The sequence below is a fragment of the Crotalus tigris genome, unplaced genomic scaffold (genome assembly GCF_016545835.1).
Source record: "Crotalus tigris isolate CLP2741 ecotype Arizona unplaced genomic scaffold, ASM1654583v1 scf7180000017942.156807, whole genome shotgun sequence".
NCBI classification, from domain to species: domain Eukaryota; kingdom Metazoa; phylum Chordata; class Lepidosauria; order Squamata; family Viperidae; genus Crotalus; species Crotalus tigris.
The window spans coordinates 84443-156531 of NW_024096734.1; the positions used below are offsets into that span (position 1 = coordinate 84443).

At 38.3% G+C, this 72089-nt stretch overlaps 1 protein-coding gene across 1 annotated transcript; it reads left to right on the plus strand.

The window, feature by feature from the left end:
* Positions 1–11238: 11238 nt before the first annotated feature.
* On the plus strand, positions 11239–52354 carry SYT10 (synaptotagmin 10). The gene is made up of 7 exons (XM_039345183.1): positions 11239–11550; positions 25777–26140; positions 40064–40628; positions 47428–47548; positions 47788–47959; positions 49604–49733; positions 51073–52354. Exons 1-7 carry the CDS (start codon positions 11415–11417, stop codon positions 51142–51144), a joined length of 1560 nt encoding a protein of 519 aa, XP_039201117.1. The 5' UTR covers positions 11239–11414; the 3' UTR covers positions 51145–52354.
* Positions 52355–72089: the final 19735 nt, after the last annotated feature.

Consider the following 72089-nt stretch of genomic DNA (forward strand, 5'->3'; position numbering starts at 1 on the left):
GAATATGAAGGAAGAAAAATGTAAATAAGAAATAACAGGGCTATAAGGACAAATATTCTAAAGAAGAATAAGGGGGAAATGTAAATAATAGATTACCGTTATGCAATTGCTGAAAAAAAAGGAGGAGTATATATTGTGTGTATATGTGTGTTATGTTTTGCTTTGTTTTGTTTTATCTTGTTGGTTAAAAATATTTTTTTTAAAAAAATGGTCATAAGTCACTTTTTTCAGTGCTGTTATAACTTCTAACAGTCACTAAATGAACTATTGTAAGTCAAGGAATACCTGTACTGAATTTAAAATGCTCTTGTATTCACAGTTAACAGGAAACTGTTAACCTTGATAAAGTAGAAGAAAACAATATGGCGGCAATAAATAATTCTGAAAGCAAACTTTGCTGCCTTGCCCCTGATTTGTTGGGGCAGATTGCTTGTAAGAGAACTTTACAACATCTAGTGATAGTTCTTCTTTCCATTTTCCCAGATGATTGCTTGTTCATGCATTATGCTTGAAAAGGATAATAAATTGCAAGATAATCAAGATAATCAACAAGATACAGCGGGTCATATTGGAAAGATAGAAATGTTGTTTATGATTGTATTAACTTACTCTGTGGCAAAAGTTCATGGCAATATTGCTGGTTCTCGGTTAAATCCTGACTATTCAGTTTGAGATGGGGACCCTAACTGTGGTTAAATAAATTGTCCTTTAAAAGAGATAAATCCAAATATATCTGGATTTATTTCTTCTATCTTCAAGATAATCTCAGAAATGTAGATATTTTTTATCAAAATATAGCTTATGTATTTGTTTCTAGCTCTTTATGTAGGCTGTAGGAAACTTATCTAAACTTTTCTACTTTTTAAGATTTAATACCAAACAACTTTTGATAGTTGTTGATTGTCTCAGAAAGTTCTTTTCTGTACTTGTTCTGAAGTTATGAAATCAATAATTGGACGAAATGTATTAGAATGTGAACTCTCTGAGCCTGAATTTGCCTTTTGTAACTATCAACAAAGAACTTTTTTGTTCCTTTCTCTATTTAGTGTTAATGATTCTTGGCATTTTGTAGTCATCTTTTGATTTTAAAACTAGTCTCTGAATGCATTGTGGAGGGGAGACATGCCACAGGCCTTGATCTTCAGATGCTCAGCATAAAATATTAACTCTGTGCTGGTAACTCTGAACACCTGATAGGATCTCTTGATTGTAGAGTCCCTGAGTGGAAATACCTAAATAAATGAAGTTATACAGATGCAAAACAGTTTTTCCCAACCAGTTGTCTATGAATCTAGAGGGCTTTAGATTGGAGAAAGATAATATAGGCTGGCGTTCACTTTTGTTACCCAGTGCACAGTGAAAATACAAATCTTAATTCTGTTAATATGCACCTACCCTGTCTATCAAAAGAGCCCTCAAGCCTGTAAATCCTCAATGGATCAATTTTTCACACATGAAAAGTAGTTTGAAAGTAACTATCTTTCATTGTTATCATTTATTAATGGCATTGTCTGTATTTTAGTTCTATAGTTATCTTTTTCCTCAGAATTTTCCCTCTGAAAATGGGGGTAGGTGAGACATAAATATATTTTAACAATAAATAAAGTGAACTAGTGTTAATGCGGACTTGTTTGACACTATAGGAAAATCACTGTTGAATCAAAAGAAATCCCTAGCTAAACTCTTTTTCTTTGTAAAAACTCTGGCTCTTTTCTAAAAAGTTCCTTTTTGTGCCTTTTGTACCTATTCTAGCATAAACTCTAAATTTACCCATGAATAACTAGGTTGTCCCATTGTTAATAAAGCAGCCTAGAACACAAGAAATATAGGATTGCTGTCACATGTTCCGACTAATGAAGCACTTCAAAGAACTTTCAGGCATGTTGCCTAAAATCTTTATTGCAGAGCTACAGTTTTGCCGGTCGCCATGATGGACTGGTTGATGCCAGAATCTGAACTTCCTTTCGCTGGCATCAAGCTTTCCTTGCTAAACCCCTCCCTTCTCATGCAGTCACAGGTCACATTATCCAATTAGTGAGAAGGTCAAAAGTTTGCTTCCTCTTTCTTTCCCGGGCTTTTTCCCCCGCCCAGTCTAAGCTAAGTATTAACCCAATAAATGCCAGACAGTTTTGCATATTGTCAAAGCAAGAATATACAGTATTTGCAGCATTGACATCCGCCCCCCCTTACAAGAAGGACAGATCCTGTAAAGTAAGTAAAAGCATATGTTAAGTGTTATCTTTCGGTTTGCTGGGGTGTTTCACATGAAACCTTTCGATCAATCTGTTGGCATTCACTTCACTAGATTTCACCCAGGTGGCTTCAGACAATGGGTATTCCTTCCATTGTACTAAGTACTGTAATTTCCCTCTAAAGATTCTGGAGTCAAGAATACGTTTCACTTCATAGTGGGTCTGCCCTGCCACTACGAGGGGTCCAGGTGCCTTCTTTGGAGGAGGTCTCAAAGTGGAGCCCCGATAAGGCTTCAACAAACTACAATGGAAAACTGGGTGAATTTTCCCTAACAGTTTAGGGAGTTTTAGTTGTACTGTGACTGGGTTGATGACCTTTACTATGGGGAAAGGCCCCAAGAATTTTGGTCCCAATTTCTTGCTGGGCAATTTGAGGCGTAGATATTTAGTTGACAGATAGACCTTTTCCCCAACTTGGAATGTTCTTTGGGGAGCCCTCTTTTTATCAGCCTGCTTTTTATAGGTTTCAAAAGTCTTTTTTAATGCAGTTTTTGTGTTTTTCCAAACTTCTTCCCACCCTCTCACCCATTGATCAAGTGTCTGTGAAGCGGAGGGCAACTGAGGATATTCAGGAATTGGGTTGAATTCTTTCCCTGTGGCTACTTTGAAAGGCATGTAGCCGGTGCTGCTGTGCATGGAATTATTATACGCCACCTCCGCAAAAGGGAGGAGATCAGTCCAGTTCGTCTGTTGGTAAGAAACGTAGCACCTAAGATATTGCTCCACCATTTTGTTAGCAGCTTCAGCGGCCCCATTGGTGGCTGGATGAAAAGCAGATGATAACCCTTGAGATGATCCAATCAGTGAAAGGAAATTTCTCCAAAACTTCGCTGTGAATTGCACCCCCCTGTCTGAGATTATTTGCTTAGGGGCACCATGCAGCCGGTAGATGTGTTTCAGGAACAATTTGGCCAGGCGTTGGGCAGATGGGAGTCCTTTGCAGGCGATGAAATAAGCCTGTTTCGAGAACAGATCTATCACAGTCCAGATGACAGTATTTCCCCTACTTTCAGGTAGGTCCACTATAAAGTCCATAGCTATTTCTTCCCAGGGTTGAGAAGGGTCTGCCACGGGTTGCAGTAACCCAGGAGTTTTCCCTGGGATTCTTTTCATTGTGGCACATACAGTACAACTTTTTACATAGTTTTCCACATCTTTTTTCAGCCCCGGCCACCAGAATTGCCGGCGGGTGAGGTGTAGGGTTTTCAAATATCCAAAGTGTCCGGCCTGCTTTACATCGTGGCTGTGGTTGAGAGCATTAAGACGGAGCACTTCTGGCAAATATAACTTCCCCCCTTTGTAAGCCAAGCCATCCCTGCATGTTAGGGACGCTTGATTATCTTTGAACCATTGGTCAGTGAGGAGCTCTTGTTTTATTTTCTTCACTCCAGGGTCATCCGGATTGGGGACCCTGCGAGGTGTAAGTTGAGTGACAGTTTGTGGATTGGGAATAATTGCCTCGTTAACCTGCTCTCGTTCACTTTTGTACTGGGGTAACCGGGATAGCGCATCAGCTAGAAAGTTCTTTCCTCCTGGTATGTACTTTAGAGTGAAGTTGAAGCGGTTAAAGTACTGTGCCCACCATACTTGCTTTGGTGACAATTTGCGAGGAGTTTTCAGTGCCTCTAGGTTCTTGTGATCCGTCCATACCTCAAATGGCACCTTACTCCCTTCTAGATAGTGTCGCCAGTTCAATAGCGCCCACCTAATTGCGAAGGCCTCTTTCTCCCAGATCGCCCATCTTCGCTCGCTCTCAGTGAATTTCATAGAGGTGTAGGCACAGGGTTGCAGGATCCCATTTTTGTTCTTTTGAAGTAACACTGCTCCAACCGCCACATCGCTGGCGTCGGCTTGAATCACAAAGGGTTCCCCTGGGCAGGGGTGCTTTAGAACCGGTTCAGCGGCAAATAGTCTCTTTAAATTCTCAAAAGCTGTTTGACAGCTCATTGTCCATGCTAGTGGTTGGCCCGGTCGTGGCTTCCCTCCTCCTTTGGGGAAACTGTTGCAGCTACGGGGCGGGTTTCAGGCAATCCTTCTTTCTCCATAATGAGATCTCCCCCGAAACTTTGCCAGCTCCTCTCAGGCATAGAGGCAGCTGTTGGAGATCGGGACGCAGATCGTTTGAAAAGAGTGTTGGATTTTGGCATGATGTCACATGTTCCGACTAATGAAGCACTTCAAAGAACTTTCAGGCATGTTGCCTAAAATCTTTATTGCAGAGCTACAGTTTTGCCGGTCGCCATGATGGACTGGTTGATGCCAGAATCTGAACTTCCTTTCGCTGGCATCAAGCTTTCCTTGCTAAACCCCTCCCTTCTCATGCAGTCACAGGTCACATTATCCAATTAGTGAGAAGGTCAAAAGTTTGCTTCCTCTTTCTTTCCCGGGCTTTTTCCCCCGCCCAGTCTAAGCTAAGTATTAACCCAATAAATGCCAGACAGTTTTGCATATTGTCAAAGCAAGAATATACAGTATTTGCAGCATTGACAATTGCACTTCCAAGTAAGTCTTAATATGTTTTGAGTTTGTTGTGCAAGCCTAGTCACTATGCTATAGTTTATGGTCATTCCATGTGAACCAACCATTTCATTTATTCAAGAATCCCACTAATAATATACTACAATATATTTACTAGTATATACTTTGTGTGATAATAATTCACAGAGACTGCCATGACCTGTTTTATTAGGACCTAGCAGTTGAAAAAATGTAAATAGCCCACAGAAGTAGAAGAATCTTTTAAAAAAACTCATGCATTTTCTTTAAAAAGGAATCTACAATGGAAGAGTATGCATAACAGAGAATATACTGTTCACAAAATTGGAAGGAAGCCAATGGATTAAAAACTTAGTGCCAGACAAGGTGGTTTACACAAAAAGTGTCTCACGGCAGACTTAGGTGAGAATCCAAAAGCATGCTGAAAATAAGCTCATATAATCCCCTTGCTAAATTTTAGATAATTATTTTAGCTCCTTGTTGAAAAATTAGGGGCAAGACAACATGGTGAAGAATATGGTGGATTAAGATATGGTGGAATATTCAGAGAATTTTCAGAAGGAGGGTAAAATTTACTCCACAATTATTTTTGCTAGGTATAGTTACTGATTGTGATACAAAGGAGGTTATATTGATGTTAAATTTGATCACAGCCGCAAGGCTGTTAGTAGGACAATATTGGAAGAAGGAATCTTTGCCTACTTTGCAGGAATGGTTCCTTAAAGTGTCTTATTTGGCGGAAATGGCAAAGATTTCGGCTTTCTTAAAAGAACAATCGCAAGAGAAATTTCTTGCTGTTTGGGATAAATAGATAAAGTTTATACAATTTAAATTGGATATAAAAAAATATCATTTAGCTTTTTTATAACTTTTATTTTTATATATATACATATATCTTAGTGTTATATTCTCTTTTTTTATATAACTTTTTTAAAAAATTTTTTTAACTAAGCCTATATTCTGCTCTGGGAAGCTCCGGGGGGGGAGGGAGTGGGTGTTTTGGGGGGGGGGTTGGGGAAGGGTTGTTTTGTTTTGTTATGGTTGGTTTTTTTGTTTATGTTATTCTTGTATTGTTATTTTTTTGTTTTTCTGTAAAAATTTATAAAAATTTTCAATAAAAAAAAAAAGAATATGGAGAAAAAAATCAATTTATCCCAGCCTGATCATGTCTAAAGGGATGAAAGAATTAATGCAGACCCCATGAAAGGCTGCAGCTTGATCCTGAGGAAGGGATGTTAGGTAGGAGAGCACTCAAGGAAGACTCTAGAGCAGTGATTTTCAACCTTGGCAGTTTGAAGATGTGTGGACTTCAACTCCCAGAATTCCCCAGCTGGGAGTTGAAGTCCAAACATCTTCAAATGCCAAGGTTGAGAAACACTGCCCTAGAGAATATAGGCTCACACACTGCTACCTAGTAGCATTAATCACCAGTTAACTTGGGCTCAGAAGAACCTCAGAAAAAGGACAGAAAAAGTGTGTCTTCTTTTTTGAGGAACCAGTAAATACAGATTTTGGTAGCCTACTGCCTCCTTCTGTCATATGCAGCTGGAAAATCAACAAGCTCATCATGGAACTTTGGGCAGGGTGTAGAGCTCACTTTTTAACAAATTGATAATACACCCCTGAAGAATCTTAGCTGAAATCCTGAACAGATGGAGCTAGTCAAAGATTCCTTTAAGGTGAGGAACTACAGCTCTCTAATTTTGGAAAACTACAGCTCCTGGCAACCCATGTTAGCATTGCCAGTGGTGAAATATGTTAAGTGATATAATTAAGGAACATCTGAAGAGCTAATGTATCATAGGTAACAGTGACCTAGATAAACCAATTATGAAACTGACCAAGTATAATGTAGCATTATATATTCTTTCCTAAACTAATCTAATCTAGTCCATCCCATCACATTTAAATATTACAAAGCAAGTTCTGCATCCTGCCAAAAGCTCCATGATACTTGATTTTCCAGCCACAGAAAACAGGAGGAGGCAAAATCTTTATTTGCGGGTTCCAGTAGTTTGCAAATATAAATTCTAAGTCTCAATCATCTTCCAACTAAAACTCGTTGTACAACCCAACACTGAAAGTCATGTTGACAATCTCCAAAGCACCTTCAAACATTGCAACCTAACGATAATTTTTAATATCACTGCAGAGGAATACAATTGTATTTTATCTGGCTTTTTCAAAAGCCAACTGGACTGTTTTTTCTTTAGGACAATGTTTTGCTTCTCATCCAAGAAGCTTCATCGGTTCTGGCATGATGGGCGGGGGGGGGGGCAGAACCGATGAAGCTTCTTGGATAAGAAGCGAAACATCGTCCTCAAGGGAAAAAACAGTTTAGTTGCCTTTTGAAAAAGCATATTTGAGACAACTATGACCTGGATGACTGAGAATCTCCACAGACACAATTGTATTTACTTTCATTTAAAGTACATTTCATATTGTGCATATCATTTGGTCGGGGGGGGGGGATGAGGACCTCCAATCACTTTTTGGGGTGCAGTCCATCACTCAAAAATAATAGTAGGATTCAGACAACCTCATGCACTGATCTGCAGAGATGCTGCCAATAGTGGTCAGCTAGGCTCTTTTCCTTACCAGGCCCTGCCTTCGCCACATAGTATTTTTAGTGTCTCTGAATGCAGAACCTCACAATGTCTTCTCTGTTCTCTGGTATTTTGGGAATATTTCCATTCCAGCAGCTCCAAATCCTCTCTTCAGCAGGGATGCAAATTACTAGTAAGTAAAAGAAATTGACAGATGATCTCTGTGGTATACCATTATGCGTAAGAGTCCCCTAGAGATATTTGTCATGATTCACTTGATAAATTGCTGTTTTATGTCGTGTTAAACACAGGGGTGGTCCATGAAATTAAAAAGTGAGGACACAGTTCAGGTTTGTTCAAAACCATCCAAGTTCACACATCATACGAAGCTGTAAGTGTTCTTTTCTCCAACCTGAAGATCCCACATTTCTCCTGCTTGTCCTCATGGGGTATGTCTTCCAGGATCTCTTTGGGCAAAAAGGCAAGATATCAATAAAAAATATTAGTAATCTATAACTCAGCCACTTGCAATGCACTGTATACATGATAGTTAAACAGTTATGCAATATACTGTATGCTTATCAGGACTTAGTATTTCACTCTGTGTTGCAGGGGGTGTGTGACAGTAATAAACCCCTCTTCTAATGATCACACTGTAATGAATTAGATATTTAATTAATTAGATATTCCCTAAGCAAAACCACCAGCTTTATCAAAATAAAATGACAAAGCAATAACTAACAAGCACATTCTAAGCAGAAGTCTTAGAATGTGAACCTGAGCCGAGGTGGCGCAGCACTTAGAGTGCAGTACTGCAGGCCACTTTAGCTGACCGTGTTCAGCAGGTCAGTGGTTCTATTCTTACTGGCTCAAGGTTGACTCAGCCTTCCATCCTTCCGGGGTAGGTAAAATGAGGACCCAGATTGTTGGGGGCAATGTAAATATATATATACATTGCTTACTGGTGTACACTGCTTAGAGAGTGCTTGCACTTAAAAGCGGTATATAAGTCTCATAAATAAATAAATAAGTCTGAATCCAATTGCAGCCATATTTTAAAAAATCTTATGAAACCTTAGTGCTAAGGAAAGTTAATTTAGAACAGGCATGTCAAACTCGCGACGTCATGTGATGTCGCACGACATATCGGAGCTTTTTCGCCATTGCTGGCAATGGGGTGGGTGTGGCTCCAGTATGATGAAACCGGCCCGCAGGCTGGCAGTTTGACACCCCTGATTTAGAACATTTACAAAATGTATGAGCTAGTTTGGTGCAATGGTTAAGCTACCAGCGTAGGAACTGGGAAAATGTGAGTTCTTTCCAGCCTTTGACATAAAGCCAGTCCCTGTTCCTTAGCCCTAGAAAGGAGGCAAAATCTTTCCAAGAAAACTGCAAGGAATTTTCCAAGCAGTTGCTAAATTTCAAAAATGATTGAAAGGCATATGTGTGTTCATAGTCCATCATTGCCTGAACTCATACATTATATCTGGCCATAACATATAACTTGTTAGGTTTAGCATGGCTTTCCATCTCCTAGATTCTCCTCAGATGAGTGAACTTCAATGTCAAGCATTCTCAACAATTGTGACTATGGAACTCTGAACACTGAAGCCCACCTATCTGAATGACACCCGGGTTGGAGAAGACAAGTATCCATGGTGCCTTTCAAATCATGATTTAATTGTAATGTTAGCCCAGGCAACTGAGACTTGTTCAAAAAATAATGAAACCATGGGTTAAATGGCATTAATTCATAGGACAATGTGGGCCCAGCCATGGTTTGAAACATGATTTAAGGTGACTAAATCACTGAATGAAGTTGGAGGTCTTTCAGTGAAAGAAAATACATGTTTATACAACTGATAAATCACAGTGCAACTTGGAAAGTCTACTTTCATAGCAAGTATGAAATTTAATATAAGAAGTAGGAGCGAACAATAAGGCAGAGGAGTATTACATGCATGTCCTGCTCATAGGTATATGATTAGGAGAAAAAGTTGCTGAATTTTACTGCCTCCTAGACATTCAGCTGTGGTTTTCTTAATAAGCCACAGTGGCAGAATTCATACTTAAACCACCCAAAGATCATACTTGTGATTATGAAAATGCGTATTCTTTCCCTTAGAGCAGTGGTTCTCAACCTGTGGGTCAGAACCCCATTTGGGGTCGAATGACCATTTCACGGGGGTCACCAAACCATGTTGTCCGCCATTTTTTTCCCTTTTCCCTAGCTGTCCTACTCCCTCTTATTGGTGGCCACACCCACTTGGGGGTCACCACAACATGGGGAACTGTATTCTGGGGTCACGGCATTAGAATGGTTGAGAATCACTGCCTTAGAGATATTTAAAACTTCACACATTTAGCCCAAGCAATCACAAACACAACTTGCTCTGATAGTGCTCTTATAATTTCAAACAGTTGTTATCTGTTCAATCAGTTCACAAGAAGAATAAGCTTGTGAACTACGGTATCCGTATTCATCTAGTCTTCTCTAACAATGTCTCTGAGATATGTGAATTTCAGTTCCCATCATCCCATCCAGGACAGCTTTTTTAAAAAGGACTGTTTTTTGAGAATAACAGCTATATATATATATGAAGTGCTTTTATCCATCCTGAAATCCTTATAAAGTCCTATCAAATCAAGGTTAGCTTGCATGATGCCCTTCAGAGACTTTGAATTAAAGTACAGTTAATCACAAGTGACTCTGGAGATTGTGTATTTAATGACATTTCAGATTGTTTAGTTTTTTAGTTTATATCTTTATTCAACAGTTCCAGTATTATGGCAGGGGGGGGGAACCAGTCAGGTATCATAATATATGTTAAAGAAAGCTGACTAGCATTGATAATGTTACAGAATCTGGGTAATAAAACATCTGCAAGAAAACAAGCAGGGACCCCTTGTGTCAACCCTGAGCTACAAATAGTCTCCTTTATTTAAAAAAAAAAGCCTCTTCAATCAGCTCTGATTCAATCTCAGTCAAACAAGTCAGTATCTGACTCCAAATGAGTAGCTGAATAAATAAATAAACCCATAGATTTAGCTGCATCATCTAACCAGGCAAACTCTCCCAAACCGTTGACTCTTTTTCAAAATGGAAATGTGCAATAAAAATACAGCAAGGGAAAGAATAAACAGTGTCTTCAAACCATTGACTTTCGCTTTACTGGGGATTAGAGGCAGCAAGGAAGAAAAACATCTGTTGAATTTGTCCCTTTGCCTGCAACTCCTCCTTCTCTCTCTCTCTCTCTCTCTCTCTCTCTCTCTCTCTCTCTCTCTCTCTCTCTCTCTCTCTCTCTCTCTCTCTCCCACGCAGTTACATATAAGTTGCTGCCTTTCTGCCAGCCCCTCCGCAATTCCCCACTGCCCGTGTCCACCAGGGCGCCATGAGTTGCATCTCAAGCTTTCCAGAGCCGGGTCGTCGGCTAAGCTGGACCACCCGCTCGCCTTCACCGCGATGGGGTTTATCCCCCCCCCCCAGCATTATTCCATGGCTCCTCCCTCCCCGGTTCTCCATCTCCCCAAGCGGGAGCGGATCCCGTTCGACGGGCTTCCCAGGACCCGGCGCCGCGCTCATCACCTGCACTCCTCCCAAGCACCCGCGCTCTGCTGCCATTGGACCAACTGCCTACCGATGCCCTCAAGGCACGAAAGGCGTTGCTAAGTGCTGTGCGATTTTTCCCCCCCGTGGCTTTTTTTTCTTTTGTTTTTAAGCCTTCCACTTCAATTAGGCGTCCTTGTTCTTCGGAGGTGAATCTCGACTCACTTTGCAACGTGCGGATCGGACTGTTCTTTCCTCCGCTGCTAAGCACATCTCTCTGCTCCTCGTCTCTCCTCCTCCTCCTCCTCCTCCTCCCGCTCCTTTCGCACTGATGACTTGAAAGCTGGGAACTCTCCGGGTTTCGGGAGCTGGGGTGGGGTAGAGGGGGGGGTTAGATGCCTCTTTGCAGTCATGCCGCGGGTGACCACCATCCAAGAGCAAGAAGGTGGAGGGTAAGCCGTCCTTTGCCCGGCAGGAGAACCATGGCTCAGACCGAGAGGAGAAAAGAGAAGGCTTAAAGAGAGAGAGAGAGAGAGAGAGAGAGAGAGAGAGAGTGGAAGAGGACTCAAGAAGATGAGTTTCCCCAAGGAAGATGGGGTGAGCGGCTTGTGCCACAAAGCTCTGCAGATCATCTCCGAGCTGTGCCTGGGAGGCCAAGTGGAACTGGAGAAATGTTCGGGCATTTTTCCTCTGGAGACCTCCAGCCAAGGTATAAGCCGCCCAGGTAGAGTAAGTAGGCAGCTCCCTCGCTCGTCCCGGTCGCCGTCCCGGCTTCTTCTTCTTCCTTCCCCGCCGCTCGCGTCTCCTCTCGTCCGCCTTCTGGGCGAGCGCTGCGCGGTTGGCTGACAAAAGGCAGGAGGACTCGCGGAGAGGCGTGGGGGGGAGAGAGCCAGGTTTCCCTCGACTAATGGCATCGGGCTTGTGTGGGCGTCGGGAAAGTTGAAGTTTCCCCTTCTTCCTGCCTTCTTCTCCTCCTTGGAGAGGAAAGGCGAAAGGCGAGCGCTTCGCCCGGACTTGGATAGCGGGGCAGGGACCGGGAAATCCCGGATTCAACCCGAAGCGTGTGGGCAGGCGAGAGGGCTTCACTTCCCAAGTCACCCGAGAGTCAGGGAAAAGACGCGATCGACTCGGGATCTCTAATGGTTGCGGGGAGAAACAAAGGGGAAACACTTGGTGAAGTTTGGGGGCTGCGGACGTTAGGCTCCTTTTTCTTATATCCTCGACTTAGTCGATTTCTGGTGTCTTCGGCCGTCTTAGGAAGCACCCTTTAGGTGTCCAGAAACACATAAGTTAAACTTGCGTCTTCTGCCTTACATTTTCTCTCCCCTCCCCTCCCCTCCCCTCCCCGCTTTGCCTCTTGCTAACCAGCTCTAAAAGGAATTAACTGTTACGGGTTTGTGTGTTTACACAAACGACGCCTTTTTGTGGTAATCTTTCCCCCGGGTTTCAAATAATTAAGAATCAAAGGGGGGAACAGCCTGCTTTTATTGCAAAAGAGGAGAGACTGCTTTTAAATAAAACTTCTGATGTCACATTTATTGTTGTTATTATTATTGAAAGCTGTATAGAAACATCCCAACCAGGTTAGAGAGACTTAAATATATAGGAATGGGATTTTTAAAAAAAGAGGAAAAAAAAAAACCCTGTTCTTATGCTCCTGAGATCCTCTATGCAGAGCTGCCCAAAGCTAGATGCAAGGCAACAGGTGGCAGGAATCAGGAGAAATGCTTCAGATGTATTGTTGGGAGATAAATGTCCTGTGGGATGGGGGGGGGGAGAGAGATATTCAGACAGACAGACAGAGACTGAGAGAAAGAGACCATTGGTCTATGCAGATAGGATTTGTGTGTCCTTGCTCTCTTCTCAAAAGAGGGAGGGGTGTTTCCTTTTGTTTTCCATTGCATCTCATAAGGTCAGAATAATAGCATTGATTAATCAAGCGGCAATGATCTTGTCCAGTATTTTGCTTCCAGCAGTGGCCAGCCAGATGCCTCCCCAATCTAGAGCAGGGAGGGTATAGATCAGAGGCAGGACACATGCTTTGCACGTAGAATATTCCAATTCCAGTAGCTTCCTTTTTAAAAAAGCTAGGAAAGGTCTGTCTCTGCTTGTTGCTAATTGGAATACATAAAAATGAGCTATAGGTAATTCTGGGGTAAGAGAGGAACATATGAGCTAAATCTGGACCCAGATAAGACAGAGATGTTATAGTTAAAGAGTCAGCTGCTCTGGGTGGATTTGCAGTTGTAGATAAGTTTGTACTTTCTCTGAAAGTTACCATATGCTTTATGGAGTTCTCAGGAACTCTATTTGGATGTTGTTGTTAATTGCGAAGTCGTGTCCGACCCATCGCAACCCCATGGACAACGTTCCTCCAGGTCTTCATGTCCTCTACCATATTCTGGAGTCCATTTAAGTTCACACCTACTGCTTCAGTGACTCCATCCATTTGGACATTATCAGGGATCAAAATTGTGTCCAAGAGTACTTACATGTATTTGAAAGTAAATGGAACTCTCTTCAGATTTGCTATTGGACATGCATACAGAAGATGTAACATCCCCAGATTTAGAGCTTTAACTTTATAACTCTTCCCAGTTTCAGATAGTCACACATTCCAGTGAACACTCATAAAAGACTCCAGTAGTCTCCTTTCTGAGTAAACTGGGAAAGCTCAGAGCACTTTGGCCAGGTTAAACTCTTTCAGTGATGCAGACCTGCCTTAAACTTCTTTTGCAAGTTGTCTATTTTCTAGAGCAGTGCTTCTCAACCTTGGAAATTCTAAGATGTGTCCACTTCAGTTCCCAGAGGTGCTGCCTGAGGAATTTTGGAAATTGAAGCCCACACTTCTTAGAGTTACTGAGGTTGAGGCACACTGTTTTAGAGAAATCAAGACTTTTTTTCACAGCAAGCTTTTTGAAATGGTTTGCTATTGCCTTCTTCCTTGGGTTGGCACAGAACTGCCCAGCATGTTCATTTTCTAGCATGATGCCTTAAATCTCTACAGCAAACATGCTCTCAATAAATGAAGACTAGAATACTGAAAAATCTTTATGTTGAGCTGCCATGAATGAAGTGCAAAGGGCAACTGGCTAAGGTCTAGGACAGTGTTTCTCAACCTTGGCAACCCTTAAGATGTGAGAACTTCAATTCTCAGAATTCCCTAGCCAGCACTGATGTCCACACATTGAAATCCACACTTCTTAGAGTTGCTAAGGTTGTGAAATACTGGCCTAGGATAACGTGAGCTATTGTTGCTGCTATATTGGTTGTCAGTTGGTTTCCATGCCCAATTTAAAATTTGGATCTGTTCTTTAAAGACTGTTAAAGTTCCATTCTAACATTTATTTATTTAGTATCAATAAAACAGGTCTTTGTTATGTATCTGTTGATTGAAAAGGCTGTTTTTGATGGTTTGACTTTATGACTCTACCATTCAGATGACACTATTCAGTCCATGGTTTTATGCAGAAATAATATATTTGAACATGAATGGTAATTCACTGATGGATTCTTCAAGGAAAAAAGTCTGTTAAAACTATCCCATCCTTAATGATATAATAACCTCTTCCAAAATTCATATTATAACCCAAGTTCTGTTAGATATCACTAACCTGGATTCATTAGACAAGGATCTCAGAGAGAACTGTGAAACACTAGGAAGTGGTATATAAGTCTAAGTGCTATTGCTAACTGATGAATCCAGTTCTTCAAAAAAAAAAAAAAAAATAGGCCACAGTCCTCCAAATGTTCATTTTATCTTTGGTAATATCCTCAAGAATGTTCAAACTGAAAAATGTCAATAGGCCAGTATGAATGAATCAATCTTAACTGGAATTTCAAGATTCAAAGAATTTGTAATTCCAACGTCTTCAAGATTTTATCTTAAAGTTTTATTCTTAGTCTATAATAGAGAAGCATAAAAGCATATGTATGTGCTCAATTTTGCATGAAGATGAAAAACAGCAGGCATCATAGTTCCCTTAGAGTTATTAACCTAGGTTTGGTTTAGAGGAATAGTTTCAAGAGCTTCACCGCAATGATTTTTAAAACAACCATTCCTGCTCAATCTTTTAATGCAGAGATAGCAGAAATGCAAAAAAAAGAAGAAGAAGAAGAAGTGGAGAGCCATCTGCAAATTGCCCAGAGATAAGTTATTCAAAGTTGCACTAAGCCAATTAAAAAAGAGAACCAGTTTGGTCTAATGTTTTTTCTTTTTTTTTAATTGAAAATTTTTAAATTTTACAAAACAATACAGTCTAATGTTTTTAAAGCACAGGCTAGAAATCAGGAGGCTGTGAGTTCAAGTCCCGCCTTAGCTACGAAAGCCAGCTGGGTGATTTTGGGTCAGCCCCTCTCAATCCATTCTACTTCACAGAGTTGTTGTTGTGGGAAAACTAGGAGGAGGAAAGAGTGTTGTGTGTTATTTGTAAAAATAATAAAGGTGGGATAGAAATGAATAAAGTAAATAAATAAATAAAAAGTGCTCAGACTCAATTTAAAAAGAAACACTTAAAAATCCTTTTCTAAGTTATTGTTGTTGGTATGGCACTGAAATATGATCATCAATTGTCCTTAAAAGGCTATTTTCTTTGCTGTTTCTAACCACTAGGTTTTCTGATCCAAAAGACTGGCATATTGGTCAACTAGCTTGCCTCCCTCCCTCCCTCTGAAAAAATATGTGCATTTGTAACATTTGATCTCTTGTGGGCAAAAGTAAGAATGACCATTCACTTTCCCTATGGGATGGTATAACAAGTGTCTATGGAGATTCTCAGTCATCCAGGTCATGGTTGTCCCAAAGGTGCTTTTTTAAGAGGCAACTGAACTTTCTTGTTTTTCTTTGAAAACATTTTGCTTCTCATCCAAGAAACTTCTTCAGTTCTGAGGCTGAAATGCTCAGAGCTGAACAAGCTTCTTGGATGAGAAGCGAAACGTCTTCAAAGAAAAACAAGAAAGTCCAGTTGCCTCTTGAAAAAGCACTTTGTGACAATAATATAACAACTTTGTTGCATGTGATCACTGGAAAATGACCGGAGTATAATATAATAATAATAAAGTTGGAAGGGACCTTGGAGGTCATCGAGTCCACCCCCTGCTCAGGCAGGAAACCCTACACCATTTCGGACAAATGGCTGTCCAGTCTCTTCTTAAAAATTTCTAGTGTTGGAGCATTCACCGCTTCTGGAGGCAGGTTGTTCCACTAATTGCTCTAACTGTCAGGAAGTTTCTTCTTAGTTCTAGGTTGCTTCTCTCCTTGATTAGTTTCCATCCGTTGCTTCTTGTCCTGCCTTCAGGCGCCTTGGAAAATAGCTTGACTCCCTCTTCTTTGTGGCAGCCGCTGAGATATTGGAACACTGCTATCATGTCCCCTCTCGTCCTTCTCTTCGTTAAACTAGACATACCCAATTCCAGCAACCGTTCCTTATATGTTATAATTAATCAGAACATTTCTTTCTAAAAGGATATCCTCCCCAGGGATGGGACTTGACAATAACTTACGTTAATTAATTAGCAGAGGTATCAGTGGGGCTTGTGGTTGACTAGGCTGAAGCTGACAGCTGAGAAACTGAATAAAGCCTTAAGCAGTGCTGGAGACTCCCCAAAGCTCTGTCCACGGAGATTCTCAATCATCCAGATCATGGTTGTCCCAAAGGTGTTCAAAAGGCAAATGGACTTTCTTGGTTGTTTTTTTCCTTGAAAACATTTCACTTCTCATTCCAGAAGCTTCTTTAGAATACTCTTTTTGGTATCAGAGAGCCTATCACACTCTCAGCTTTCCCCTCAGGGTTCTCCATATAGGAAAGTAAAGCTGTGAAGCAACTTTCCCAGAAGGCCTCCAGAAGCCTCAAATGCTTCAAAAATTACAGAGAAGTTTGAAACCGCATGATTCAATTTGCAGATTTCTGCCTTGATTTACAAATCTGCTACTCTGCTTCAGTCAGGTAGCTGGACTGAACTTAAGTTGCTTGTACAAAAGTCTAATATGATCAAGGTAGAAGCAATTTTTACTTGAAGTATCCAGTTGCTGAACCACTGATCTTGATCACAACATCCTGTCAAGCTTCTGACAGCATAACTTTGGTGACTGTCATTTTAAAAATGTTATTTTCCATCCTTCCCCTGCCCCCGTTCATTATTCCCACCTCATCTCTGTAAAAGCTTATGTCCCAATCCTTGTTACCACAGGATAACCTACAAGTTGATCTTCTTTCAGCATTTAGGACAAAGTCCAGGCAATTCTCTGTCACATATAACATTTGAGACACACTCATGATTGTGGACTTAAACGTATGAAATTGGTCCACACAATTTAGAAGCTATTTCGACATGAATGAGAATGCTTTCCAGGACTTTAGGTATCACCACCAGCCCTGAAATTTTGATAAGTAATTTGGAAAACAGACATTAACTAAAATCACCTAGCTGTAGTCCAAGCTATTCAACAGAAATAATGTACAATCCTTCATGACTGTGCCTTGGAAAAGTCTAACAAAAGCTTATTCAAAACTTATTATTGTAGCAGTTACAATGGTAGATTGGGAGTAAGTAAACAAGAGGTTTAAGTTGGCTTTCCACTATGGTGTACACTGGGTGACATCGGGACATCAACCCATCTACCTCTCTAAGTTTTATTCATCAGGATAAAATGAGAAAAGTGGAAGATTCCCATCTAACTTCCTTGAGCTCCCAAAGAAAGATGAAATGTAAGTGCAGTTATACAAGAAGCAACTAAAAGCAACTCAGATTGCAGGCTTCATTTGCATTTTCTGCTTCAAAGTATCCCTTGACACACATAACCCCAGCATCCTATTTCTCAAAGCATCAGCACTATCAAGGACCTCCCCATGCAGGTGACCCTGTACACCTGCCCATTCAGATGGCACTTCCACCAGGATTACATCCTAAATGAAAGTTTTCTCCCAATATCAGTGTACAGCTGTTCATACATTTATGCCAACATAGAAGACATCTCCAAGAATTGTTTAAATGAGAGTTGTCAACTCTAACTGACAAGGTAGGAAAACTGGGCAGCATATGGGATTAATGGATGTATTTTAGATAATTTTCTGTCTAGCTTCTTTATTTGGGGGAGGAATTGTCTTAACGTAATCTCTCTTGTTCTCATACAGAGAACAAGGTTCTGTGTCAGTAAACAAGCTATGGAACAGATTTGTAAAAAAAATGAATGTTTTCATGAATGGGAAGACCTTTTGATCCATAAGAGTTTAATTCTGATTTAATTTCTTTATATATTTATAATTTCTACTGCATTCATTAGGATCTGTTGATGCTTAGTCTTCATGGCCTTAGAAACTTTATAACCATCAAGATGTGAAAAGTCTAATTGTAGTTTCAGGACAAGAGAGATATAAATGTACTCTACTGTTAAGCATTGCTTCTGACTAAAGTCTGTAATTACTCCAATTCAGTACACATTAATCAGGCACAATAAGAACATACATTGCCTTTTAAGTATTTTGGATGTATAAACCCTAACCACTAGACCAAACTGGTTCTGGTTTCCTGGTAAAAAGTATAATTTGGATGGTGCTGATTATTTATTCTCTTTGCAATTCTGAATGAGAGCCTCCATAGCTTTTCTAAAACCTATATTGTGTCCTAGAAAGAATGACAATATCCCCTGTATAAAGAGTTAGTTAAGGCTCGCCATCCAAAACCACCAGATAGCATTTCAATCTTTGACGTACCTTACCTAAAATAGCTTTATTAACAAGCAGCCTAAAAGAAAGTAAGTAAATGTTAATAATAATAATAATAATAATAATAATAATAATAATAATAGTAATAATAGTAATAATAGTAATAATAATAAAGTTGGCAGGGACCTTGGAGGTCATCTAATCAAACCCCCTGCTCAGGCAGGAAACCCTATACCATTTCGGACAAATGGCTGTCCAGTCTCTTCTTAAAAACTTCCAGTGTTGGAGCATTCATGTTCTCATCATTACTGGTTCTCATCATTACTGGTTTGTTAATTGGATAATGAACTCTTCTACTGTCCTATAAAGGAAAACAGGAGAAGGCATTATTTCATAGTGTGTTAGCATAACTATTATCAGAGCTCATCAAGTTTTAGCAGCAGATGTCCATGTTGGAAGGAAGTGCTCCTTCCCAACAAAGTTGAATGCATAATATTCCCCCCTTAACTTTCCCTTTTGTGTGTGTGTATTTCCATTGCTTTTTACTAGTCTTTGGCTTGCTTTTATTGTCCTCTGCTGAGCATGAAACATGATTTACTTGTTGTTAGAAAACAGTTTGTGCCATTATTGCATCATCATTCACTTTGGTATCATGTGGAGGAATGAGCTGCGGTTTCCTGTTGTGTGCCAGATGCTCTGCACTCCTGATCATTGGGCTCAGCTAGAAGGAAATGACCTGTGAAGCGAGGATACCTTTTCCCCTATAAAGCAGCATATTATTTATGACCATCATTTCTTGGGTTAAGCTCTTCCTATAACTGTAAAAGAAACAAGAAAACATCTGAGACAAGTTTTATCATCACTCTACTATAGGAAAGCATCATCTACTATGCTATACAGTCTTAACATATTATTTAAAAACAGAGTCCATGGTTGCTTCCATATTGGAATCTTAGTATTTTATTTTAGGGATGTCCAGATGCCATTGTCTTTTCCAGATAGCCCTCAACTTACAGTTAGTCCTTGACTTACAACAGGTCACTTAGAACCCATTTGGAATTACAACAAGCCTACCTTAGGGCTAGTTAGCACCTGGATTCAAAGTTCCAATGCTCTTTTTTCTTTTTCTTTTTTCTTTTTTTTCTTTTGTTTTTCAATATGAGAACTATAAAAATGTGTGGGATGATTAACATAAAGGAAATGTTTTAGATATTTAAATGTAATTGATTTGAAGAAAATTCCAATGGATAACTAAAAATGGGAGAAATATTTTGAATAGAATTAAAATATTAGATGATTGGATTCATTAAATGGAACATTTAAAGATTAAACAGAGGTTTAATTATGATAAAAAGAACAGAAAGAATTTGAAAATAAGTGTATACTAATTCAAGAGGGATACGTATTTTAAGTAGTATTTTATTTTCTTATTTTCTTTTTGTTTCTTCTCCTTTTTCTCTTTTTTTTCTCTCTCTCTCAGGTCTTTTCTTTTTCTATGTCTTTCTTTTGTGTCTTTTTCTTACTTATTTTTTAGGATATGAAAATAGATTTAAATACTTTAAGGTAATTAATTTTGAGAAAATTTTAACCAGTAGAAATGTTTTGAACATTGTAGGGAAAATAAATTTAAATAAGAATTGTAAACAGGATTTGGGATGAGGCAACCAAGATGACTAGATAGAAAAGAAGCATGATATTGATGAAATTATTATTGGTAGAAATTTTAGAAAAACCTTTATATTTCATTGTTACCTGTCAAATTAATAAGAATTGTATTAATTTAGGTTGCATAGAGAATATTATTGGAAGAAGAGAAAATCAAGCAAAGCTATAATATGGATTTTGGAGTATAGAAATGAATCGATAGTGATTACTTTGTAAATATAAACCCAGACAACATGCTGTTTACCAAATATCAAGATGTTTATATTAAAAAATCAATAAAATATATTTTTTTTAAAAAAGGTCGTAATCAAGTCAGTCATGTATTCAACCAGTTTTATGACTATCATGACTATGATGGGTAGGCTCCATTACAATCATAATTCGAGGACTACCTGTACTTATAATTCATTATTAGTTTTTCTACTAAGAATGCAACATCTGGATGATCATTAAATGGCAACAAAGAGGAATAGAAAATTGTAGTGCTTTGCGGTTATCTAACTGGGGATTTTGCAGTGCAACTATGGTAGCTCTACATTCCATCATTTTTCTTATTGAAGAAAATCTTTTGGATCAAACTGAAGAACTGCGCGGATTGGTATGGCAGTTTTAACATCACTCTTCTTTATTTTAAGAGATTGTACGCAGGCAATGGTGCATTGGACCGATAAATATGTTATACCTCTGCAAACATCCTTTACAATTCTCTTTTTCATCATCTTGTAATTCTAGTTTTTCAAAAGCCAAAGTGCTTTTCTCACTGAAATATTGGTCTGGGCACCAGCATTTTAGCAACATTTCCACTGTTATAAAATACCTCCACTCTACTTACAAGACAAAATGGGCAATCTCAAATATCGTTGTGTTTATTTATTAGTTTCAGAACTGTATACTGCCAACTTCAAAATAATGCTCAGCCACTTACAACAGTAAAAATAGAAAATAAAATCGTAACATCATAAAACTATCATAAAGCAATAAAAATGAAATAATCATGTCATTAAGTAATACCAACCATCAATTCCATCCTAGATAGTAGTGTTGCAAGCAGGCCCCTAGTACCCAAAGGCCTAAAAATGGGTTTCTATCAATTTTCTGAATGACAGCAGGAGAGGAACCATTTGAACCAGGGAAGCTACCAAGGAATTCTGCATCCAGACCTCCCCATAATTTGGGAAACATTAGAGGAGGAAATTTAAATCCTCCTCCTTTAAGCTGAATGGTCAAAACTAGTATGTCCCATTCATGAGAGATGATCCTGAAATCTCTGATCCTCAAATCAATTTTCTCCTCTAACTTTCCACCAGTTAAAATGAAAGGTGTCTTAGAATAGGTAGAAGCTTGCTAAAGAGAGATCCAATCTAGGAGTAAGGATGTTCCAAAGGTGCCTATTTCAGGAGGAAACGGGACTTTCTTGTTTTTTCTTTCAAGACGTTTCACTTCTCATCTTTATCTCTGTCCTCGGGGTCACTTGAGCAGTGCCAATGTGTGTGGAGCCTTCTTGGCTGCTGGATGTTTTCTGCCCCATGTCCCTTCACTGTTGAAGACAGGTGCAGGCTGTTGGGGATGAATCTGTGTTGTCTGCCTCTCAAACTGAAGCTCAAATAGTTCTTGTAGTCTGCAATGTTTTCTGGAAATCCATTCATACTCCTACATCATTCGAAAGGCAAAACTCACATAACAACTATCTCGCTTAACAATAGCTCAGCTGTGGTCACAAGCTGAGGACTACCTATAGTGGTTTTAGATAATGACTATTTTGTATTTCTACTGTTTTATTGTTGTATGCGGCCCAGAGTTGCTTTCTGTGAGATGTGTGGCCATATAAATGTGATTAATAAAATAAATATATTGTACATTAGAATAAAGAATAATTGCTTTTCAGCAATTTTTAATACTGCCGGTGAGAGTGGCAAATAAAAAACATCTTATAATAAACACAGAAACTTTTATAAGTTCCTCTAATGGATATATTAAATATTAAAGAATATGTTAAAGTATTAAGCTTAGTCTTATGAGTTTTTAGATTCTGTATCTTAAGATACATATTCTGTATGCATCTGGCCTTAAAGGCTAGAAATTTGGAATTCAATCCTTTTGTAAGGTCTGAAAGATTGTGGGTAATTCACCCCCCCCCCCATTTTTTTCTTGCTCTGTTCAAAGTTAGAGTAATATTCGTTATATGGCTGAGCAGCACCATTAGCAGGATCTTGTTGCTTTTCATCACAAAGATGAAAACAGTATCATGACGTTGCAATGCAAGTGCTGATGTTTTTAGACATGTGTGTGATGTGGTGACGCATTAGAAAAAGAGGCAGTGCTTGTATTGCAACACCATGGCTTCCATCAGCTCACATCCTGTTCCATACCATAGCTGGGACGGCTTAAAGGATTGCAGTAACTGTTATGATATTGTTTTCATTGATTTGATTTACTGGGGAAATGACATCTAAGGATAGAATTTAATCAAATAAAAAGCAACAATCCAGCAGATCATGTTGCACATTAAACCATACAAGGACCCTTGCAAATAGCTTAGTTAACGTAATTGCCCAACAGCCTCAAGAGGAAGCAAAGTTCTGAAGAAGATCCGAAGAAAATTCGTTCCACAGTTTAGGGGTGGCAGAAGAGGGACTTCCTCTGTGTTTGAGAAGAAGGCTTCTAAGAGTAACAGTCTTCTCAGATGGTTTAGTTCTGTCATTCTTTATAAAAGGACAGGATCATAATAAGACTAACGGGTCCTTGGCGAAAAATGTTGCATTTAGACTAGCTTATAGTTATTCAGATCCACCAGGTCAAGGGAGATTTTTTTTAACAGAGAGTATTCTAAGCAAGAAGAGACAGCTCCATCTTTCATTTCTTTTTGAGAGACTTAAAGGGAGATTTTGGCTTTCCTGCTTGCTGTCTATTATTGTTTTTTCACTTCCACTGATAGAGATAGCCCTAGTCATAGCTGAGTTGAGCAGCTTATACATTTAACCAATGTGGAAAAATTGTGAATAATCAGTTTGTAGCTTATAGCAAAAGGGTAAAAACGATACAGCAACTGGTTGAAAGCAATGTATAAGAAGTTGAGTTTATAAATATTTGTGACCTTAATATGGATGATTGACCAAATTAGTGCTTCCTTGGGAATCCAAGGTGAGAATAGTGTCAACAGTCATCTTGGTCAAGCACTGCCATAGTTCATACTCAATGAACTCACTGGTTGAAAGCCAGCATAAACACATGATCTCCTTCTAGACGGCTCCAGGTTCAGCCCCAATAATATCAGGTGCAATTGGAAAATTTATTCTGTGAAACCTGGAGATATTCTGTTAGTCTATGCCCTGATTAAACTTTTTCTATTTCTATATGCACCTTCCAGATCTTGACTGCAGTGCCTCTAAACCAGTGGTTCTCAACCTTCCTAATGCCGCGACCCCAACCATGTGGTCGTAAGTCGAGGACTACCTGTATTTCCCTGCGGGCAGGGCAGGAGGAGGCGCGCACGCTCTACCTCTTCTCCTGCGGCTGCACGCGGGCCGTCGCCCAGCAACCGCCTCGGCCCGGGACCACCACACATGCGTGGTCCTACCCCCTGCGCTGGCCGAGGCGTAGCTGGCAAGCGGCAGCGACGGTGCAGGCCGACCACTGGCTGAGCCACCAGCTGGCCCAGCCCAAGGGAGGTAAGCCACCCACCGGGCCCCACACGTGCCAGTAACCCTCCCTGCGCCCGCCGCTGCCCTACTAGCCTTACCTTGGCCACCGCACGTTCGGTGCGGTGGCAGGCAGGCCCAGGCGCTCCTGGGTGGCCACGGCACGCGGCAGCAAGGGTGCAGGCCGACCACCGGCTGGGCCACCAGCTGGCCCAGCCCAAGGGAGGTAAGCCACCTGCCGGGCCCCACGCGTGCCAGCAACCCTCCCTGCACCCCCTGGCCTCCCACCTCCCACCCCTGGCCCTCTTTTACTTACATTTAGTAGTTGCTCAGCAGGGAGGGGTGGAAACGTCCAGAAACCTCGCCTTAGCTGCAGACAGCTTGCAGCACCGTTTGCAGACTGGGGCTTTTGGTGGGCTCAGCAGGGCAGAGACAGCCTGGACAATTCCTATTGGCTTTTGAAAGCCAATAGAATTAGACTCTATTCAAGAGAGTCTATTCTATTGGCTTTCAAAAGCCAATAGATTCTATTGGCTTTCGAATGCCAGTAGAATAGAGTCTCTTGAGTAGAGTCTATTCTATTGGCTTTCAAAAGCCAATAGAATAAGAGGGAGTAGCACAGCTATGGAAAAGGGGAAAAAAATGGCGGACTGCATTGTTTGGCAACCCCCGTGAAATGGTCGTTCGACCCCAAATAGTGTTGCGACCCACAGGTTGAGAACCGCTGCTCTAAACCTAGGGTCCCCAATTTGGCATCCAAGATGCTCACAAACATCTCTCTTGCATCCAATAGGCTTCCAGATTTTTTTATATTCCAAACTTCTGGAAGTTCGCATGCTAGCAAGCACCGACCTCCTCCTCTTCCTCCTCCTCTCTTTTAAGAATATCTCTATAGGTTTCCATGAAATTCCTTGTGAAATCACCTGATTCTAAACCATCAATAAAAGACACATCTTAGATTTTTTTTTATGATAACCCAATAGCCCCAATAGAAACTACTGTATCCTTAAATACGGTATCCTTTTATATGTCATAGAAAATACGGACAGTAAACCAGCAGCAACATTGGTGGATGATGGTCCCAATTTCTTCAAATTGAGTGGGACTAACAATAGTAGCACCAGTGATTGCTTGTTCAATTCATATTGCTGCTGACCCAACGAGACGGGTCTGCCTCCACTCTTGTAGTTTATGGAGATTCACTGATTCCCTGAGCTATCTTTGCTAGCTGGCCAAGATGGGTGGTGTGAAATTTGAAAAATAGCTAACTAGCTAACTAGCTATTTATTTATTTTTCAAATTCCAAACCATCCATCTCTCTCACAAAGAGACTTTGGGTGATATACAAATAAAATATGAAAAACATTAAAAAGTATATATTTTTTTTTTAAAAAAAGCAAGCAATGTTAAGGGCTTTCAGGGTGCTAACTAATTCCATGGCATGTTTTCACACCTTTCCAGGAAGGCCAGTGGGAAGATTATTCCACAGGGCAGGGGCAATGGCTTCCTACACCTCTCCAATTCAAATTCTTTCACGGACAGGATCTGCAACATACTTTCTCTACCTGGCCAGATGGGATGGACTGATATAATGGATTCCCTAGGTAGCCTGGTTCTGTGCCATGTAGAGCTTTAAAGGTCATAACCAAACCTTGAATTGGACCTGGAAGCAAACTGACACCCAATGCAGTTCATGCAGCAGAGGTATTACATGCACCATTGTGGGGGGCATCTAAAATTGCCCACATAGCCTCATTCTGTACCAACTGAAGCTGCTGGATACTTTGACTTACCGCAAAACCTAGCAAGAGGTTGATAGACTTCCATGTTTTCCCCCAGCTGATTAAATCAGCACTCACATTGCATTATAACATGACTAATATACTAATTGACCCAATTACATTTTGATTTAATTTACCAATTCAAAGAAATTAAAACCACTCGAATCCTTTGCTTCCTTGTTTGCAGACATCTCTGTCAGCCTGCTCGCAGTTGTCGTCAGCTTCTGTGGGCTCGCCTTGTTGCTAGTCTCACTCTTCGTCTTCTGGAAGTTGTGTTGGCCATGCTGGAGAAGCAAACCCACCACTTCAGACACAACAACAAACATCCCTCAGAGCACCACCAGCGTTCCCCCTGAGTTTTTGGAAACCAACGAGAAAAAGGAAACTGTTAAAGAAAATGGGAAGCCCTCAACAAATATCCTGGAAGCAGCAATGAAAATCAGCCACACTTCCCCTGACATTCCAGCAGAAGTCCAAAATGCTTTAAAAGAACATCTCATCAAACATGCTCGAATGCAAAGGCAGATTACAGAACCTACATCTTCATCCAGGTAAGAGAAAGCTAAACAAACTTTTACAGAGCCTCGCTCAAAATAGACCACTTGGTTAAGGATCAAAAACAAATGAATGATGCTATCTTATTCTTAAATAAAAAATGTACAGCAGTTTTCTCAACTGGTGGTCTGCAGACCCCTGAGGGCCACAATGTCATTACCAGGGGGTCCATGAAGGCTTGAAGAAATGTTATGATTTAAATCTTGAGTTAGATCTTGTTGGTTTGTGACCATGGTCTGTGGCCACAAAAGCGGGTCCATGGTGAGGAAAAGATTGAGAACCACCGCTGTACAATAATAAATTCAAAAGATAAACATTGATTTAAATTAATATTCAACTCAACTTTAAGATATGTTATGTACATATTTCTATGATAGCTTTAAGTTGTATTTAAATCCAGGGTTACATGCACTATTCTGTGGGTCTCCATGTACAGTACACTTTGATTAAGGGAGGAAAATTAGTTGTAAGAAAAGCTGCTTAAAAGGGACTGATCTAGATCAGGGCTTTTTAACCAGTGATACGGGTACCACCTATGGTACATTGGCACCTGGCAGGTGGTACGCGACCATCCTAGAAAAGTGGTAGCGGGAGAGGGGAATGAGCTGAACCGGTGGCAGCACTGCACAAGCCTGAGTGAGAGATGGCTGGAGCTGCAGGGCTGTCAGGGCTCAGCAGAAGCGCCAGGATCAGCACTTCTTCAGGACTGTCAGGGCTCAGTGGAAGCGCCAGGATCAGCACCAGGCTCCAGCTGGAGCTCGGTGCTGATCCTGGTGCTTCTGCTGAGCCCAGAAGAAATGCCAATCAGCTGGAATGTTGCAGCATCTCCAGGGTCTTGTGATTTACATTCAGATATTTGGCAACTGATTCATATTTATGACAGTCACAGTGTCCCAGGGTCATGTGAAGTGACCAAAACCTGCTGCAACCACCCAGCAGACGGGGGAATAAAAACCAAACACCCCCACCCCACCCCCACTGCCAATCCTCAACAGAAATGCTCACAGCAATGAAAACCTCGGACAGGAGGAAGAGTGCCGCCGGGCACTGTCTTGCTCGGCTGTGGCTTGGGAAGCACTTTTTTCAGTGCTATTGTAACTTTGAACAGTCACTAAGCGAACTGTTGTAAGTCAAGGACTACCTGTACTTTATCACTTTTTTCCTTTTTTTTTTTTTTTGGTCATCAAATTTTTGACACCTTGCTAGGCGACTGGTGGTACTCAGATGTTGCCATATCTTAAAAGTGGTACAATGGGTGAAAAGGTTGAAAAGCCCTGATCTAGATCTACACTCCAATCTGTATCTAGTTTTTATTCTCAGTATCAAACATGAATGAGTATTTATGTAGCATGTAGTAAATCACAACAGTCCATGATAACATCTGACCACAGGGTAAAGCAGATTTCCATAGTTTCCTGATAAATGATATAGAAAATATTATTGCCCTTTTTTAACACGTGATCTGACATCTCAAGAAACTACAAAAACAGAGAAAAGTCTGGTCACCTTAAAGCAGAATGATGCAGAGGGCTGGCATAACAGTTATACTCCATAAAATGAAACCTTTTCTGCACTGGTAGCATTCCAGTAGGAATGCAAAATACCGATTCCTGCCATTTGTTTGACTGATTAAATTTTTAAAAAATAATCTAAAGTTAAAATTAAATTAACTTTAGATTACTTTTTAAAAATTTAATCAGTCAAACAAATGGCAGGAATCGGTATTTTGCATTCCTATTGGAATGCTACTAGTGCAAAAAAGGTTTCATTTTAATTAAATTAAATTAAATTAAATAATTAATTAAAATTAAATTAAAGGCACTGGTTCTAAATAACTTTGGGCAATTTAGCATAATCAAGAACAATAAAAGTAAGAACAGATCACAGAAGTCCGGAATAGATGCAAATAGCACAAACAGAAAATAGAATAGCTCAAAACAACCTACATGGGCTCAGCAGCCACCCTACCCCTAAAGCCTGGAAGAACAACCAGGTTTTTTAAAATTTCCAGAACATCATTACAATGGGAGCTATACAAATCCCTTTGAGGATGCTATTTCTGAGGAAAAGCACATTGACAAAGAAAGACCATTTCTTAGATTCCAATAAATGGCATTCTTTAGACAACCCAACTTGCACATCAGTCTCAACTTGGGAAGTACAACCCCATCCAAAACTAAATATGGAAAGTTCCTAATGTCCTCACTCAAACTTATCAGGATTGATCCTGAGCCTAATCTTTCCCAGCCATACAATCACACCCTCTAGACCAGTAGTGGTGAACGTATGGCACAGGTGCCAGAGGTGGCACTCAGAGCCCTCTCTGTGGGCACACACGCCGTTGCTCAGTCCTAGGCCTTCAGCTGGGTTTTATAAAACCTTTTCGCGTTAGGCCTCTGCCGCTGTGTGCAAAAAAAAAAAAAGTTTCAATCAATAAGTCAATTTCAACTTCTCGCAGGAAAAAAAATCTTGCAAAATTGGAATTGATTGATTAAACTTTTTAGTCTCACCCAGTCTGCCATTACCACCGCAGCCATGCCCACTCAATGGGCCATGCCCACCCAGTTGGCCACACCCAGCCAATGGGCCATGCCCACCTGGCACCTGACAATGCATATGTGGGTTTTGGGTTGCAGTTTGCAGTTCAGCATCACTTAGCTGGCCCAGAATTAAGATTTATAGTTGGGTGTCATCAGCATACAAATGATATCGAATTGATGGTTAACCTCACCCAGAAGTTTCAGGTAGATGTTAAACAAAAGGGCACCCCACAAATGAGACATTCTGGGCTTCGTCTTTCCCTCTTGTCAACACCAACTAGAACCAGCCATGGTCCATCCCTCACTCTCACAATTGTGCCCATATTTCTCTCCTCTAATCTGCATGATTGAGTAAAGACCTGGAGATCAGGGAGTTTGCTGATATGAACTCCCTAGGGGACTTTGCTGGCTTAAGTTCTTTCTAAACTTGAGCTAGTACATGCAGTGTTTGTGGTGGGAAGAAGTTACAAAAACATTAAGGCAGGGCCAACAGATGAAACAATGTTCACTGGGAATCCTAGGAATTGCATTTGGAGACAATGGCATAGAAATTGGAAATCTCAGCTTTCTGAGCTTTGGAGAAGACAGTTCAGAAGATAGATCAAAACAGAAGAGATATGCAGACAAAATCAAAGATTGTTTAGTCACATAATTCCTGGCAATCCATGGAATAATAATAATAGTAATAATAGTAATAGTAGTAGTAGTAGTAGTAGTAGTAGTAGTAATAATAATAATAATAATAATAATAATAATAATAATAATAATAATAATAATAATAGAATTGGAAGGGACATTGGAGGTCTTCTAGTCCAACCCTCTGCTCAGGCAGGAAACCCTATACCATTTCAAACAAATGGTTGTCCAATCTTTTCTTTAAAACTTCCAGTGTTGCAGCATTCACAACTTCTGAAGGCAAGTTGTTCCACTGATTAATTGTTCTAATTGTCAGGAAATGTTTCCTTAGTTCTAGGTTGCTTCTCTCCTTGATTAGTTTCTATCCATTGCTTCTTGTCTTGCCTTCAGGTGCTCCCTTTTTGGGGGGGCAACCTCCGAGATATTGAACGCTGCTGTCAGGTCCCGCCTCGTCCTTCTCTTCATTAAACTAGACATACCCAATTCCAGCAACTGTTCCTTATATGTTTTAGCCTCCAGACCCCTAATCATCTTTGTTGCTCTTCTCTGCACTCTTTCTAGAGTCTCAACATCTTTTTTACATCATAGTGACCAAAACTGGATGCAATATTCCAAGTGTGGGCTTACCAAGGCATTATAAAGTGGTATTAATGCTTCATGTGATCTTGATTCCATCCCTCTGTTAAGTCAAACTAGCACTGTGTTGGCTTTTTTGGCAGCACACTGATGGCTCATATTTATCAAGAATAATGTTTACCAGTATAGATTTTCTGTGTATGCACTTACAAGAGAAGCAGGTTAACAATTCTTGCACAATTTCACAAGTGCTTCAACAAAAGAAAGGGTTTTAAAATGCACACGCCTCTACAGCCCTTCCATCTTAGTCCCTGCTCTTCTTATTTCATCTGCAAAAGGATATGTATTTTATGTACTGGTTTGGCAAAGGTGAGGGAAAATGATAATCAATTTATTACACAATCAAGTTTTATGAGCTGGATGAATTCACAATTCAAAGAAATAATTCATGACTTCAAGCAATGCTTACAATTTAATTTTACTCTTAACTTCCAATATACCTTGATCATTATGTGACCTAAGGTGCCCTTTGAACCTTTTTTTACAATACAGGAATATGAAAGCACAGGTGGTCCTCAACTTATGACCACAATTAAACCCCAAATTTCCAAGCAGGACAGTTGTTAAGCAAGCTTTGCCCCACTTTGTGACCTTTCTTTCCACAGTTGTTAAGTGAATCATTGCACTTGTTAAATTAGTAACATGGTTGTTAAGTGAATCTGGCTTCCCCATTGACTTTGCATGTCAGAAAATGTGATCACATGACCCGAGGATACTGCAACCATCATAAATACATGCCAGTTGCCAAGTATCCGAATTTTGATCACGTGACCATGAAGATGCTATCATGATCATAAGTGTGAAAAATGGTCATAAGTCCATAAGCACTTCTTTCAGTGCTGTTGTAACTTTGAATGGTCACTAAATGAATAGTTGTAAATTAAGGACCAAAAAACAGTTTTAGATATAGGGGCTGGGGTGAGTATGGGTGTGTGTGTCTTATAATAGATAAGGCACAAAATATGTTAAGGTAAGAAATAACACAAAGCAATGAACTAGCTATCAAATTTGTTATATATATAAAAACCATTTTTTTCTTTACCATTAATAGTTCACGTCCATCCTTATCCAACAATCAGGATTCTATCAAGACCTAACTGAGAACAATATGCTAGTACTTAGCACTTAGCTGTCACATCAGTCAAGAAATGATTTAAGAAGACGGTGATTAGATGCATCTAATTTTAATGTACTAAGAACATTAAAGGCTAAATGCTTGGAGCTTGTATTTGAAGTAATTGAAAGAATACTTTCTTAAACAGAAAGTTCTGGACAAAAAATTAGAAAAAAAATCTGTGTGCCTTGTTTTGCAAATTATGGCCAGTGTTGCATGTATGCAGTTCTGACTGATTGATGGATTATGTGCCATCAAATCATTTTTGACACCCAGCCACCACAGAGATATATTTTCTTTACAAGCATCTATCCTTAATCTGTTCTTTCAAATCTTCCAACAATGCACTCAGTATCACTGTAACTGAGTTCATCCATCTTGCTGATGGTCGTTCTCTTCTCTTTCCTTCTACCTTTCCCAGCGTTAGAGCCTTTTCCAGAGAGTTGGGTCTTCACATAACAAATTTGAAGTAGGATAATTTCAGCTAGGTCAAGTAAGATTTGTTCAATGATCCATCAATTTGTTTTCTTGGCTGTCTATGGTATTCTCAGGAGTCTCCTCTGACACTCACGTTCAAAGGTGTCAATATTCTTCCTATCCTACTTCTTTAAATACCAACTTTTGCTTCCAAGGAGTGTCACAGGGAATTTAATTTTGGTCTCCTTTTTTTCCATCATGCTCTTTGACTTTTAGTAGTGGGTTTGAAGATTGGTGTTACCAACATAGTGCATGTTATTGATGTTTTATTCTGTTTTGCCAAATTCTGGCCCTACCATAACTTCCTGACCTGTATATAAGTTTCTCATGAGGACAATAGGATTCCCATTCTTCTTATCATTTTCCCATGCTTGACATCATCGACAAAATCAGAGACTTTTCTATAATCGATGAAGCACATGCTGGTTTCTTTTTGGTATTCTTTGGCTTTCTCAACTATCCAGTGTACATCAGCAATAATATATAATTAAAAAAAACTAGTTTGAATATCTGGCATCTCTTTTTCCCTCTAGGGCTCTAATCTGCATTGGCTGATCCTAACCATTATTTTGCTACCATGCAAAATTAAGGATATGTATGATCATTTGCACACCCTGTTAAATCTCCTTGTTTTTGTGCTGGAATGTAAATTGATATCTTCCCATTGTTTGGCTTTTGTGTCATTCTCTGGGTTTGTTGGCAACTTTGATTAGAATCTTGATTGATTTTTTTTTTCCTGTTGCTTACCATATTTTCAGTAGGTAGTTCATCACTACCTTCCAACTTGGCGGTGAACGGAGTGTTGATTTAATTTCATCTTCTAGTTCCAGTTGCTCTTGTAACTAAGGAATATCTTCTAAGGTATCTTGGTTGTTGACATCTCTATTATATGTTTCAGTATACTTCTATGATATTCTTTGATCTCCTTCAAATTGGTTACTCTCTGTTCATTGGTGTCCTTTAGCATACCAATTCAAGGTTGGAACTTCCTTCTAAAATCAGAGGTCTTTTGAAAGATTTCCTTGTTTTTATATGACTGTTTCCATCTTTAGTTTCTCTACAATGGTTGTCATATTGCTTCTTGTCTCTTCTAACAGCTGCCTGAAACTCTTGGTTAAGTTCCTTCTGACATTTTTGTGCTTCTTGGCTTTGTCTTCTTTTCCCTTCTTTCTATGGTTGCTCTGAGATTCATTTGCTTTCTTCTCTTTCTTCATTTTGGCAGTCTCTTTTCACATTCATCCTTAACAGCTAAGTTCATTCCATAATTCCTCTGGTTCTCTATTAGTGAAATTCAGGACCTCAAAATAAATTCCTAATGTGCTCCCTTCAAAATGGTGAGCATGTGTTCAAGATCATGAGATCATATCAGATGTGTAAAAAATCCCCTTTTTCAGTGTAAACCAAAATGGTATGAGTACATGTGTCCCTGGGAAATAGTTACCACAAGCTTTGATATCCATTTCATGGATGTATAGATGATCTGTGGTCTTCCTTCAAACTTGTTGAAATAGTACTCCTGCCATCCCCAGTTGGAACCATTTGGGGTATAATCTGTATGCCCAAAACAAAGCAGATACTCCATGCTGCTCCTAATATAGTTCCAAAAATTTATTGAGAAGGACAGAGAAAAGGGAATAGATATGGCAGTGGCAGATGTTGTAGAAAGCAGAAATAGTAGTGACACATCATTCCATTTCAGGAAATGGTATGACTAACACATCTGCTGTCAACTTTACTCCAGATATTCTCTAATGAGTTATACTGTTTCCCTCTACAAGAAATTTTCATTGAGTCACTGTATAGTTCATTGTTAAAAACTGAATTCTTACGTAGATATGAGCCTTAGTGTTCTGGATTCCCTAAATCCCATGCTTCTGTGCTAGGAATGTGAATATATATATCAATGCTGGAACAGTCTTTTGGTCTGTAACCTCTTCCTTGTTGCTATCAATAAAGAGTGCAGTATCTGAGGGTGAAGGTTCATTCTCTGAGCTTGTGGGTTGGTTTCCGAACGTTTCATTACCAGGCAGGGTAACATCTTCAGCGGAGTTTAGGGGATGTCTGTGTCAGTGCTCTTCTATTTATAAGGGCTTCGGGTGTGGGGGTGTCAAGTATGTCAAGCTTCTCACTGATGACTCACCCCTGACCCACTGATAATTCACACTCTCCAATGACCTGACCTGAAATAACCTCCCCATCACAAGATCCATCAAGCCTCTCTCTGATGACTCATCTCAAGACCCTCACTTGACACACCCACACCTGAAGACCTTATAAAGAAACATCCCCTAAACACTGCTGAAGATGTTACCTAGCCTGGTAACAAAATGTTCGGAAACTAACCCACAAGCTCAAAGAACAAACCTTCACCCTCATCCTACACCCAAGCGACAGATATTTGCCACTAGTGCAGTAACTGTTTTCCATTTCTATGCATTAATAATAAAACTATCAGAGTTTAAATGATTCTACTGAAAGGAAAACTAACCTTGATTCTGAGTACTCATTGCACAGGAAGGGGAAGCAATGCAATGAACCTTAATTAAATATTTTACATTCTCCTATTTTTTTTTACTGTTTCATAAGAGACTTGCATATAAAAACAGTCTTTATGTTTTGATTCCTGGCAACATTAAATGACATGAGAAGAAGCAATTTTGTGTTACTGTCTGTTTATCTCCAGAATGCAATTTCACTTCACTTGGAAGCTCATGAAAAGCATTCTTGTTGATGGGAAAGGGAAAAAAAACCAATTCCTACAAATATATTTATGAGTGAAAAAAGCTTATGATGCTATTTAGTCTCACCACCTCAAATTTACAAAGTTTTCCTAAGATCTGAAATTAAGAATAAGACTTTGAATGTAGATTTTATTTCATGATTCCAAAGTAAATAATGAAAAATATTCTACAATTTGTAATTCAAATTTTAATTTTAAAAAATTAGCCTTTATCACATTTTGTTGTGATTTTGCTGAACTCTATAAACAAATTCTCATATTGGCTGCATTCATTTCCAATCATGTCTTGTAGATTGCTTTTAGACTTTCATTATCATTGATCAGGAGAGAAGCTGGCTTCTTTCATAATGTAACATTTTATCAAGTAAATAAATATCTGGACACAAAAAGATAATTGATTTTCTTTTTCCTTTTTCTTTTAATTGCAGACAACATGCCACTTAGATAAGATTAAATTCTTTTTTTTTTCTTCAACTAGAAGATGGCAAGGCTGCACTTAACAACATGAGTTTTGGAGCTGAGGGGATTCTTGCTCATAATGAGGGTTTTAGAGACTAAAGGAGAGGAGACATGTAGTAAATTCCTTGCAACCTGTCCATTACCTCTGCTGGTTTTCCTATTTATTCAAGATTACAATAATGCTTTCTTACAAACTGAATGTTCTTACTATGTAGGGACTAATCCACAAGAATTTATTTAGGCCCTGATGGAATCCAGGAGAAAAGCAACCTGTAATTAAGAAGAAACTCCCTAACAATAAAAAGAATTAACCAGTGGAACAGCTTGCCTTGAGAAGTTGTGGGTGCTTCATCACTGAAGGTTTTTAAGAAGAGACTGGACAGCTACTTGTCTGAAATGTTATAGTACTTGAATAGGGGCTTTGTCTTGAAAACTTCCAAAATCCCTTCCAGCTCTATTTTGATTGAAGGTTCTAAGCTATTATGCCCAACCTTGTAACTGAATAAAGATAAACTATATTGTTTGTATCCACAAAATAAGAGGTTCAGCTCCCAGCATCTCCTGGTAGAACTTCCATTCTCGAGGTTCATCAACACAATTCACTGGACATGAGATGGCATTTTAGCATCCTATCCAGAGGAATTGGCAAGTAGAGATGAATAAATCTGTCTACTAAGTACTACATTTTCATTCATTGTCTCATTTTTCCAATCATAATAATTTTTGCCATTCAATTTTAAATACTTTTTAAATATGTGCACAATTATGTATTCAAATTTTCTTCTGTGCTTTTCTCAGCACTCATTATTAAAAGCCTTTTTGTGATTATATCTATCAAAACACACATGCTTGTGTTTATTTCCCTCTAATTTATAGCTCTCTGGAAGCATCTGCTGTTGTTGCTGCTTAGAAAATTCCCAACATTCCCAGTATAACATTATGTTATATTGGTTCAGGAAATGTGAAACTGAATATCTGCAGTAAAACTAGTGAAGCAAATTCACAGACTTATAAGACTTGTTTTTTTAAAATGTTGGAATTTAACTGTTGGGTTAGGATGTAGATCTCAGATAATTTTCCAGATCAGAACTGAGGTTAGTAAGTTGCACATTCAGCCAAACCAAGATAACTGCAATTTTCAACACAGATATTGAATTGAAGTAATAGTAGATTCTGGCACTGGACAGGCAATTTGCATAGAACTCACATTCTATGAATCTACAAACCATGTATAATTTGCCTGAAGAAAAAATTTTGTAATGATATATATCATAGTTATTTCAGCAATACATAGTCTCTGTTCTTAAGCTTTCATTGAATGGTTATCTTGTGAATAACTGAGATTATTTTAAATATGGATGGTGTTTCCAAAAATCACCACCATCAATGGTTAGCTCAAAACCCTAAATTAAAGTTTTTTTCAGCATGATCATTTACTGAAATTTTCGTGCAAGTTCCAATTTGTCTGCTAGTGGATTGTCTATTCTAGTCCAACATTCTATGCTACAGGAACTCAGAAGAATGGACAAGAGAGTGTTAGCTTTCTTTCAATGCTAGACTCTATCAAATAGAGTCTGAAATTACCATATAGTCATCAAAACCATACCTGATATACTGTACCTTCTTACATGATTCTAGATTCTGGAGTTATGTGCTCCATTCCTGGAAACAATCATCTGAATGCTGATGCTCTCTTTATAGAGTTACTTCATGATCTTAAGGGATCCTAACTAATCTACATCTAACTGATAAAATATGTTGTGTTATTTATTCAAAACATGCTAAATAATTCCTGTTGAATTTGAATATTCTTCTATTCCTGGCCCCTCTGCCAATGTCCCACCCCCAATCTTGTGGCCCAAGAGCACCATGGCATGTTGGTTTCTGCTGCCACTAAATGAATGAAAGAAACCACCACCATCTAAGTTGAGTAGCTTGCTTATCAACTCATGTCTCGTTACATGATTAAATTGTTTGACTTGTAGCTGAATGCATGAAACTGAGCCAGTGGAAAAGCATTATGTTGGTATTGTTCTGATTTCATTTCCCTCTGATACTGGATCTGGGATATTATGCATAACCAGGCAGGAGTCTAATGCTAGAAAGAACCTGCAGCTGTGGCCTGGCAAGGAGAGAGTGGAGTAGAGGTCTTAAAGGTGACATCTAGGGAAGAAGGAGGTGATGGAAGTAGATAGGATAGCAATGTCTTGGTTCAGGTCCGCTGTAGGGTGAGAGCACAGGTGGCATTCTTGGGCAGGAAAAGCTGATATCACAGACCCTCAAGCAAAACTGGAGCCATGCCAGAAGATAATAACTCCATGCAAGAGTCAATCTGAAACATAAATTGTTTCAGTAAATTTACTCGTTCCTTTGCATTTTCTGAAATTGGCTGTTCTTGTCTGAAAGGAAGATGAACCTCAGATATTTTGAAATATCCCACTCCGTGCAAGGAAACGAATTAAATACATCCAGTTTATGCTATTTTAATTTTTTTAAAAAACTGAGGTTCCACTATAGTAAATCTGCAAGAGCAATTCATCTGGCAACTTTCCGCTGCTATTGTTCCTGGGGCACAAATTCCCACTAGACAATTTCAGAGGAGCTACGGATCTGACAAGATGCTGCTCAGAATTTGTGTGTTTAAATTCTTTAGGACATGGAGGACCATTTTTGGTTTGCCTTCAAGGCTCCAAAAAATGAAGATCAATCCAGGCAAAGCAACAAATCAAAGTGCAGGGATATGGCAGATGTGGGAGGAACAGCATAGCAGATGTGAGCTGTTAAGTGTGCACTTTCTAATTAGCTGTGCTGACACCTTTGTAGGGCAATCGTACAAATCCCATAGTTTCTGTGGTTCAGAAAAGCATTCCCACGTTGCTATGGGAACAAAACACATCTGAGTAATTAACACATCAATCAGCTGTCTCCATGAAATGTTGGGATTCAGAAACTGACGCAAACCACTGTGTCATTAGAGCACAAATATCATTGAATATGATGATATTATATCATCCAGGGAATAACTCTCTCTGTAGCATCCAACCTAGGCAAGCTATGAAGTTGCTAACAATAGAAGCCAAAGGGAACAATGTTATGTATTCAGTACAGGTGTTTTAAACAGAGCTATGCAAAAGAATTCTGCTGCATATACATTTTTTTCTAGCACATCTCAGTCTATTGTTCTAGAACATCTCGGTCCATTTAATGAAATGGCATTTGTTTCAAGATTTTCTTTCCCAAATAAGAAAAGAATTTCATTAAAATACTCATGTGCATTCATTTAGTAAGAAGGTCACCTGTGAAGGTCCATAGTACATGTTACAACCAGCTGCTAATTATTAACAGCTTCCCAGGCTTCCAAGCTTCTATTAGGTTCCAAAAGAAGACAAATCTAGGGGCTTCTTCAGATTAGGAAATAGCAGAACCAGAGAGCAGAACTGTACAAATCTTTTGAATGATGCTTCAGAATGTACGGAGCACCCTATGAAGCATCTCTTCTTGCATTATTAAGCAACCGCATGTGGTGCTTCAAAAAGATGCTGCTGGGCATCTGCACAGAAAGACATTTTGCTTCTGCATTCAAAGGCAATGTAGCCAGGAAACGGGACAGACAGAACAGGCCAAAGCTTCATTGCTCCTGTTTACTTCAGACTGGCATTTTTGTTCAAGAGGTAAAAGTTGGAAATTGGAAGAGAAATGGTAATTCAAAAAAAAAAAATCTGCCCCATGTTTGAACCAACCATCTTCTATTTACAAGGCAAGTATTATGACCATTGCTCTATTACAGCATTCATGAGGAAATGAGCTGTAATTATGTCAAAAAGCAGAATAAGCACTGATTCAGTTGATGGTGCACTCCTGCTTTTATGAAGTAGCATTGAAATGCAGCATTTAGCTAACAACAATCCTAAGTGCTTTATGGACAAAGATCCTCAAGGCAACATAATATAGAAAAGTATTTGGAAGGGCAGAAAAACAACAACATTAAACTGTCTTTGACATCGAGTACGGGTTTAATAGAGGAGGATGTCATCTATTTCTGTCTTCCAGAAGTGGTTGTTGTCCCGTTTCGATGAAGGGCAAACATGCAATATAGAAAAGCCACTTATAAAATAGGAAAATGAAAAATAAAAACTTCTTTGAGTCAGCCTAGCTTACAATATCCTTATGACCCATGCAGTGGTGGGCAACAAAAAATTAGCTACCAGTTTTCCTGAAGTGGTGCAAACCAGCTGAATCCCACCACTGGACCCATGGCAACAACACAGAATGGCTACTCTTCTTCCAGAAAACAAGGGGAGAATTGAAGGGCTAATTAGTTCATTTTATTTATTTTACTGTACTTTCCAGCGTATAAGACGACTTTCGCAAGCGGTAAAATCAGCGCTGAAGTCGGGGGTCGTCTTATATGCCGAGTCATCTTATACGCTGGAAATTACGGTAGTTTCCGGCGTATAAGACCACTTTCTAGGCATGCGACTCGGCACCGAAGACAGGGGTCGTCCTATACACCACGTCACCATATACGCTGGAATATACAGTAATTTCCTAGTTTACTTTTCAAGATCATACTCTTCTACAAATCAGCATCATAGGTAGTCCTTGACTTAAAACAATCCACTAGTGACCCTTCAAAGTTACAACGGTACTGAAAAAAAGTGATTTATGACCATTTTTCACACTTTTGACCATTGCAGCGTCCCCATGGTCATGTGATCAGAATTCAGACACTTGGTCATTGGTACATATTTATGATGGTTGCATTGTCTGGGGTCATGTGATCACCTCTGACAAACTGAGTGCGAAAGCCAGATTCACTTATCAACTTAGTTATTACTAACTTAACCACTACAGTGATTCACTTAACAATTGTGGCAAGAAACATTGTAAAATGGGCAAACCTCACTCAATTTTGGGCTCAGTTGTGGTCGTAAGTCAAGGACTACTACCTGAATGATGACTACTGGGGTGGAACTGGGAGATGGGTTTTCTTCCCTCATTTATTTTTCTTGTAAGTTTTCTTACCCTCTCCCTGATTTACTTATTCTGCATTTCTGCCTTTTTTTTCCCCTCCCTCTCCTCTTGATATACCTAATTCTCCATTTCCTGTTTTCTGAATTATCATTATTCTTCTTGAACTGAATTACTGACTTATCTTCCTGGATTATATAGAGTTGTTAATAACTATTCCCTCATGAGAGTTGTAACAATAATATTGAAGTGCTGATTTATTTCTTTCATTTTTAATAGTATCCAAGTTATTTTTCTTTCCCTTCAAGACAATCTAAGCTAATTTCTTTCTGTTTGTTTAATGCAGGCACAACTCTTTCAGGAGACATTTGCCAAGGCAAATGCAGGTGTCTAGCATTGATTTTAACATGGGTCCAGAACCAGTTTTACAAAGAGGGGAGACAACAACCAGCATTGGACGGATAAAACCTGAGCTTTACAAGCAAAAGTCTGTGGATTCTGAAGGCAAGAAAGAGGATGTGAAAACCTGTGGAAAACTCAACTTTACCCTCAAATATGATTATGAAAACGAACTGCTTTTGGTCACCATCATTAAAGCTTTGGAGTTACCAGCTAAAGACTTTACGGGAACTTCAGATCCGTATGTGAAAATCTACCTTCTTCCAGACAGGAAAAAAAAGTTTCAGACACGGGTTCATAGGAAGACTTTAAACCCTGTCTTTAATGAAACCTTTCAGTTTCCTGTGGCCTATGATCAACTTTGCAACAGGAAGCTACATTTCAGCGTGTATGATTTTGACAGGTTTTCTAGACATGATATGATTGGGGAAGTTATTCTTGATAACTTTTTTGAAGTTTCTGATCTATCTAGAGAGGCTACAGTATGGAAAGACATCCATTGTTCCACTACAGTAAGTACCTTGTCTCAAAAAAAGGTTTTAAGAGATTTCAAAATATCTAAGTCTTGTATCTTCTTACTTAAATTCTTCCAGGTGATATATTTTCTTTCTGTAGCTATCACATATAATGCTGTATGATAACAATGGATTTTTAACCCTCATCCTTTCAAGACATTTATGAACACATTAACTGATAGCCTTCCAAATGCAGAGATCACTGGGCTCCATTTTTCCAGATCTGTATATGAAATTTACTTTCTTCTAAAGAGAGAAAAATAAAGTTTCAGGTATAGACTCATAGAAAGACTTTAATCCTGTATCCAATTAACCTTTTCATTTTCCTATAGCCTACATTTTACTGAAATATACCTCAGTCCCCTTATTTTACCATTTATTACTCTCACTTCCTTTATGTTAGACCAGGTGTTGAAGATGGCTAATACTAACAAAAATAAGAACTTAATGATAGAATTATAATTAAGTGTAAGTAACCCCATTCCAAATCAACTCATAATTGAACCCATAATTTACTAATGTTAGTAAATGGTACATTAAATCTGGGGTGAGCCTGGGGTGTCACAGAATTGAGTTTTATGATGTCTTTATCCAGTTCAGGGAAGTGGAAATATGGATTATTGTCTTATTGATTTCATTCTTAGGTCAATCTATTATTGATGATAAATTTTATTCTTGTTTATATGGACAGAGTTATGGAAAAATTACTTCTGAGGCTATAGAAAACAGCAAATACAGAAACAGTTTAGGTTTGCAATCTGTACTATCTTATCAATGACCACAGTTAGATTTCATTTAACAAGAAGTTGCTTCTTTAAAAAAAATCAAAGCCTACGGGAACTCAGTGTCAAGGCCTAGATTAGTGGGGTTACCTAGTTTGGGTAATGAAACATCTACAAGAAAACAACCAAGCTCAAAGAACACCAAAGACACCTCATTTCAACCCTGAGCTACAAATATTCTCCTTTATTAGTGTCAAAGCCATTACATGTGGAAAGAGAGGAAAATAATTCTTCCCTTGGATTTAGTTAAAAAAATCACCCACAGATGATCATGCTATAACATTCAGAAATTGCAAAATTGTTATGCTCATATGTGGAATCAAAGGTAGCTTTGGAGAGGAGATTTTCCATATCTAAAAACAGAGGTGAAGACATGCAGAATAATTGGATTTAAATTCCAAAGACCTATGATACTATACAAGGAGGCTTGGGAATTCTGGAAGTTGAAATCCAAACATCTTAAAGTTGCTGAGGTTGAGAAATATTGTTCTAGAGCAGACATGTCAAACTTGTGACGTCACATGATATTGCCCAGTGTATCGGAGCTTTTTCCCCATTGCCAGCAATGGGGTGGGTGCAGTTTCCTGGTGACGCGTCCAGCCCGCAGGCCAGCAGTTTCACACCCCTGTTCTAGAGATATCCAGATTTCAGGACACCATCCTAAGAACTACTGAGCTAGTTCATCAAATTTCCCCAACATTGATCATGGATGGGAAAAAATAGTTGTAGAAGAAATGAGCCAATGGGGGAAAGAAAGTCTATTATACACTTGACTCAGCTTAGACTAAGTATAATCTTTAATGATCAAGATATAAATAGCTCCAGCAGCATGCAGTTACTTAGCATTTAAAGAGAGATGGCTTTTAAAATATATTATCATAGTTCACTGTTACACAGAATGACCAAGATTTTCACTTTTAAAACTCGGCATGGCCATAGAGATTTGGTACTTATAACTGGTTCTTTCAAATGAGTGACTTTTAAGATGAGTAAGAGTTCCTAATATATATGCAGCATAACATTCTGACTTTAGAAGGAACCATTTCCGTTCTCTGAGGCACACAAAGCCAATTACATTGTCCAGCTTATTGTGCCTGTTTCCTGATGTGGTGCTAATGAACAAAGGTTTCTTCTTTCGTTTCTTTTTTTATTAGAATTCTAAATCACAAGCTTTCTACTTCACAAGAGTGAAGTGAGAGAGTGCAGATCTTGCTTTGGGAGATCCATAATCCAGCTGTGAAGCTCCTGAATGCAGTGAGCTAGGCTTTAATTAAAGCTTTGGAAATATACACTCAGCCCATGAATCATGCAAAGGACAATGGAATTTAGATTTGGTATAATATAATGAATGAATACTATCCCTGTGGACTGTAGTCTATGGAGATTCTCAATCACCAAATCATCTTATCCAGGTCATGATTGTCCCAAAGCTGTTTTTCCAAAAGGCAACTGGACTTCTTTGGGTTTTTTCCTTGAAAACATTTCATTTCTCATCCAAGAAGCTTCTTCAGTTCTGAACTGAAAAAGCTTCTAGAATGAGAAGTGAAACGTTTTCAAGGAAAAAAACCCAAGAAAGTCCAGTTGCTTTTTGGAAAAGCAACTTTAGGTGTCCCTGTGGACTGTACACTAAGATCTGGCAAAGCCTTCATCCAGTGTGGAGTGGGCCAATGCTTGTAATTCATTCAAAGTGGAAAAGGCTTTTTTGACTGAGATATTGGAACACTATTATCATGTCACCCCTAGTCCTTCTTTTCATTAAATCAGACAGCTTTAGATCAGACAGCAGAGGTCAGTGGTCAGTCCCCTTAGCTATTCCATTTTGGCTGATGCTGCTAAACCATCCTGATTTCAGGAAAGATTCAGGCCTTCAAAGATCTAATAACTTCCACTGCTCTAGATTTTGAAACCCCATGCTGCCACATTCTGTAGAATTCATCTGAACCATGGTTTCTCTGACCTTCATAATTAAACCTGATCAAATACATACTCAGGAAGGAGCTACAGTCCATCTGGATTCTCTGATAGCTGTATTAAATCCAGCCCATGTTCTAGATACATTATATAAGATATTTAAAAACGAAAAAAAAATCCTACACAGCAAAACATACTTTTGTATTGCTTTTATTCCTTATAGGCATAAAAGGTGTTGCTTTTATAATTTTATAATTATAAAATTGTTTTTATAATTTACAAATATATCAATGCAATTTTGTATGACTTATGAGCTAAGCACTAGTTTGAGGATTCTTTTTGACCTTTGTCTAAAAATCCATAAAATTTAATATTATATAACATAAATTGAGAATAATTAACCCTAATAAGCTCTGGGTATTGCTGCTGTATGTACCGCTAATGAATCTGTCTATGTTCATCATGGCTAATTTATTTTAAGTTAATATTTATCAATCTGGGCAACCTAAAAGACATGTAGATTTCAACTCCCTATTCGCCACCCAGCATGACTGACTCTGAAATTCTGGAAAATGAAGTCCATACATCTTCAAGTTGTCAAGATTGAGAAACATCTGCTTTAAGCCCAATTTTATGCCAGCATTGTTCACATTAATATATAGCAGAATCAGAGTCAGGAACTTCTGTCCAACACACAGGTCGGCAACCTGCGGCTCCGGAGCCACATGCGGCTCTTTGAGCCTTCCCCTGTGGCTCCCAGCCTCCTCTGCTTTTGCAGAGAGAGACAGAGACAGAGAGAGGCAATTGCGCTTCCCTGCTTCTCTCTCTCTCTCTCTCTCTCTCTCTGTGTGTGTGTGTGTGTGTGTGTGTTTTGTGTGTGTGTGTGTATATGTGTAAAAGAGAGTGCACTCACATTGTTCTCCGAGGAGCTGAAAAGCTTTCTGGGCAGAGCTCCTCCCTTTGCTGCGTCTCAGCAGGAAGCAAGAAGGGCAGGAGAGAGCTAGCTAGCCCAGCTAGGCTGACTCAGGAATTCTGGGAGTTGAAGTCCATGAGTCATAAAAGAGATGAGGTTGCCTACCCCTGAGATTGTTGGAGAACAACTTGAAGCTTGCCAGGTGAGCAGCAGATGGGGGGGAGAAAGAGAGAGAGAGAAAGAGAGAGAGAGAGGGAGGGGGAGAGAGAGAGGAAAGAGAGAGAAAGAAAGAGAGTGGGGGAAGAGGAGTGGCAGACCAAGGGCAGGGAGGGAGGGAGAGAGACAGAGAGAGACCCTTTTGACATCTAAAATGAAGATAACACTGCATATATCCTTTTTTTACCTGTGTGTGTATGTAATTTTATTCTCTTAAAGCATTCTCTCGGTGATCATTGTTTTAATAGTATGGATATTCCCAATATTTTTACTTTTATTTTTAATGTGTGTGTGTGTGTGTGTGTGTGTGTATACACACACATACACAAACACTCTCTCTCTCTCTCTCTCACACACACACACACACACACACACACACACACACCTATAATAAAGATAAAAAAGGATATATGCAGTGTTATCTTCATTTTAGATATCAAAAGGGTTTTGCGGCTCCCGGTGTTTTGTTTTTGGTGGGAAACGGGTTCAAGTGGCTCTTTGAGTGTTTTGGGTTGCCTACCCCTGGTTTAACATATTAATGGATGATCAGTGTAGCTACCAGTTAAGTCTCCAGCAACCAAATGTTTTTCAAAGACTCTTTCTGACTCATCTTTTCCTGTATCCTGGTGTATTTGCAAAAATCATTATGGGTTGTTGTGCTACTTGCTGGAATGAAGAGGCAATTAAATCTTACAGCCCCTTGCTGGATGTGTTCATCAGATATCAGCAGTCTCCCAGTTGTCAAGTTGTTATACTGCCAAATTCACAGTTTCCTTTCCCACTTCTGTTTGCCTTTTACATGAATCTGATGCAACACAAACTAAATGTTCCTGAAATTGACAATGATCTGACATTATTTGATGCCCCCAGCCACCCTGCCATGAACACATATTTATTCATAGGAATATTTTAATCTTTTAAGAAGGATAGTGTGGTGGCCTAATAGTAAAGACATTTGCCTCTCATTCAGAGGTTGAGAGTTCAATCCTAGGTAGCAGGAGATGTTTCACTTTTAGGTTGCAAATTACAAATATGTGCTGTGAACTCCACATAGGCATCAGGAAAGGCATCTGGCCAGTAAACACTCAGCTCCATCCTGTCACTCCAATTCTACTCTGAATTAAGGGATTACAGAGTCATTAAAAAGAAAAATAATAATTTTTTGGGTGAAAATACCACTGATCAATGCATTTTTGTACCAGGTATAAAATGGATGAATGCATTTAATAGTTAAAATGAGGAATACTATTATTAGCATTGTGGAAGTATAGCCAATATTAACTACATCCTTTTAGTGCTATCTCCATAAGGGGAGGTGGATGAATTAAAGAAATCTGCATGATTTCCCCTTGGCATGTGTTACACATATGTTACACATATACAAAAGGGCACGGCTTCAGTTGAGCAGTTGTGGCTGACATCTTGACTTTTTTTTAACCTTCTCCCCATGGATACCCTGTCTTTTGAACATGTTTTCTTATAAAGAATTATATCCAAAGCTATTGAGATGCCCTTTATTAAAAAGCAGAATTAGTTTCTCTCATGGACAAATGTCAGGGTATAGATGTAATTATATATGCATTTAACTGGGAATAACTCACATCAAAATTAATGGCGCTTCTGTAAAAATGTTTATAAGAATGGATCAAAGAGTCTCTTATTTCTAAAATGAAACTACAGTCCACATTCTCGGACCAAAGCAGTGTCTTTTTAAAAAATTATGGAGATTTTTATCACTATCATCTCAGTTTATGAAAGACAGAAATCTAATACAATTGAGGGGAAGGTTGAAATAAGGTTATCTTTTAAATTATGATTTTTTAAAAATTAATGCCCCAATTAATTCATTCAGACAAAACTATAGCCCATTGAATATTGCCATATAATTCCCATAATAACTGGCCTTCAGTAGTGCTAACAGCTGTTGGAGGCAAATAGTATTGGAAGAGCTATAGATTTCCTAAGCTTCCAATCTGCTTAACAGCAGTTACAAATTCATTTATATTTTACTCTCTCTTTCTGAGGTTACATTATTTCCTTCTTTCCATAGTCTACCCTTTCTAATTAACAAGCCCATAAATCATGCATTCATTTTTTCAGCAAAAGGTTCATTAGTCACTAATAAATACAATTATTCTTTGTTATAATTTTTCTTCGCTTTTCCTTTTTTTCCTTTCTCTTCTGTATTCCTTTCTTTGTATTTTTTCTCCACTTATTACTTTTCTTTATTTTCCATACTTTTCTCTTCCAAAATTTGCATTGCTTTTGTTCTTTTTAAAAAATTGTTAATAAATAAAAATCATGCACACTTGCACACACACACACGTGCACACACACACATACACACACACACACACACAACCCAATGGTTGGTATATGTCTTCCTCAATCTTAGGTCCTCTACCAGAGGTCTGAGAGTTTGTGGGCTCTGCACAATATCTTAGCTCTGCACTCTTCTGGACGAAAAGCTCTGTTCCTAGGATCAGTTAGAGCCATTCTCCCAGATCTCCTCTCATTAGATCTATTGTAGTAGCATTCCAAGTTTCCTTGTCTCCCCCATGCATGGTTTCATCTAGTAGCCTACTTATCATCAGATTATCCTAGAACTTCAACGTCTGACATGGACCTTGTTTATCTGGGCAACATCTGAGCTGGCATGACTCTTCTAGTTGGTGTCACTCATATTTGAGGTAGGCAGATGAAGCATAAGGGGGTCTTTGCTCAAGGACCCCCAACTGATTTAGGGAGGAACAAGCCTGAATTTGAACCCTGCTCTTCCTTGTCAAAGGCAGTCTAATCGTTACCTATCCAGTCACTCTATATGGAAGGGCTACAAATTTCCCAGTTCTGTATTACATACCAAAGTTCAAATAATATCAGTTTAGGGAAGATTTCCAGCGAGAAAAAGGTGAGATAAAAGTAAGATCCTGTATATGTGTTTTAACAAATGTACTTTTCTGGAATACGTTTACAGGAAAGCATTGACCTGGGAGAAATCATGTTTTCCCTTTGCTACTTGCCGACAGCAGGGAGGATGACCCTCACAGTCATCAAATGCCGAAATCTCAAAGCAATGGATATTACTGGTTCATCAGGTGAGCAGGTGCCTTTCCACTCAGTCCATCTGGGTGGAGCTGGTGGGGAAACAGAGCCTTATCAGGATTTTAAGAACCCTGGTGCTGAATTTTCTGAAAGGGCTATTCAAGCATGATCAAAGAGGTTACAGCCACCCATTGTGATACCTAGATGAAACTGGCTGATTATTTGTATTTTTGTCTGCTGGAAAAAATGTCCATGCACTTCTAGTTGTTCACTTCCCTTCCTGTTATCTCAGATCCCTATGTCAAGGTATCTCTGATGTGTGACGGTCGACGCCTGAAAAAAAGGAAAACAACCACAAAGAGGAACACTCTCAACCCAGTGTACAGTGAAGCTATAGTTTTTGACATTCCTCCTGAAAACGTGGAACAAGTCAGCCTCTCCATTGCAGTCATGGATTATGACCGGTAGTAATGTTGAATTTTCCTCTTTCCAAAGAAATGAAAAAATATTTCTTGTGAATATGTATAATGTTACAAATATATTAACATGGGATCTCCAGTTTAAAGTCATTGCCTGGACTCCTATTTACTGCTCTGTCTGATCTTCTACCACGTCTTCTATCAAAATACTTATCATTCCTCCCTTACTTATCATAATCTCCCTTCATTAGATTATTTTGGACTGTGAAAGATCCAAATTTAGAGGGCGTAATATGATTTGGAACACATGTACATGTTGCTTCTACCTTTAAAGCATCTATATCTTTTCCTGGATTTGTACAGCTATGCTTTACAGCTGATGAATGATGTCCAAAAAAAATTCATTCTCAAGTGTTCTCAACAAGTGCTATCTGCATGTCTCCACATTTCTCAAATCTCAAAGCCTGCTGATTGATAAGCATTTGAGGATTGTAATTTGCATATATGATGGCAATAAAATTAGTACAAATTAGTATAAATTTGGCTGGTAATTGCGACAATCTGCAGCAAGCTTTCTACCACCAAGTTTTCCACCATGAATGGTCTGTGGGATCACCCAGAGCATGGCATCTAGTGTAATCTCAGGGATCAGACAGACTACAGGAAGGCAAACATAGTTCAATAAATGGCAGCTTTAAAAGAAAAAAAAAGATGTATTATTTGACCAACATCATTAATTGCTGTTTTGGTCATATATGGTTTATACTTAGATATCCTACCATGAAAATAAGTGTTAGTGTTTCATTTTCAGACAACATAAATTCAAAAGATTGCCAACTCCAGATTCTGGGTTTTAGAAACAACTTTAGCTTCTATCACCAGGCAAAATAAGTCTAGTTCTCATGGTTAAGAGATTATTTGAAATATTTAAAATGGTCCCTAACAACAGATGCTACAGCAAACCCCAAAAATACACTGTGATAGTGGATACATAGAGATGTGAGGACTGCAATTGAATAGGAAGGAAACAAGCTGCAGCAACTTCAATTCTTTTATTGTATATTTTAAAGCACCTTTCTAGACTTTATAAAGGCAGTATTATCCTTTGAAGCATTATTATTCTCACATCTAAAAAGCCTAGAAAAATTTGATGAAATCCCAGAACTTGAAAGAATTCAATGAATAACATTTCCAGGTGCCAACAGGTGAGGCAATGTCCTATATCTATCTGACCTTCTCCAGTCACTGCAGAAGAGAAAAATATATAAAACAAAGAAATTGCATTTTTCTTAATTTGCACAACTCATGCAACTCATAAATTCTACATCTTCTTGATACAAAAGATAGTTATTCCATCTGCAGTTTTACATCAACATTCTCAGCCCCAGCCCAAGAATAACTAGAACAATCTTGCCAAAGTTCAGAATCTAGCCAGAATCATGCCAGACTAAAGCCTTACCTAATGGATATAACCTGGGAGATTCTAGGGAGTAACTATCCTAATTCTCTTCTTCTTTCTCCTTTCCAACACTGGTTATATTGTCTTTTGTCTTACCTCCACCTCCAGCCACTTTCTTATAGTCACTCGGTAGAGAGATGGGCAGCATAAAATTTAAAAATAAATAAAAATATAGTCCATCACAAGTATATACTGTTCTGTGGACAAATTTTCCTTCTCTTTAATCCTAGAGTAGGGCACAATGAAGTGATTGGAGTATGTAGGACTGGACTGGATGCAGAAGGACTTGGAAGAGACCACTGGAATGAAATGCTGGCATATCCACGCAAACCAATAACTCACTGGCATCCGTTAGTAGAGGTAAGGATAAAAATATTTCCATGAAGTAGCTAATTCCCATGTTTTTCCCCTACTTCCCATATAGATTCTCCTGCAATTTTTTTCCTTTAATTCTGCTTCAGTCTGATAAAAGAACAATTGCTTTGGCAATGTATTTTTAAAAAGAGAAGCTCAGCTGGAATGTGTTCTAGTACTTATTCAGCAGTAAAGTGCCAAGAGAGGTGCATAAATATCATGCCTTTCCATGTACCACACTCTCTTGTGTTCAGCCTTCTCCCTGCCTCCAGTGCTTTCATGATATCCCAAGAGATATTGGGGTGATGGGGTCTCTTTTCATAGACCTTTTTTCAGATTGGGAACTGCCCTATGGGCCACAAGAGTAGCTTCAGATACAGAATGATAGTCCTTGCCTACTGACCATTTCTTCAGCGACCATTCAACATTACAACAGTTCTGAACAAGGACACTTGTTCTTATGACTGATCCTTGAAGTTGTGGCCATCACAGTGGCTTCAAGATCACAATTTGGTTACTTGGTAACTAGCACACATTTATGATTATCTTACTATCCCAAAGTCATGTGATTGCAATTTGTGGCCTTCACAGCTGACCTCCAATGAAGTTAATGGGGAAACCAGCGGGAAGTTGCAAGTCACAGTCATGTGATCTGTGGCAATTCATTTAATGACTGCAGCTGGAACTGACTAACTTCCATTGTAAGCTAAATGCAATCTCATCATTTTTCATTTTACAATCATGTTGGACTTACTGTCTAATTGTGGTCAGTGAGTGAGGACCCCCTGTAATAAAAAATAATCACACTGATACCAGCACCTTCTGCTACTTCTAAGTAGAAAATCAGCTGCAGGAGAGATTAGAAAATAATTTTCAAATATCTAAGATTAAGGTAGGAGAATAGAGACTCTTCCATGAGCAACAGTCAGCAAATAACTGATTAGAGAAGTCCAGTGAGTATAACTCCCAATGTTTCATTTATTTTTTAAGAAAACTAAGCAATTACTGCACTGGGACAGAACTATTTTTAAATCCTTTCTGCACCTGCACCAATACTGGTACACAATCTCTTTCTGCACATTAAATGGCTTTCTGAATACACTATCTAGGTAGAGAGTTGAAACTATTGACTGCTCAAATTCCTGATGCCTGTATGTAGATCCAATTTATTCAGGGTACCGTGGGTGTAGAGCAATGAGTGGGTGAGGGTTATTGCCTTGGTATTCTGCTTGTAGGCTTCCTGGAGGCATCAAATTGGCCAAAGTGAGAAGCAGGATGCTGGACTTCGCGGACCTTGATTCAGTAGGTCATTTCTTATTTTCTTAAAATGTATCATCTGTTCCAGTTGCCAGGCCGAGCAACCAGCTTTGACAGTCAAGGATCCTGTTCATCACCAAAACCACCACTCACACCCTAGACTGAACAGCGGTGTAACATTCGCACCATAACCATATACAACTGGAGGTTTGGGTCTAATTCATGACCTGCATCATCATCATCATTTTTATCTGCTGTGCCTCTAGAGTATCATGTCACTGTTTCTTATCCTTTATTTCCAGTTGTGTTTTATTAGCGGACAGAATTCTGTCTTTTCTATATGTATGGATCAGGTATTTAAAAGTATATTCAGGCACATTTATAAGGTTTGGAGATCCATGTCACAATGCCCCAAATTACATCTATTTGATACTTCCTTTTAAAAAGTATTTCAGTTATGACAATGTTTATATACCACAAAGGCCAAGGTAGGCGAATCCTTGATATATAGAATGGAGCCGGTTTTCTGATGTACGTTGATACTAAAGTTTTAAAATGTTCACGGGTTTACTTGGAATATTTAAATAAATAAGCAAAGTCAGTAGACAGAGGAAACGCAATCACTCACTAATATTGCAAAAAAGTAAAGGAAGGAAGCCTTAGAATGCTGGATAAAATCAAAGTCCTGATATTCACAGGAAGTTTTTTTTTCTTGCCAGATTCACAGGCATAAATATCATATTACAAGGAATTTCAGGACAGGGAGCAAATGTGGTTTATTTCTTTTGGTTTTGTTTTTTTGTTTTTTGTTTTGTTTTTAATAGGTACTAAAGCTGTTTTCTTCATAAATTTTACTCCCCAGCTTCTAGTTACAAATAAATATTAAAATACAAACTCCAAAAAGGGAAAAATGCAAAAACAAAATAAAACTAAACAAGACTACACAAAATAGTGCAGAAAAAGAAAAAAACAAAACAGACATATACATAAATTGTCCCCTCAAGCTGAATACAGATAACAATAATAGCTCCTGCCCACCTTGCGAAGCAGGCACACAATTTACGAATTTCTACAACAATGCTTATCCAACCCACTAAGACTGACATATTTCTGCTATATATAAAAATAGTTAACAGTTAAAACCAACAGCTACTGTAAATTAAACTTCATAATCCTCTGTTAACAGTCAATTTATTATATTTCACTAACTCCTCCCACTTTTCCATTCACAATTTCAAAAATCATTCTCATTTCTGTCCAAATGTTGACCAAATGTCTATAAAGAGTTTCCAGAATTTTAGAAAAATACTTATTTTAGTCCTTCTTTTTTCAGCTTCTAACAATCTTAATCTTTCATTCATCAAGTTGCTGTCAGGATTGAATCTCTATTCCAGCGGTTCTCAACCTATGGGTCGTGACCCCATTTGGGGTCGATCGACCATTTCACGGGGGTCGCCAAGCAAGGCTGTCTGCCATTTTTTCCCCCTTTTCTGGTGGGTGCCTTACCTCCCTTGGGCTGGGCCAGCTGGTGGCCCAGCCAGTGGTCAGCTTGCTCCGTCTCTGCCGCTTGCCAGCTACACCTCGGCCGGCGCAGGGGGCGGCGCCACGCATGCGCGGCGCTCCCGGCAGGGAAAATCCTCAACTTACGACCGGTTGGGTAGTCCTCGACTTACGACCGGTTTAGTCCTCGACTTATGACCGGTTTAGTCCTCGACTTACGACTGGTTGGGGTCGCGGCATTAAAAAGGTTGAGAATCACTGCTCTATTCAGATTTGCCTTTTCCTATCTCAAAGATTCCTTCAAGGTTTTAGGAGCCCCAAGTCAGTCAATAATCTGTTGATGATTTAATTGCATCATGTATGTCATCTTGAGTACTTAGGAAAGGGAAAAACTAAATGTTAATTAAATATGGCCCTACCCAGGCTTTAAGGAAATTCCAGCATATGAAAAGACATGATAATACATAATTGAGCTCTGATTTAAACACTCCTGTTTTTTTTTGGGCATGGAGTTCATGAGCAATAGGCCATACAAACTTTTCAGGAACTGCCATCTATTTTTAAAGCATTTAATTTAAAAAATATGTGAAACAATACAACATAAAACCACCAAACTATGGTATAATAGTTATGGTGTTGAACTAAGGCCAAAGAGACCCAAGGAGATTCTAGTCTAATCATAGATCTTTCAGTGACTTTGAGCCAGTCATTCTCTCAGCCTAATCTGCTTACTAAATTGTTGTAGGAGAAAAATTGGAAGAAAAAGCACTTTGTATACCACTTTATATACCACAAAAAAGTAGGGTATAAATCATTGAAACAACAGTAGTGGCTTTGTATTTCATAAAGGACACAATGGGATGATAGAGACTAGCCTAAGGGCTAGAGCACCTTCTGATAAATAGGTTTTTGTGACTTGTCATACCTACCATGGCAGCTTTTTTGTAAAAATCAAGTCTTAGTCTATGATTAACTACTAGAATATATTTATCAGATGGGATCTTAATCACATATATGGAAAAACATTTTGCAAAAACTTTTTTTAACTTACTGGCAATCAAGAATGAACTTTTCATGTCTTAGCATATTACCAAATGGTTATGTGTCTAATCCATACCAAATAGCAAGGGAAAACTAGAACTTGTATCACAAAAAAAAATCTCATCAGTGCTGTTCATTAATCAGCAGGGAGACTTCCTAAGAGGACATAAAACCATGCTGAATAATACCATAGGTTTTTCTGCTCCTTTTACTCTGAGTTTGCAATATAAACTGATAGTTGGTTCATACACATCTCTATAGGTCAGTGGTTCTCAAGCTGTGGGTCGGGACCCCATTTGGGGTCAAACGACCATTTCACAGGGGTCACCAAACAACGCAGTCCGCCATTTTTTCCCCCTTTTCCTTAGCTGTGCTACTCCCTTTTATTCTATTGGCTTTTGAAAGCCAATAGAATAGACTCTCTTGAATAGAGTCTAATTTTATTGGCTTTCAAAAGCCAATAGGAATTGTCCAGGCTGTTTCTGCCCTGCTGAGCCCGCCAAAAGTCCCATTCTGCAAACGGTGCTGCACCAGTTGAGTAGTCCTCGACTTACGACCAGTTGGGGGTCACGGCATTAAAAAGATTGAGAAACACTGCTATAAGTGATATGATGTACAGCTGAAGAATTTCAAGAACTGTAGTCCAAAATCTAACTGGAATTAAATTGGGAATAAATTGGGAATTAAATAAATTAAATTTAAATGAATTGAGAAAATAGGATTAAATGATACAGCACTTGTTACTTAGTTCACCTATTCTCCAAAGCCACAATAGAGGTGGGGGAAATGACTGGTGTTGAGTTATTTCTGTTGTTTAAATTCAAACTGAGTGGCTTGAAAAAGAGTATTCTTTATGATATACTCTGTTTCAAGCCATCCAGTTTGAATTTAAACAACAGAAGTAACCCAACACCAGTCATTTCCCCCACCTCTCTTATGGCTTTGGACAATGGGTGAACTAAGTCTTTATGTGATATGAACTTAATCAATTACAGATTGTTAATTAGATCAAGGTATAATAATACAATGTATAAATCAAATCTACATCTAGGTCAAATTTGAAATTCCAGTTCAGTATATCCTCATGCATTTAAACCAGTGGTTCTTAACCTTTTTAATGCCGTGATCCCCCAACCGGTCATAAGTCGAGGACTACTCAACCGGTCGTAAGTCGAGGACTACTCAACTGGTGCAGCACCGTTTGCAGAATGGGACTTTTGGCGGGCTCAGCAGGCAGAGACAGCCTGGACAATTCCTATTGGCTTTTGAAAGCCAATAGAATTAGACTCTATTCAAAAGCCAATAGAATAAAAGGGAGTAGCAGAGCTAAGGAAAAGGGGGGGGGGAATGGCGGACTGTGTTGTTTGGCGACCCCCGTGAAATGGTTGTTCGACCCCAAATGGGGTCCTGACCCACAGGTTCAGAACCACTTATTTAAACTGTGCTACATGGATGAATGCTTATTCTGTAATCAGAGATGCTTTGTTTGTTTGTTTGTTTGTTTGTTTACTTACTTGCTTACTTACTTACTTACTCACTCATTCTCCATTCACACATATAAACCCACACTCTAGGAGTTCTGGCTTTAAATACCCTTCCATATGCAAATATCTTCAATATTTCCAATCAACTATTTGAAGAGAAACACTGAGGATTTTTTTTCCCTTCTGTTCCATATAAAAGAGTTGCCCAGAAAGTCACAATGACATAATTCAAGAATAGGGAGGCGAGGACATTGAAAAATTTTCCATGTTCAATTGTTGCTAACAATTTCTGATTTTTACTGGCCAAAAGCATAATGAAAATACATTTGGCTCCAATATATCACAGAAATATAAGTCCTCTTGATTATTTAATCCTAATACAAAACACTTCATTTTTTAACTTTTGAAAACATATTTTGGATGTTTGAATAAACATTTTAATATTTTGCATTGGCACAGAACGATTACAATCTGGAACATATTTCCATTATGTAAAAACTGTAAGATTGCTTTGAAATGCTGGAAGTTAAAGTCTCTTTGCTTGTGTGCTTTCTCTTATTTGTACTAGTTGTACTTGTAGTAAATTAAAATGAGATCCTTAAAAAATGTTTAGATATAATAGATTACTTAATGTATTGTTTCTTGTTTCAGACAAAAATGGGCACATTGTGTATGGCCAAACAATGGGCATTTATCAGTTTTTAAATTTCTAAGAGTTTTTGTGTTGAAAAGTGTGTTATAGCCCAACATTTCTAAGCTTTGCAAGAATGTTTTTCTGAGAAGGCAAGGTCACAGATGCTGCATTCATACCATGATAAGTCAAAATAGTGTCCCTCTGGTTTTAGTTTAATATATTATATGAATCTTGGCATTACATTTTGTAAACCATGATTTGTGGCTTAGCATGTTGGGTGAACCCAGCCAATTTTGACTGATTAAATCAAGCATGGTTAAGCAAACCATAGCTTCCTGCACTATGTGAACTCAGACACAGAGTTAAAACTGCTTTTATATACCTAAAAATGTGTCATGAACTTAAGGAATGTCTCTGATAATGTGTTGTTAATATTTATATTTAACTTTGTAAAATCTGTTCCTATGCAGCACTTGTTCATTTAGTAGAGTTTGGGGGGGGGGGAGAGAAAACATTTGTGTGAGCATTGCTGAAATGAAAGAGGCTTGGTTAGCAATTCGTAGCAGATTATTCTTCCAATGCTGGCTTCCATGTTGATGCTAACCATTCATATTAGTGGAGCAAGACCTTCTGTGTACTCACTGAAAGGGCCCAATCAAGCAGATGCCTTCATGGGGATGGATGAAATGCTTTTACAGGCAAAAAGACTGTGTGATAGAACCACCTTGCAGGTCTTGAGAATGCTAGTTATTGCTTCTCTCTTGCACAATGATGCAATGAGACAGGACAATTTGAACTGAAACAGTAGGTCAGAAAAAAATATTATCCCTGCTTCTTCCCCATTTTGAAATATTTGAAGAAGAATGAGTCAAGAGGATAAGGTACATGAAATATTAGGAAGCTGTTTATATTGTTAAATGTGATTTTGGTCCAGTTGTGTACATAGCTTTTCTACAATCTGCTATGAGATCCATGTACCTTCTTCAAGCAAAACATGCACTGTTTCACTAACTACAATCCTTACTCTGCTCACAGAGGGAGAAAAATGACTAAACACCCAATTCAAATTGCACAAGTATACCATTTTGCTGTGGAGAAGTGCCAACTAGAGTTTCCTGACATGTATGTTTGTTGCAATAGTTCTGACTTATGTATTGAGGGTTTGGTCACAATTTTCTGCATCAGATCTCTACCTGATCTTGTGCAAGTAATATGTATTCATCACAACTTGTAAGACATCTTGGTTGTCTAAAATGGAAATGATATTCTTAGATCACTCAAGTACAGCCAGATTGAGAAATTGGATATATTGTGTTATGAATGCTTTTGGCGATTTCCTACAAGTTGTATAGTTATTGGTAGGGCAACTTGTTTGCATTAAACGTTATGCATTTCTTGTTTGCATCAAAAGATGTGTATTTCTGAGCACTTATATTGCCCCTTGCACATGATATATTTATATATTTGTATGAAGGTTGAAGAAATATAGTTTACTTTTGATAATGATGAGAATGAAATTATTTATCAATTTAATATACATATATAAAAACTATATATATTTCATACAAAACAAATTATTCTATTTTCTTCTAAATTGCTTGCCATATTTTGTCCACTTCAAAAATCCATGCTACTAGAAATAGCCATGGATCACATCATATAATACAGTGGCCTTGACTGCATAGTCCAGTTTTCCATTATCATCTACAGCCAATTAACTTTCTTGTTTTATGCTTAGCGACATCTTCTTTTAGTGATAACACTTTCTTGAAGCACTGAGTTTCTCAATCAAGGCCATTCAACTAAAATAAAACCATATTTACTGTCCTTCATATTTTCTTGTCTGATCTACTGAATTGGTAGATAAAATCCAGGGAAGAGAAATAAAATTTTCATGTAGGCACTGTCTGTTTTTAATTGTCTCATTCTATTTTTTTTCCTTGTTCTAAACCACAAAACACAAAAATGCTTGCTGTTCGTCAAGTATGGGTAGTACATGCATGCATTCATGGACCTGTTCCAACATTACATACACATAGAGGGTTTATTTCTTTGCATGAACATATATGATCTGAATTATACATTTCCATACTAGATAAATTCCTTTCATATGGATGCAGTGTAAAAGGGCCATAAGTACAGATGACAATGAAAGATTTACAGGTTCTTAAGAATAACAAACATTATTTTCGATTTTTACTGTTATATTCAGGAAATCTACCCCATGGGAATGAGGTGGACAGAATCTGACTTTTGATACTTTAATCACCAGAGCCTTTTTGCATATAAATGGAGAGATATAGAATAAATATTTTTTGTTTGTAAAACAGTATCACAGTTTCATTGTATGAAAACTAAATTGTATAAATAATAATGATATCGAGCAATGGAATTCTAGTAATTGGGAATAGTGCAGTATTTTTAAAAAATAAAATTCATTATTAAATCAGAAATTTAATGACTGCAGTGTGTAGAGCATTAGAAAGGAAGCCTGATACTTTCTTGGACTGCATTTCCCATCAGCCCAAATCAGAAGGGCCAATTGCAAGAAGCTGTGTGGGAATTGCAGTCCAAAACCTCTGGAAAGTACCAGGGTTCTTGGACCTGCTGTTGAAATAAATTATAAATGCTGTTGAAAAATGTAAGTATTCTTCCAATGCTTCAGTAGGCATTTGGATTCCTATTTTTCTTCCAGTACTACCAACAATGATCATAAGGAACCTTGTAAGAAAAATATATGGCATTTTCCCAGCACTGATATTTATACACAGAACGACCATCCATTTAAAACTTGCTATGGGAAACAGAAGAGTCCTGACAGCTTTCCTATAGATTGGACAAGCTTTAGTCTTGCTGAATTTTGTACCGTTCAAGGATTTCTTCCATGCATTGGTCCTTGCTTATCCCAGAGCTAAGGAGTAAAGCAATCATGCTGCTAGTTTTGCGTGTGAACATGCCTCAGCAGTCCAGATTCAAGTTAACTGCCTGTCTATAGAACAATATAAGGCCAAGTCATTGTAGCCTACGGAATACAACAGTGTAGTCTTTGCTATTCGATGTCAGCTGAATGGGGTTTTATTTTGTACTTTTTCTGCCGTGTTAAGTATGTGCCTTTTTCAAGCCAGTTTGTGATTTGGCCCTTAGCCATTGTTCACATTGGTATCTTGGGCTGCTATATTTAATAGACAGTTTTTAAAAGCACATTTTTCTCCCTAAATGTTCTGGGCTTTTTGTATGTGCTAACCAGCCATTTGTGGAAATCTAAAAGTATATGATTGTTATTACTATTATAGTAACTTTTTCTTTTATTTATTTATTTATTTGCACTAGCTCTAAGGAAATGTATGTTTCTGTATTTTTACAATCAACTGTCTCAAAAGTATACAAATCTATTTGTCGTAGAGAGAAATATCAAGCTATGTAAGGGCACCTCAAATGTATGTCATGAAAATGTACAGTTTGTGATAATTTTATATTGAAAAAGACAAAAACAAGAAAATTTGATATAATTTTATTCTATTTGTTTCATATGTATTTTGAACAAGAAATAAAGTGATCAAACATCTTTATTTGTATTTCTTCAAATCATTTAAGATTATTTTATTAATGCAACTGCAAAGATCTAGATCATGGCCATGAAAGCCACTAATTCCTTAAAAAAATCAGATATAAAATATAAATTAGTAAGAATTATTAAAATCAGAAACAGTATAAATCTTGTGTTTTCTACCAAAATATGTTAGACTGAAAAGAAGCTACCATACTTATTCTGATTTCTGACTATCAGCTGTACAAATATGGCTGACTTCCTACAGTGTCTAAGAATAATTAAAAACACTACAGGTCTCCAACCCAAGCAAGGGATTATACCCATTTATGTCCCCCAACCAATAAAATGGACCTGGCTAATAGATTGGATTCTTTTGCCCATAAAAAAAGGTAATGGAGCCCCTGCAGATTTTACTCCACTAATCTTTGGGGCAGTGTTCATCTCTTTTTCAAGGCCATTGAGCCAGCCCTGTCTGAAGACATTTCCACTGTCATGGGACCAGCAAGACATCACGGAGCACTGTTATCTTCCCACCAAAGTGGTACTTATTTATCTACTTGCATTTGCGTGCTTTTGAACTGCTAGGTTGGCAGGAGCTGGGGCGAGGACAGGAGCTCACCCCATTGCGTGGCAGTCAATTTAAAGAGAGGCAAGAATCGTTTTTATTTGATAAGCAAGCGGCAAATAGCTCAAATTTAGAACCTGGGATGGATACTTGATTTTTTGCTTCTTCTTTGGTAATCCTGATCCAGAAAGGGGGTATATTTTCATTTCTGTTGGAGGGAAAATACCTTTCATTTGCATAAATAAACTTTCCTTTATTGCAAATAGAAAGTATAAGGCCTCTATCAGAGTGAGGAGGCAAAAAAGCACACATATCAGAACCACGGTTGTGACAGTGGAGGCATCTACTGGGGGAAAAGTAAAAAAGATTCAAAAAAGAAAAGTAAAAAATTCAAGATGGCAGCCTTGGCCATGAGTTCCAGGCCCCAACCCTTCTATTGTGTCATATATAAAGGTGTCAGGGTTTCAGTGACACTGCGGTTGCAACTGCCATCTTGAATTTTTGATCTCCCCTTCCCTTTTGATGCCCTCCCCTTCCCCCTCTATCACAGAGTCTTTTTGATTGCTATTTATTTTCAGGTAAATATTTCAAATTTCAACATGGCCAAGTGGGATGAAAATAATAAATGAAGAAATTCCAGAAAAACGCCCTACAAATCTGTAAGGTCTCAGTTTTAGCCAACTGAAATGACCCCTGATTTACTGCCACTCAGTTTTCTTTTGGTAAAACCAACACAAACAACAACATGCATCATTTGTGTATGATAGATTTAAGCAGGTAACAAATTGTCCCATGATGTGCTCATTAGATGGTTAAAACAAGAGCACTGAGAAACATTGGTTTGGATTTCTATTCTAATCCTGCTTCTAATGTCCAGTGGCACCAACATTAATCTGCTCCCGCAAACTGCCCACTTAACAACACACAATTTGTTTTAAAGATCTATTGCAGATATTCATACTGCCTTAGAGAAACCAATGATTCTTTTTGCTGAAAGATTTAGGACAACATTCAAGGATAATGAGGAGACACTGGTTGGTTGCAATCCAAATGCTAAACCGTAATACAGTTTCAACTTTGTGTATTGTAGGAATCCAGCCAATTGTGACTTTTTCCACAAAACAAATTAAATAAATCATGATTAGTGTGATACAGGATAGGATTCATTCTGTTTATTGGGACAAGAGGTAGACTTCGCTTAATGACAGTAATTGGGACCAGCAATTCTGTCACTAAGAAGAACCTTGTTAAAGTGCAATATTATGTGATTGCATCAACTTACAATGGCAGTTGTGGCAATCCCAATTGCTACTATTATCGGTAGATGAATCCCATGCAGTCACAGCATCCCTTAGTCACGGAAGCACCATTTGCAACTTCTTTTGACTTCCCCATTGCCTTTGCTTGTCAGAAGCTGGCAATGAAGGTTGCAGTCATTGCATAACTGCAGAACACTGCAACCATCATAATTGCGAGCCATTTGCCAAGCACCTGAATTGTAATCACAGGACCATAAGGATACTGCAGAGGCACCCACTATGAGGAATAGTTGTAAGTCCTTCTCACTCAGCACTGTCATATTGTGAGAAGAATCCAGAGAAAGAAATATTTTGGGGAATATTAAAAAGGCAAATGTATTTCCCCAAAGGAATAATGGAGAAGATGTTTAAAAAGACAGAAATCAGCCCTAGCCCCTCTTCCCCAAGCAGAAAACTCAGCAGAGGCTAGTTTTTAGAAATGCAGATGTAATCATCCATTCAGGAAGGTTGGCACCAGGAAGCTTAGAAACTGATGAGATTAGGAAGACAAAGATCCCTAGAATCAACAATCTCTTACACCGGGGGTCCTCAACCTTGGCCACTTTAAGACTTGTGGACTTCAACTCCCAGAATTCCTCAGCCAGCTTTGCTGGATGAGGAATTCTGGGAGTTGAAATCCACAAGTCTTAAAGTGATCAAGGTTGAGGACCCCTGCCTTACACCCTAAAAAAAAATCCAACAAAGGACATAGTCATCAGCCACAGCCCCAGGGAAGCAGCCCTTTGGGACATAATAGGATTAACCCACCACGATCAGAATACCAGAAAAGCACACTCAGACTCAGGTCAAAGTTCATGCCACAGGAACAACTCCAAACAAAAGCTCAAGAAGGCATAAAAACCCATCACTCCCTACTACATGTGGTCAGCTTTCCCAGAGCCACACACTTCTGTCTGGCTCTGCTATTCAATAAACTCCAACCTTTTTTCTAAAGCAGTCTCCATTTTGTTTATTCCCAGCTTGGACTGTACCCTGATGAAGTCTTTTCTTTCAACAGTATCCTCAAAGAGTCAAGTGGTCTCTGAATGAGAACTACCTGCAGTGTGTTGAAATATTTCATCATTCACACATAGTTCACACACATTACATGTGGTGATATTCTTGCACACATCAAAGTAAAGATAATCAAGCAAATACTAAACATAAGAGAATTTCCTAGCCTTTCTGATATTTTTTATCTATCTTTAGGATTGCCATCTATGGAATCCTCCCTACTTTTCCCCTGTGGCTATTGAAGCCGCTCTCTTGAAGTCTAGAACATGATACTAACTTCAGATAGTTTGAAACATGCCATTCTGGATATTATTGTTCAGGGATGTCATGCAGAAAAATAATGTCATGTTTCATTATTCAAACTAGGTAACATCATCAATGCTAGTGACTTGCACTGATGTTATCTAGTTTGGATAATGAAACAACTACAAGAAAACAACCAAACTCAAAGAGCACTAAGGATCCCTGAGCTACAAATATTCTCCTTTATTGCTATAAGCATTCCTATCAGCAAGAGGATGCTGGTCTAGATAAACTTTGGCTTGATCCATTAGCAATCTCTAATTCCCTCTTCAAAGAAAATCATTACAGGGGAAGTTCCTTGTGATTCAGATCCCCATAAATGAGTGCCAATAATATGTGAATATTGTTTTTATAAGAAAGTGATCCAAACATCTTCACTGAATGGGAACATAATGAGGAATTTCTCATCTTATGCCAAATAGTGTAGATCTCTGGAAATGCAACTTCTGATACCTCTTACTAATGTCAGCAGCCATTATTAATGTTCGATATACCTACCTCTGGTTCTGCTAAACCTGTCAGATAGCTTTTTTTCTGAAAAATAATGTGATATATCTAGAGAAAGTAGCAGACCCAAAAGCAGTAAATATTTATTTTTCCTCTAGAAGAAAAGAGAAACACAGTTAAAGGAGATTGTACTCTTATGAAGCAAAGATCTCTTTTCTTTCTTAATTTCATTTACTGTAATCTCTTAAAGTTCAGAAAGGGCTTTCATGAAGAATATCTTCAGATGGAGAGAGGTACTAAAAGGAATCAGTCTCCAAGGAAGCTAAAAACTAATTTACTCACAAGAGAGGAAATGATCTTATTATTTTCTCATTGCAATCTTTTTCCAACCCTTCAGATGTGCTAGAAAGGCATCTATTCACATCTTCCAATCCTCGAGAGGTTATCAATTTGCAGAAAACTGGAGATTCAATAATAATCTCCTGGTAACAAGTGGAATTTTTTTTCTAGTTTTTATGTTTGGTGAGCTTTCTGTTGTTGTAGTAGTTGTTGTTTTACATATTTTAATTTATTAGAAATGGGAGCTAAGGAAATTCCATAAAACAAGGACAATCACATCTGGGGCTGTGATTGGAAAGGAAATTAAGATGACAGAGGTACAGAAAACCAGAGACACCAGATTAAATTTAATAAATGTAAATTTACCTGAGGATGAGACAAGTAGCAGCATGGACAATCATTAAAGAGAGATCCTATGTAGAACTAAGGAGAAATTTTCTGACAGTGAGAACAATTAATCAATAGAAAGGCTTGCCTCCAGAAGTTGTGGGTGCTCCAACACTGGAGCTTTTCAAAATGGGACTGGACAGTCATTTATCCAGAACTGTGTAGAGTCTCCTGCTCAAGTAGGGACTAGAAGACCTTCAAAGTACCCTCTAACCGTATTATTCTATGTTCTCTATCACAACTTTAATGCTCTTTTTCCCATTTCCCCTCCATGACAAGAACCCATGAAGTAAGTTGGGCTATGAGAAAAGAAGGGACCTTTGATACTGAAAGAATTTGTATTCATTGTGTTTCTCCATTCTATACCTTTTTTTTTGCTGTTGTTGTTGTCACCTTTTGTTTTATTTTGTTTTGCCTGACACTTCTCTTGCTACCTTTTTGCATTGGAAATCTTTCTGGAATCAGGGAGCTACAAGACAACCTTTGGTAATTATTGATTATTAATGACTCTCTAAACAAAAAGTGTATCTCCTTATATGATTTGAGAAAATTATATTGATCAACAAGGTATACCTCCCATTAGTTGTGTGGACCTGAGAAATATATCCAAGCTTTGAGTCAATAAACTTGTGCAATTGTTGAACTGCAAACCGTTGCCTTCTTTAGTGTTTGCAATTATTGGAGACAGGAGTTCATTGGAGGGGAAGATATAACTTCTATACCGTTTCCTCCTCATCACAATTGCCCTTCCAGAAAATAAAAGAATCTCTGCCAAGCTTTCTTTAGCTGGCAGCACAAAAGTCTTCAAGAATAGATTTCCAAGGACATAAAAGCTTAAATAATTAGGTTTATTGTAGAAAAGCTATGAAGCCATTACCACAGAAATCCAGTGACAGTTAGAAGTAAACTATACCAAGAAGTTATGCCTCATTCTCCAGTCTGAATGTTGCAACAGGGTTAAAGTTTGAGGTGGGATGTTTAGTTTCTATCTGTCTTATATTTTCATAAAAGAAAGATCTGGTATCAGGCTACTTATTTTTGGCTGTGTGAATAGTCACCTCCATGGGTCGAAAAGCTTCAGTGAAGTAAATTTGAGCTCATATAGATCTCAAAATGAAATTTTAGTAGGATTGCAGTGCTTTAGCTGATGATGATGATAATGATTTTACAGTCAGCTTTCCCTGCAAAGCATCCCATCATAGCAACCTTATTTTTCAACAAATAAATGTACTTAAATACATTTACTGAAAGGAACAGATGGCAGGTTAATTACAATTATTTCCTTTCTGTATGGAGTAGAAGGTGAAAGGATTTTTGTTATTTCAGGAACAATGGTAACTTATAAGAGAGAATGCTGATTTAGTAATGCTGTTTACACTTTCCTCTTGGAGAAAGTGGGAATAATAATGAGCATGGAATCTATATATTACTAAAACTCTGATGCCTATTTGCAACCTTCAATTGGATGAAATGATGCATCATAGGGCAACCATTTTTGAATCAATGTATCTGAAATGGGCTAACTTATAGAATGTGTCCAAAATCCAGAAAACATGACTCCCATGGAATTGAAATCTGGCAAACCTGGGGCTGCTTCAGTGCTGCCGCAGTCACAGGATTGCCATTTCCAATGCTCCCTGCCAGCTTCTTACAAGGAAAATCAATGGGGAAGTTGGCATGAAGTCAGATGTTGCTCCCTCTCACATTGCTTTTTTGCCCACTCATGGTCATTCTGTTTCTCTGTTTAAGACACAATTGCCTAAAACATCAGTAAATATTCTCTAATGGTTCATAATCTATGTCCTCGCAGTCTGTAGATAAATATGGGTTGGTTTCAAATTGATTTGTGAATTGACTCTAATGGTGTAGTGGTGTCCTTGGATTAACTAGCCTGGGACAACTATTTCTATAATTATTGAAATCATATCTTAAATGCATCTTGTAAGGTTCAACAGAAGAAGAGCCTCATTACCATCCTGTCCAAGTTTGTAAAGTCACCACTAACTGGTTGGTCACCTTGTCCCAAGGCACTCCACCTGTGATATTTATGCCATGGCCAGTCACCTTCACATTCCTGTGATCATGAATTATCTATTATCATCATCTCTATTTTTATCTCCATTTGCATCTCAGCAATTCTGGCTGAGCTGCAGGACAAGATAAATGACACTTGCAGCTGGGAATGAAAGTAGGAGGTGGGCTGTTTCCATATCAGAACAATTATCACCTTACCCTCTTCACTGCCTGCTGTAACAGGTGGCAACCCCTCTAAAGGAATGCTGGCATGGCAGCTTCACTACTTAATAGTTCAGGCAAACCAAGTGTTGCCTTGAAACTCAGGCACCAAGGGGCAAGGAGCTCAAAAGAACCTAGACCCTGAATTTAAGAGAAAAAAAATAGTTTTGCAAAATGGTTTTTCCCCCTCCCTCCACCTACAATACATAAACCACAAGTATTTCAGGAAGGACAGGGGAAAGCCTGGCAGGGGGCAGCAGGCCAACTCCCCATTCAGTGTGAGGCTGGAGTCCAAGAGCAGAGGCAACGGAGGGAAGGGTGGAAGAAAAAAAGGAGCTGGACCAAGCAGGATGTCATAGCGTTTGAGGCTGTTAGAAGTTATTATTTCTTTAAATAGGAATGTTTCTTTCCATTTTCCCAAGTGGGGGAGTGAGTGTCAATAGGAAGTATATTTTCTTACATATAGATACAACAAAACCATACTATATGCATGTTTACTGAAAAAGCTTTATATTTAGTTATTTATTCCTTAAATAAAAGTTTTTACAATGGGATGCTTGTTCAAGCATATTTCTACAAAGAAGGCTTTGGGAATAACAAACATCATATTTTTGCAATTTGTGCTTTTATTTGCATATTGACAAGTAATCTGCTTTCCATTTAATAGACAGTTATAAAGCCAGTTATAATCATTATTTCCCGGGATATGCTGTGCAGAATGCACTCTGTTTGAAACCATTTGTTAAACCAACAAAATGAGAGATGTTTAGATGGAGTCTTTTAGTTATTGCATTTGTTTTCTGGCAGTTTAATTGTATGAGTGTCAGATGAATCATAGATAACAATAGTTTGTTCTTTCTCAACATCCCTGCTGGAAATTCTGGAATATTGTTGCAAAGTATTAAAAATTGGGCAACTGTGAATGGTTAACATTGAAGAAACCTGGAAATCCAAGGTTTATACTGAGGGCAAGGGAAGGGAAAGGAAAGGAAGCAGTTGAAGAATTAAATGGGTATGAATAAAAATGGATTGACATCAATGTTACAGGCTGACAAATAACTAATACAGGACTAGTAAATGTGATAACCCTCCAAAATATTTGAATTACAACCACCATATCGCACCTGAAGCCTCATCTCAAATATGTTGTGTATTTACAGGCATTGCACTTTGCAATTCATAAAAATGAAGTTTCAGAGAAAGCAATAAGACAGATCCAATTTTTAGCTTAAGACTAAAACTTTGTGGACTAAATGAAGCCCCAAAGTCTAAAGAGAATACAGAATATGGCTGGAACAGAAGAAAACCAGATGGCTTGATTTTTTAAGTTTACTGATTGCAGTAAGCTCAAAATGTTGTTCACATCATAATAATAGCAAATGACATCATATCTAGTAGTAGACAAAGCCATGCTTAAAATGCCTGAGGAGGAGAAGGATGTTTTGAGTGCCTTCAATTCAGTCTGGACTGCAGAAGACTGAAGTAGTTTCCACAGGTTTTTTGGCAAGGTTTTTCAGAAGTGGCCTGTTATTCTTTCTTCTCATGGCCGAGAGAGAGTGGCTGACCCACAGTCTCCCATCTGGCTTTGTGCCTAAGGTAGAATTAGAATTTACAGACTCCTAATTCCTACCCCTGGGCCTTTAACCATTAAATCAAAGGTCTCTCCCACAGATTAAAATCTAAACCAAATCAAACAACCATATTTTGGCTTAGTGCTAACCCTGTCATATGACTTGCAAATATCCAAAACTTTCCCCTGCATTTTAAACACAGTTTTTAATATATTATGTATGTTAGGCTTCTGATAAGTTGGAGTAATGAAAAATAATTCAAGCCAGTTGTGAGATATAACATATTTGGCAAGGAAAAAAATTCTTTCTCATACTGAATTTGCTTTTCGCTCCACTCTATTCATCTGAGAATATTGATTTGCTGCCTAAAAATAAGTTTGTTAGCCATAGTCATATAAGGATGCTTGCAGAAACTCAGACATTTGCTGTTCAGACAAAAAAAATCTACTGAAGTTAAATTCTGGATAACACTGCTGAAGCCACCCATGTAAATCCTGTAGCTATACATTTATTTACCTTTGAAAGAGGTTGGTATTCTCTAGAATCTAGAGATTCTTCTAGTAAACATTATAGTTTAAACAATATTGTTTAAAAAAGTGTTCATTCTTTGAAAAAGCAGGCTGTTTAAAACATTTATTTGATATTATGGATGAGGTCTATAGCTTTTCATTTAGACGTGAATAATGGCATCATGAGCTCAAGGACACATTTCATTTTTGAAGAAAAACCTCACAATTTTTATGGCAGTAGTGCTTCCACTATTTACTGTGGGGATAGAAGAAGCTGATGTTTCAGGAAAAATTCAAATAAATAAAATCAAGATAGCTCCTAGAACAAGTAGCAGTTTAGCATGCATATCCAATCAATGCAGATTTGTTTTTAGTTAATTTATTTGTAACAGAGTTAGCGTTGGAAAGAATACATGTTTATAATGTTTTTTTTTTCCTAAGCTCAGTTTTATTAGCTATTTCCCAGAAGAGAAGCAATTCACTCAAAATGCATCAGGAACTCTGGAATTGCTCTAATAAATTTTGTAAGCTCAAAAGAGCCCAGTGTTCACTTTGATAAGGCTTAACAAAATTTCAGTTATATTTATTTTAGTTTTTCTGAAATTACCTTAATACCAGAAGTACCCAATGCAGAATAATCCTTGCCATTCACTCTGCTAACACAAAAAGTTCACAAGTTTATTTTCCCTCATTACCATGAGTCAGAATTTTTCATTGGCCAAAGTTTAAACTGAGACGACATTCACATTCTGAAATAGAATTATAATTATAGCATGAATAATTTGACTATCAGTTGTTAACATTCTCCATATATCAAACTGCATCTCTTTATATCTTTTCCATCTTCTAATCTAAGTCTTTTCTTCTCAGCAACTGAAGTGATCTCCCCCTCCCACCAAAAAGCTCCAATTTAAATTTCTTGCAGACTCCCCACTGCCTGGTGAGAACTTATTTATTTGATCCTGTAATCAGGTTACCTATTCCGCTTATTTACCTTTACACTCTGTTTCTTCTGTTTTGCCTCCAGCTAATTACAAGCCCTAAACATCCAGATTCCTAGCAACCAGGTTGTCTTAGCTTCCCATGGCAAATCTTGACCTGTTTCTGCCATTTTTTTCTCATTTCCCCAACTTCAGTTGCATCCCTCTGGATTGCCCTTGATTTGTTGGACATGCTTTAGCAGTCTAGTTTGGATATAATATTAAACTACAAAGATTGAATTTATCAAACCAAATCAAAATGTGAAGATCTGCTTACAAATCACATGCCGGTATAAAGTATGATTTGTGGCTTAGTGTGAAATACAGTATGAACCCAGCCTTCAAAGATTTGTGGCTAAAACAAGTATGGTTTTATGTAACTGTATGTGTGGACCCAGCCAATGAATTAGTATAATAATGGGTCAAGGAGAGGATGGTCAAAAAAGTCAAGAGAGAATTCTGTGTGGTCATAAAAATCAAGATGGCAACTGACGGTGCAATTGATCCTGCTATTGTAACTACCATCTGGACTTTTTTTGACCATTCTCTGCAGACACCCCTGCTCCAGGGCACTCTTCAGGAAGATGTCATATAAGAATTCTTGAGCTTATAGGAGTTGTCATTCGTTTACAATTAAGCAACATTCAACTTATTCCTCACGGAAATCTGAACCACCACATGAAGTTTACATTTTAGAGACCATTGGAGTTAATCAAACATGACAGTCTACTATGGTTCACTAAGATTGTAAAATTAGAATAGCTACATGCCCATCTATTTCTTTGGTTTTTGCGTTAGCCAAATTAAATGATAGTGAAAACAAACTGTGGTTTAATTAAAAAATATGAACGCCATCTCTTTCCATGCACACAGATACAATGAAAACATTCTCACTGAGCTTCTGCTCATGAATTGACAATCAACTTACAAAAGTTTATATTTCCTGATCCCAAGAATGATGGGCAGTGCAATAAGATCAATACCACTAAACCAGAATGCTACAATATTGACTTTTCAAATTGATAATATATTGAAGATAATATATTAAAGATAATATATTGTAGGCACAAGGGACAGATGGCCTCAGCTGCCCTGCACACTAATGAAAGTACATAAAGAGTTTATCTACAGAAGCACAATTATTTTTAAAGCACTATCTGAATAGGAAATACAGGTGTCATGGTAATTCATTTATTCTGTTACACTAATGTGCAATATTGTGTCTCATTTTTCATCAGGACAACTTGCACAGGGTTCCCATCAAGACATCCTGAGATCTGCTTTAGTTTTTATGAGATCACTGTATCATACTGTAGGTTTTCTAACCTTACATTGCTGAATTATCATCCAGGCTTATGTTCACATACCAGAAAAACAGAGAATGTCTCAAAGGGCTATGTTTTTTTTTCTTCACTTCTATAATCATCCAGCCACACTTTTGAAAATTCCTGTCAAAGTTATTGCTAAAGCATTTCAAAATTGACAAAGGGGTTTCCAAAGTATACTGGACTTCTAAATATTACTATTTATGCATAGTCTATCAGATACGTTTGACTAAATTATGGTTTGTTGTACAGCCAGATGTTTAGACTGAATTTGGCATTTTTATCGATATGTCAAGTACTTCCCAAGGACCTGGGATAGGCAGATGTTGTTTGTTTGTTTGTTTGTTATGTTAAAGATATTGTTGCAAGATGTAAGCTGTACAACTTTTGACCCCACTACTCACAAGATGTAGAGGAATGAGGAGGTAATATTGACAAAAATTTGCAGAAACTGTTAAAAGAAAATAAGAGACAACTCAGTCTTGGGGAACGGAGGACATGAAAAATAAATTTAGAATAACCCTGCCTTGATTCTCTTTGGCTTAAAAGAGGACAGCTATCTACCCTACAATAATAATTTAGTATTCTTTGAATCCTTTTGCCAAGGAAATCCACATGATGTGACTAATTTAAATATTAAATGTTGCAATGTTGGCACCTATCTTGATTTGCTTTTATAGTATACCTTGCAGACACCCCTGCCTTGCGTTGTCTGCTTCCTGATCTGCATATTTCAATGGGTTAATACAACAGGAAGTATATCTGTCCAAAGTGATTATATAGAAAGTAAGAAAGATGACCTCCACAGAGATGAGCCATATTCGTTATCAAAATGCTGGGCAGAAAAAATGGCTGAAGCCCAAAGCAAGAAGAAGACATATGCAAACAATTCAGGCAGACACTTCCCTAATTCACATAAGTTGGAGGAAAGTAAAGTGCAACCAGACTTTGAAGTTTATGTTTCCATAGTCAATATTAAAGTTATTCTTTGCCTTCTTGTAATGTCTTTTTTTGGTCTATATAGTGGGACTCATAACAGCTATCTATGGAACTCAGTTGAGGAACCTGGATGAAATGTTGCTAAGTAAGTGAAGGGATGTGTAATAGGTTGTCCCCCACCTCCCTCCTACCAATCTTGCTTAAAATAAAGTCAACCGAAAATGAAAAGAGAGCATGGCATAAAAATGGACTGGTACTCCAGCTCTGCAGGAAGTTGTGAATAATTGCATACTGATTTGTATCTAAATTTATCTGGCTAATGAACACTTTTGTGGATAAATAAGGCAACTAAGGTCTTTGCTGTCCTGACTCACTGTCACATGCTCATTCTATCCCATGACATCTGATAAAGTTATACCATGTCAAATGCCACATTGAAATCACAGGTTTGAAGATTCCCTCATTTTTGTATTAGCATCCATTCCATTATTATTTATAAATAGACGAACTGGTTTTTTTTAAAAAAAAAAATCAATTCAGTTTCCCATCCCTAACTTTTCCGATGTAGGCTTCAATCTAGCCCCAACACACATAGGTAAAAGTAAAAATATCTGTCAGTAGATTGGTATTTCACACATTTTGCATCTACAGTTTCTAACAGTTAGAACATATAGACTTAATTGATACAACTTCCCTCGTTCTATACTCATGGTTTGTCATATAAACTAGAATTACTTTGATGTAGACATTGCATTATCTATTGTCTAATCATCTTACCAAATAGCTGGTTGACAATTATAGTTTGATTGTTCTTCCAATTATAACCTATTTTCATCTAGTCCTGAAATTCAAGAAGCTCTTAGACCAGGACTGCACACCATGCTAAATAAGAATTAAATGGCTAAACTACAATTGGCTTGGTTCATACACTTCATTAAACCCTAAACCATTGTTACTGTTCTAAGAAACTGGGCTCAATTATTA

Bases quoted from the DNA above. Each gene is read 5' to 3' on its own strand.
- SYT10 (XM_039345183.1), top strand. From the start codon at position 11,415: ATGAGTTTCCCCAAGGAAGATGGGGTGAGCGGCTTGTGCCACAAAGCT. The intron at 47,549-47,787 runs GTGAGCAGGTGC...CTGTTATCTCAG, and splicing joins GGATATTACTGGTTCATCAG to ATCCCTATGTCAAGGTATCT. The intron at 49,734-51,072 runs GTAAGGATAAAA...CATCTGTTCCAG, and splicing joins ACTGGCATCCGTTAGTAGAG to TTGCCAGGCCGAGCAACCAG.